General features: G+C 40.8%; 1 long non-coding RNA gene across 2 annotated transcripts; it reads left to right on the top strand.

Annotated features, from left to right (window-relative positions):
- Nucleotides 1–41023: 41023 nt before the first annotated feature.
- Nucleotides 41024–67232, top strand: LOC144455597 (uncharacterized). 2 transcript variants are annotated; one of them, XR_013484318.1, is made up of 3 exons: nucleotides 41024–41371; nucleotides 43114–43231; nucleotides 66885–67232. It is a non-coding gene; the product is annotated as an uncharacterized LOC144455597 (long non-coding RNA). The 2 variants fall into 2 exon arrangements; XR_013484317.1 differs by lacking the exon at nucleotides 66885–67232 and adding an exon at nucleotides 56190–57356.
- Nucleotides 67233–72089: the final 4857 nt, after the last annotated feature.

The raw sequence follows: 72089 nt of genomic DNA, 5'->3' as shown, positions 1-72089 counted from the left end.
GAGCAGCAGACAGCAAAGCATGAGTTTTGGAGTTGGAGGAGCTGTAGTCACATTCCGGTTCTGCTACTTTTGTGACTGTAGGACCTAAGGCAATTCACATTTCTTCTCTGGGCCTCAGCTTCCTCATCTCTAAAATAAGAGATGTGAATTATATAATTTTGTTAAAAGTATCTTTTGTTTTTATATCACATTAATTTCTGAATATATCCCTCTTCCCTTCCCTAGGAGTTATCTTTTGGTAAAGGAGGGAATATACTCCCCACCTCAGTTGATATAAAGGAAGCCCAGAATGTAACAATAAAATGTTAGTAAGGTCTTAAAATCATGCAATAAAGCTTGATCCCTTTGTCAGGTGTGAATACCTTTATGATTGAGTCAAGAAAGGAACAAGGGAACTGGCAGAGAAATCGGGTTATCTCCCCTCCCTTTCCCCCTTCCTCATCCAGGAGCTCAGGTGGTCCAGGCTTCCTGCCCCTTCTCCCCCAAATTTGACATGTAACTTTAAAAGGAAGTTACTGGACCGATTGGAAACAGTGCATCCAAGTCGGGGACAGACACAAACTTCAAGCAGAAAGAAATACAGAGATAAGGTCACCCAGAGGAGAAAGCAGCTTTAAGAAATGGGACCCCCAGAAACCAAGAATCAGGCTGTCGAGAGTAAAAGGTCCTGGAAATCCAGCAAGAGGACTATGAAGGAAAAAAAAGGTTTATACGCCCTGCAATTATCAGGAATTACGAGTTGCCTTTTTCACATCTGTATATGGAAACATACTATATGTATATTTTGCTACCACTGTACTCTTAAGTTTGAGCTCACTCTTCTTATGGATGCTGCTTGTATTTGTCAGAACGTGTATACCAGGGTTTTTTGGGGTTTTTTGGAGTGGTTTTAGTAATGTTTTATAACTACTATATATATACTATGATATTTGAGTAAGTGCCTTTGTTAAGAGCTAATTGTATCTCCTGGCAAGATTATTAATGGAAAGTATATTGGTTGGGGAGGGGGTTACTCCTATTAACCACCCACAGGATTATTTCTTTAACTCGAGGTCATAGTAGCCCTCTGGGCATCTAAGCTCTGAGTGCCTGTATGAGTTAGGGGAGTATTGCAAAGGAGGAGTAATGTATCTAAAGCCAACACTTGTAGACTTTAGGGTCTATGTAATCCAACCCTTTTATTTTACAGATAAGAAAACCGAGGCCCAAGATGTTAAATGACTTGCCCAAGATCACACTGGTAGTAAGTGTTAGAGGTAGAGTCTGATAATATATGCATGATTCTATGTCCAGAGTCTTCCATCTCAGTTGTCTGTCCTTTGTTTTTGAAGAGGACCAATGACATCATAGGGTGATGTCTTTATTTGCAAGTGAGTTGGATTTAAGTGAGGCAGAGTTGCTGAAATGGACTCTCTTCTAGAGTCATCCAAATCCAGTGACTAGACCAAAGTCAGGATGACTATAGGGATGTTGCAGGATACAGCAGATGACCTTTGTGTCTACGATGTCTGACCAAGCTTTACCTGCTCCACAGCACTTAGTAATAGAGAGGTAAATTTTTTTTAAACTCTTATCCAGGGCCAAATTTAGTCATTGTGAATTAAATCATTCCTGAGGTCTCCAGTGCCTTTGCACAAAGCAGTTGCTCAAATGCTCATTTGTCAATTAAAGTTCCCTCTACATCTAAATCTCCTGACCCTATTACATGTGCATAAATAATCATGATACAAAGTCTAATGAGGCAATAGAGAGCTACAGAAGGTTTTTGGACAGGAGAGTGACATGGTTAGATATGGACCTTAGGAAAGGTATTTTTGCCTTTTCAAAAGACCCAAGTAGACTGAGGGCACCTTGAAAAATAAAAAGCTTAAACAAATGGACTTCATTTTTTTTTAATCTGTAAAATGAGGGGAGTGAGATCAAGTGATGTCTAGGATCTCTTCCAACTCCTAAATGTATTGTGATAAGAATGGATAGGGACAAATTATTCAATGACTAGATCAGTGAGAGTTAGCAGGGCTGTCGAGGTTCATTCATAAGCATAAAAATTCTTTTTTAAAATAACGTTTTCTTCTTGAGAGCAAGTATTGTGTCTCAGTATTGTTTTTTGCCTTCCACAACACCTCACACGCAGAAGGTTCTCAGCAGAGACTGAATAAATAAAAGAATAATCCCTCCCCTCCTCCCCCCAAGAGATTGACTACCCCTGCACAGTGGGCCACCAAATGTTTCAGCAGAGGCCTCAGTTGCCCCTGCTGACTTAGGTAAGTCTCAGAGCAGAATTCTACCAAAAAGGCATCATTTTCTTGGCGTGCTCACACTGCTTCCTGTCACAGAGGCTTCACAGTCAAGGCTTCCCTTATCTCCCTCTCTACACCTTCAATAGGACTTTTTTTTCTTCAACACTTTTGAAGTTATTTATGAACCAAGACACTGAGTCAGTACAGACTGAGGCTAATGTCTCTGCCCAACCACACCTCTCCCTGGAGCAAGAAGTAAAGGAAATACAACCAATGAACACCAGTTTACTAATCCTTTCCCACCACAAGATAATATGAATCCCTTACATTCCACCTTTCATGAAGTCATAGAACTGGAAAGAATCTTAGAGATCATCTTGTCTACTCTCTTCATCTTACAGACGGGAAAACTGAGGCCCAGAAAGGGGAAATTATTTCCCCTAAGTCATCCAGTAGGTCAAGGGAAGTACTTTTTCATTTGCAGTACAGGGTTTCTCCTTAGTTTTCTTGTGCTCTACAATCAGCTACTGGAATAAAAAAGGGAAGAGAGAAACTTTCACAGGACATCTCAAAGCCCTTTTATACCAATTAACTCATTTTATAATAATAATCTGTATTTATAAAGTACTTTAAGGTCTGTAAGTACATATAGGTAGTACTACTGTTATGCCCTCATTTTATAGGTGAGGAAACGGAGGTACAAATATTGTGGTACAGTAGAAGTGTGCTACATTTGGATCCAGAAGCCTTAGGTTAAATTGCTGGCACTGCCTTTTGCTACTCATGTTACCTTAGGTAAGACACAACTTCTCTGAGCCTCAGTTTCCTCATCTGTAAAATGAGGGTACTGAACAAATTGAGGTTCTTTCTACCTCTCTATTGCTGATCTTGTGGCTTACCTAGGATTGTAGAGCAAGATGGCCAAAGAGCTGAGACCAGAACCAAGTTCTACTTACTCCCACTTCAGATCAGGCAGCTTTTGACTGATTGTGACCTCATGCTGACAGAAAGGAAGCCTTGGAGGTAGTTTGTGCTCAGATCAGGCCAGTCTCAGTGTTACTGAATGGTGTGGGTGGGAGAAGAGAAAACAGAAGCAGGTGGTGGGTAGGCATCAGGGGAACCAGATACTTTAGTGTAGTGGGGTCTTGAGTCACAGAATATTCAAGTCAGAAAGGATCTTTGAAATCATCTTGTCAGGGGGTCCTTAACCTTTTTTGGTCTTGTGGACCTCTCTGTCGGTCTGTCGAAATCTATGGATTCCTTCTTGAGATACTGGTTTTTAAATGCATAAAATAAAATATAGAGGATTACAAAGGAAACCAAAGGGTAGGGCAAATAAAGATGCCATTTTTTCCCCGTCTAAGTTTATAGACCCCTGAAATCTACCCCAGGCTGAGAATCCCTAATCTAGACCAAACCCCTCATTGAGAAAGCAGGAACCCAGAGATATGAAGTAAGTTCCCTAAGATCACACAGTCGGTTAAATGATAGAGCCTAGATTCAAATCCAAATCTTCTCACTCCTAGTTCAGATTTCTTTCTACTATTCCATGCTGCCTTGCCTCCTCCTCCCCTTTCCCATTAGATTGTAAACTCCTGACAGCACAGAGGGATCTAGGCTCTCTATCTCTTTAGTTAATATACTCAGCTTGTGAGACTATACTGACAATATTATTGTTCAGTTGTTTTCAGTCATGTCCCACTCTTCATGCCCCCATTTTGGGGGTTTTCTTAGCAAATATACTGGAGTGCTTTACCATTTCCTTCTCCAGCTCACTTTACAGATGAAGAAATTGAAGCAAATAGGGTTAACACAGCAGGTGCTTAAAAAACCTCCTGAATTGAGGAGTTGAAGAATGCTACATGCAGATTGACTCCATGATGGAAACATGCCAAGGGTTTTTTGCTACCTTTACTGCTCCTTATCTCCCAGGCTGCATCCTGGACATCCCTCCCCCAACCCTTCCATACTACATAAAATTGTATTTCTGTTTAAAGGGTCAGATCCTCTTGTCAGTTTCCTTCCACTGTCCTCTCCTAGGTGAGGTAAGTTACCAACAGCTGGAGCAATATTGCTGTTACAGGGAGACATGGACTCTATTTGATGAAATATTTAGGGGATGAGGCAACTCATTTTAATAACTAATAGACTCTGGTAGAACCTCAGGGAGTCTGCCACACTATCACTTGGCTCTCTTATGAAATCCTTGGTATCTTTTGAATGAATAATATCCCTTTATATTTACATATTGCTTTTCTCTGAAGAAGTTCAAAGCTCTCCCCGCACATGATCTCATTCATGCTACCTACACCCTATGAGGTAAGGAGAGGACAGCTATTATTATTACCACCATTTTTTCAAATGAGGAAACAATACATAGACAGAGAGAGGTTACAAGCTTTTGCTGAGGTCACACAGTAAGCCAGAGGTAGTCAGACAGAGAATTCTAGTCTCTTGGCACTTGCCACGTTAGGGTTATAGCAAACCCTAAGAGATCACCATTTCCTAAAAATTATAGTGGTCTCTCATATTTTCATCAGTGGATTTCAAAGTCCCTAGAATGATCATCTATTAGGGTCAGAAAGTGATATGACCTCCAGGAGGTAAGCCTTTCAGGGTTTGTGTGTGTGTGTGTGTGTGTGTGTGTGTGTGTGTGTGTGTGTGTGTATGTGCATGTAGGTAGGTAGCTATAGGGGATAAAGCACTGATCCTGGAGTCAAGAGAACTTGAGTTCAGATATGACCTCAGACACTTACTACCTGTGTGACCCTGGGAAAATCACTTAACCCTGCTTGCCTTAGTTAGTTTCCTCATCTGTAAAATGGGGATAATAATAGCACCTACCTCACAAGGTTGTTGTAAGGATCAAATGAGATATTTATAAAAATATTTTAGCACATATTAGGCACTTTACACATGCTTATTCCTTTCTCTTTCTCTACCCCTTCTTTTTCTACTCTAATTCTATGGTGTGGAGGTGATTCTGGTCTCTCAAAGGTTATTCTAGGGGACCACAACCTCTGGTAGACCCCACCAAGTGGGAAAGGGCTCAGATGCACACCCAATAGTAGAATGAGTACAGACACAAGGCCAAGCTTGGAGAGAGGTTTCATTACCAAAGGTGGGCCATGTCATTGTTCAGTCATTTTCGATGATGTCCGACTCTTTGTGACCCTCTCAACCAGGAATCCACTGTTCTATAGACCAAGACAGAACATAATTAACTTATTTTTGTTGTTGTTGGTTTTTTTAGGCAATCGGAGTTAAGTGACTTGCCCAGGGTCACACAGCTAGTAAGTGTCAAGTGTTTGGTCTGAGGCTGGATTTGAACTCAGGTCTTCCTGACCTCAAGGCCAGTGCTCTATCCGCTGTGCCACCTAGCTGCCCCCCATAATTAACTTCTTAACACTGTGGTACAGACAACATAGGATGTGATGAAGAAGAGATTCAAAATTGGCTTCAGTAGTTGAAACAGGTTTCATAGAGGCTGTGCTACTTCCGATTGGCCTTTGGAGATTGGATTTGGAGAAGCAGAAAACAAGGCAGTGGTGGCTAAGAAGAAAAACTAGGAGTCAGGAATCTCAGCCTCCAGGAAACCATCTGACCTCATGGCTCCTCATGAAGTTTCTTTAGTCATCTCCCCTGTGAACAACTGAATCTGCCTGAATTGCAGCAGACTTTACAGCCAACTGAACATTGGAGAGCATTCCAAGTAACCCACCCTTCTGCCTCAATACCACAAAAAAAAAAAAACCCAAACAGCATCAGGGAGTCTTGTCTTAGACAACAGGTCAGGGTATGGAAATGAACCCCAGGGCAATGCCAGCTGGCACAGATCCCAGCAGCTAAGTGAGTGAAGGTTCAGAGAATCATGAAAGATAGGGGTCAGTGCCCACTGCTATTCCTATAGTACTTTCAATCTATAGTTGTTCATCTTTTCTCCCTTGAATTGTCTTTTCTCCTCAAATAGAAGGTAAGTTTCTAGAAGGCAGGAACCATATATCAAACCTCATTTCCAACTAAAGTCATTGTCTGATACTTCATCAAGTCAGGGAGGTGACCCTGGGTTTCCAAAGGCTGTGCCAACAGCCACAAACTCTGGAAGGCCCTAACACACTGGAGGACCTTTGATTATGGTTCCCTTGTAGACTGTTCTCTTGTCCAAGGGGTAGCCTAGAAAAGTGCATAGAGGTTCAATTACTTGGTTGGTTTCAACATGGTGAATTTTGGTTATATTGTGGAAGACCATCTGCTAAATCGTAGTGAGGTTGCAATCTATATCAGTGGACAGAGAGCTGACCGCAAAGCAATTATAGAATCTTGTAGTAGTGAAATGTTTCACCTCTCACCAGTACCCAGCACTTACTAAAATTTTCTGTTTTTGGAGGGTGTAGTGGGAAGAGTGTCAGACTTGGAGTTAGGAAAGTTCATTTGGAATTCTATTTCTGGAACTTAATAGCTGTGTGACTGAGCGATTTCAACTCTTTGAGCCTCAGTTTACTGATCTATAAAATAGAGATAATAACACTATCACTGCCTCTCCCACATGGTTGTTTTGAGGAAAATACTTTGTAAGCTGTAAAGTGCTATAGATACAGGAACTATTGTGTGAACTGTGGTATTTGTTATTTACCATCTTCAGAGTAAGCAGTTCAAGGATTGTAGACATAGAGCTGGAAAGGAATTTAAATGTTATCTAGTCTATATTATTTGATAGACAAGGAAACTAAGGGCTAGAGAATCTAAATGATTTGCCAAGTGTCACCCAGGAAGTAATAGTGTTGGAATTTGAACTCAGACCTTGTGGTTCCAAGTGCAGTGCTGTCTCTCTCTACGCTGTACCACACTGCCCTCTAGATGTTTTGGTCAAGGCATTTACTCTGCATGCCTTTACTTTGCATGATCCTGTGATCTGGCCCTCTTCTACCTCCCTAACCCTAAATTATAGTCCTCTCATGCCTGTTCAACAGTGAGTTCTTTTCAGATTTTGCTCCATTCAGGGTGGGGGTATGGGTTCATGCTGAAGAAAGGGAAGGCAGGGCCATGGGTGAGGAGGAGTTTGGAGAACCCAAGAGGATGAGTCTCTCTACGATGCCAGACCCTAGCAGGATGTCACAAGAGAAGTCTCATTCAAGGGAGGCACCTGAAAGAAAGGAAGGGGGAAGAGCAGGAACCGTGAGCTTTCAGGAAACTCCTCTTTTTCTCTACTTCCTTCTCAGCCCGTGAAGAATTTAGTGACACTCTCCACTCTCAGGGTATTCCTCAAAGACACAGTGACACATACACATGTACAGTGTACATATGGACAAACATTCAGCCACTAGTAGAAATAAGACAAAAATCAGCCGTGCTTGATGACATAAGGCCTCAGCAAAACAATTAATATATACTTTCCAAAGGAGGTGGAGGGCGGGAAGCCACATGAGAGGAAAGACACTGTGGGGTTGCAGGTGGTTTGTTTGTATTTTCAGTGGACAGTGGTTGAGATACTAAGGTTAGGGGGCTTTCAGTGTATGGATGGGACAGATAATAACTGCCATGGGCAGATGGGTGTCCTGTAGCTTGGCCTTGGAGAGTTCTTTAATTCAGGGGTTTGTAACCTTTTTTAAGAGATGAAGGCCATGCATGCCTTACCTTGAGAGTCTTGCTGACCCTAGCAACTTTCAGGGATTCAGCTTCTTCTTAGAATCATAGGGACTAGAGAGAGCCTGCCTTTCACAGGGCATCGAATACTGGAAAGAGAAGTGGATTTGGAAATCAGTGTGACCTGGGCTTCCATCCTTGCTTGGCTGTTTATTAGCTGTGTGACCTTAGTGACTGAAGGCAAGCAAATCACTGGATGTGTTGGGACCCAAGTTTCTTTATCTATGAAATGAAAGAGTGAGATTCAATGGCTTCTAAAATTGCTTCCAGTTCTAGGTCTATGGTCCTGGGAACTCATTTCCCATCTCTGGCTCTCAGTTTCCTTATCTAAAAAATCAGGATGTTGGCCCAGAGAATCTCTATGATTCCTTACAGCAGTGGTGTCAAACTCAAATGGAAATGGGGTCACTAAACCAATACATAACGATCCCTGTGAGAGGCAGTATAATCATCATCATCATCATAACGAACATGTATGTGGAAATTACTATGTGCCAAGCACTGTGCTAAGCACTTTATTAATTGATTTCTTTTGATCCTTATAACAGCTCTGGGAGGTAAATTCTATTATTTCCCCCATTTTACAGTTGAGGAAACTGAGGCAAACAGAGCTTAAGTGACTTGCCCAATATCACAGGGCTAGATTTAAACTCAGGTCTTCCTGATCTATCCACTGCATCACCTAGCAACTATTTATGTTTTATTGTATTTTTATTGGTTTTGTTGGACATATCCCAATCATATTTTAATCTGACTCCTGAACCACAGGCCAAATATTTGACAGCTCTGCCTTATAGCTCCAAAACCTATGATCTCATCATGCTAGAAGCCTCCCTTCTCTGTATATGAGCTGCTACACTTCTTGGTTCCTGGTTTTTTCTAGATGTGCAGTGTACTCATTACCTTTCCTTCTCCAGTTCTACAGAAAGTGAATGCCAAGTTCCAGCACCCACTTCCTCTTTCTCACATGCCCTGGATTACAAGGATATTTTTATTTACAAACGTAAGAATGGTATGATACAGTGTATATAAGCACTGTGTCAACAGTGGAGTTAATATAGTATTTAATCTGAATACAATGTTGATCGAGTGTTTAACCAATTATTCAATCAATCGACAAACAAGATTTGTTAAGTGTTTACTACTTGTCAGGAGCTGTACCAAGTTAAAGGCTGTGGATAGCAAGAAAAAATGAAAACAATATCTGCCCTCAAGGAACTTGCATTCTACCTCGAAAGACAACAGGTACATTGATAGGTATAGGTAGAGTGGATACAAGGTAACCTGAGAGGGGTAGACACCAGTATTTGGGAAGATTGTAACTTGCACAAAAGAGGCAGGAGACCACAGGAAATAGAAGCTGACCTCCCAGGCAACAGATCCCTCCCTCAGACAATTATCTGAGACTATAAATTACTGAGGAGTTGCCAATCTGAATCCATAGAGGAAGTTCCCTGTTGTTATTTAGTCATTTTTCCATTGTGAATGACTCTTTATGAACCCATTTGTTGGCTGGAGTGGTTAGCCATTTCCTTCTCCAACTCATTGTACAGATGAGGAAACTGAGGCAAAAAGGGTTAAATGTCTGAGGTTGGATTTGAACCAAGGTCTTCCTGATTCCAGATCTGGTCAGGAAGCTCTATCCATGTGCCACCTAGCTGCCCTACAATGATGAAATCACAGGTCTAGACCAACTAAAAGAAAACAAATGTAATCAGATTCTGCCCAGTTCAGGAAGGGTGAGAGCTAAATTTGCTAAGCTCTTCTCTAGTTAAAGATTCCTAGGCCTAACTTGGTCCTTTTTGTCCTGAAACTCTGAATTATAGGAGGCAGGATACTGTATATAGTGCAACAGTCCTTGGAGTTTTTGGTTTCAGGACCTCTTTATACTCTTGAAAATTAGTGAGGACCTCTCCAAAGAACTTTTACTTATATAGGTTGTACCTATTGATATTTACCATGTTTGAAATTAAAACAGATATGTTAAAAATATTTATTAATTAATTTAAAATAACAAGCCAATTGCATATTAATATAAATAACCTTTTTAATGAAAAATGGCTTTTGCACATCTCTTTATAGAAGACAGCTAGATTCTCATATTTGTTTCTGCATTCAATCTCTTGTGATAGATTGGTTTGGTTGAAAGATATGAAGAAAACTTGGCACTGTGTAGATATGGAGTTGGATAAGGAAGGAATATTTTAATAGACAAATAATACTTTAATATTATTATGATCTTGAGGATATTTCTTAAAGGTTATTGGGGACCACCAGGGGTTCTTGGACTGTACTTTGAGAACCTCTGGTCTTATAGCAAGAGAAGTACTGAATCTGATTTTAGAAAACTCGGGTTGAAATCTCAGGTATGCAATTTACTGTGACCTTAAGCAAATTATTTCTCTTCTTTGGGCTATAGTTTCTTTCTCAGTAAAATGAAGAGGTTGGGCTAGATGGCATAGGAGGTTCCTTTTGATTATAAAATCCCTATGGTCCTATGAGATCACCCAGATCTGGGGTCTGGAGAAGGTACTTCTAACACTAAATTACGACAGAAGGTAGTGGTGTCCAAAGTGGAGCTGATCTCAAGGGGTATGTGATCAACTAACTAATCAGAGGGTGAATCGATAGGTCACATTATACTCTCTTTGCAGTAGCCAGTCAAGCAGCTTGTCTCTAACATAAGCACATCTATCCTTAGCCTCCAACACCACCACTTTGCCCCTTCCCTCCACTGTGCTGTCTCCTACCTCGTCCCTTCTAAGCCTTGCAGTTATAACCTTAGTATTTCTGGGTACTCCCAGAAGTAGCTGCACAGACACCACTAGGAAATTTCCCCTTTCTCCTGCCCCAAGCAGACCCATTGCTTGCCCCAGATCTCCTCATGACTGTAGCAGGCACCTCTTAGAGAGTGGTCTCTGTACTCCAGGACAGTAATAGGCCAGTAAGAACTTATTCCCTCCTTTTCAGTTTGGGTAGAATAGAGCGCAGGAGGAACAGGCAGATTTCATTACATTATCTTGTGTGTGTGTGTGTGTGTGTGTGTGTGTGGCAATTGGGATTAAGTGACTTGCTCATTATATTATCTTTCTCCCCAAATCTATTCCTTTCTTAATTTCCTGATGACTTTGAGGGTACCAGTATCCTTCTAGTCACCTAACCTAATTGGTGTCATCTCCCACTCCTTCGTCTCCCTCTACAACAATCAGTTGCCATTTCTACCTCCACAAAGTCTCTAGCATCTCTCCCTTTCTTCTTACTCATATTGCTATCACTCTATTCTAGGTCACTATCACCCCTTGGTTGGACTATTACAATAGCCTCTACTTGGTCTCCTAGCGTGTCTCTCCCCTTTCTTATGCATCTTCCACAGAGCTGCCAAAATGATTTTCTTAAAGCACAGGTCTGCTACGTCATTCCCTGCCCAAGAAGCACCAATGGCTCCCTAGCAACTGTAAGATCAGATATTATTTCATCTTTATACCATCGCTTTAAATATCTAATTTAATGTGAATTTTATAATATATGTAACAATTAATACAGTAACATATGCATATATTCAATTGGCTGTTAAGAGACTTGATTTCTAGATGTAACCAACCAGTAACTATAAATCAAGATATTAATAATTTACAAGACCTTACTTCTAAGTAAGTTGCCACTTTAACATCCATTACATGTGGCAGATGCTTAATAAATGTTTATTAAATTAAAATATAAATGTTGATTGAATCAATGAATGTAAAAGCATTTATTCAGTACTTAGTACGTGCCAGGATCTCCATTAAGCACTAGAGATAAAGGAAAGAATGAAATAGGTATTTATTAAGTGTCTACTATAGACAAAGTGCTGTGCTAATTAGTTTGCTGGTTCTGGAGTCAGGAAGACCTGAGTTCAAATATGACCTCAGATACTTACTAGCTGTGTGACCCTGGGCAAGTCATTTAACCTTTGTTTGCTTTAATCCACTGAAGAAGGAAATGTCAAACCACTCTAGTATCTTTGCCAGGAAAACCCCATGGACAAAAATCCATGGGGCCACATAGAGTTGGACATGACTGAACAATTGAACAACAAAGTCCACACCATTATAAGTAAGATAGAAACAGATTTCTAAAATACATAATACATGAAAAATGTTATGTGAAGTCTGAGAGGTACAGGTCATTAAAACCTTCGTAGAAAAGGTGACACTTGAACTGGACTTTAAAGAATGGATAAGAATTTAATAGGCAAAGAAGGGGAGCAATCTGATCTTGGGGAACAGTGAGTAAAGACTTGATAAGTTTGGGTGGAACATATGATGCCTGGAGAAGAGTGATAGGAAGTTAGGCTTGAAAGGTGGGCAAGGTGACATCAGAGTGTGGAAGGCATTGAATGAAGGAGTTTAAATTTTACTCAGGAGACAAGACGGAGACATGAAGGTTTTCAAGGAGGGACATGAAATACTCTATGGCAAAGATGATAAAAGATGAAAAAATGGATGTTGGAAGGACTGTGGAACAGCAGGCACACTGATCCATTGCTGGTGGTTATGTGAATTGCTCAATCATTCTAGCAAGTAACTAGGAATTATCCAAGAAAGTTATTCAACTGTTTGACCCAGTGTTCTCATTACTGAGTTTATACCCTAAGAAAGTCAGCAACAGAAAAATAAAATATTTATATCAGCACTATTTGTAACAACTAAAAAGTTGAAATAAGTTATGTGCCCAACAAATGGGAAATGGCTGAACAAATTGTGATGTATTTATGAAATGGAATATTTTTGCATTTTAAAGAATTTCAAGGTTATATTAAATAAAGCATTTATTAAGCACTTACTACTTACCAAGAACTGTGCTAAGTGTTGGGAATACAAATTCAAGAAAAAAGAAAGACAGAAAAAGAGAGCTCTCAAGGAGCTTATATTCTAATGAAGGAAGATGATACATAAAATAGAACTGGAAAAGTGGTGGGGAGGTGGGGGAAGAGAGATGGAAAAATATTTCTGGGAGGTGAGCCAGGTTAGAAGTCAGTGTGACTGGAATGGGTACTTCCTTAAATCCAGGTTCAAAATGAGGAACTCACCAATTGGAAGAGGAAGCTGCTTCCAGAGTGAGAAGGCTGATACGAAGGGAGGCAAATAGAAAGAGTTCAGGGAAACGTTAATGAACTTATTTAACTGATGCAGAATGAAGACAGAACCTGACAATGACTTCAACACATTTACTTCAACAGTGTAAATGGTACACAGTAAAAGGGAATGGGATGGAAAAAACATTTGTATGTTAGGCACTTAACTCTGTGCCATGCACTATGCGAAGCTCAGAATACAAATAGTAAAGTAAGATAATCCATTTTGTCAAGGAATTCACATTCTAACTGGAGGAGACAACACATAGAGGAGGGTTCAATTTTAGGGGAGATGGAAAGGTGAGGTGGCTCTTAGAGTGAGGCTATAGGGAGCACACAAAGCTCATGGGTCCTTAGGGCGCAACAGTGAGTCATATAACAATGCCCAGAGATCCAGAGGGAGAAGTGGCAGGGCAGTTGATAAGAGCTGGCGGAACTTAGTGAGCACCATGGCACAGCAGATGGCCTCTGCCCAATGACTGTTGGGAAGGGAGTGGTGGGCTCATAGGTCAGAGTAGAGTGGGACTCTGGCTGGGGTCTGGATTGAGAGGGCATTATTCAGTTAGGAGTATATGTCCACTATCTGGTGGGATCTGGTGAGGGTGGATGGGGCAACGGGGGCTCCCTGGGGCCTATTCCAGGTTGGCCTTTGGGTACCTATTGGCATCTGACTGGTAGGTGTGCAGAGCAGTGGATTGGAAGGTCCCTTATCCCCTGCTGAGTATCAGCCTCTGATTGGCAGCAAAACTCAGGTAAAATCCCATAGGTAGTCTTAGTTCTGAATTACTGAAGTTGAAATACACAAACTTCCTTTCTATTAAACAGAAAACTTTAAGGAGAAAAAAATACTCTCAGTTAAAATCACTCCATTAAGTGGTTTTGTTTACCTGTTTGTTTGTTTGTCTTTTTAATAGGAAGGTACTATAGGGGTTGGTTTGTTGTGAAACTGACAAAACAAAATGTATGAATATAATTATTTTACTAAAGAAATATTCTGGCAGTGCTATGAAGAGCATATTTAAAAGGAGAGAGAATGGAGTAGGAAGATCTATTAGGAGGCTACTTCACCAGTCCAATAAGATGATAATGAGGCCCCTTAGGGAAGTAACAGATGTTAGAGAGCTGTTGAAATCCGCATCTTGGTAACTGATTACAAGTGAAAGATGAGAGAAAGGGAAGAGTCAAAGACAACCACGAAGTTATGGGCATAGTAGACAAAGGGAAATCATGAAGTTAATCAATAAACATTTAGTGCCTACTCTGTGCCCAGCGCTATTCTGAGCACTAAAGGCCCTGTGATAACATAAGGAACAACAGGTTTAGGGAGAAAGGTAAGATGTTCAGTTTGGAATATGTTGTGTATGAGGTTCTGGTGGATGTTCAGGTAGAGATGTCCTGAAGGCAGCTGGTGCTAGAGGTCTGGAGCTCAGAACAGAACTCAAGGCTCACTGTTGCACTGTTGTCCGAATCAACATTGAAAGTAGTTATTCTATTCTGAAAAGGGCTCAGCAAGCCCTCACACCAGAGATGCTAGGCTCCCTGAACACCCCCCACACCTTTGGGGTCATCTTTCATTCAACCCTCACCTGTGGCTCCAAGAAGCCTAAAAGAACCCTAGAAAATGATTTATAGGGAGATGGACTAAACGAGGTTGAGGGTAACTGACAGATAGTCAGGATTCTACCCCAAGCATGTGAAAACTCCCTCTCTCTCCCCCCAAATGGGCAGTTGAGAGCAATTTGTTTGAACAGCCATGAAGGTGGCTGAAGGAGGCACTTCAGAATGTTTAGAGCTCAGGCAGACATCAAAGATGCCAAGGTCATCCACTGCATCTCATACCGTTGCCAGTCATCTTGACTTTTGTCTTGCCCCTGGACCTTGATGACTCTGGAAGAAAGAGTGAGGCCAAGGACTTTGTGCAACTCCGTCTCACTTAAATCCAATTCATGACCAAGCCAACACATCACCTTGTGGTGTCACAGGGTCTCTTCAAAAACAAAGGATGAACAACAGTTGAAACTGTGGGAGTGGGTGAGGTTGTCAAGGGAGATAATCTAGAACAAGAGTTCTTAACCTAGAGTCTGTAAACTATTTTTTTTAAAGATTTTGATAAATGCATTTCAAGAGGTTTCCATTGTAATCCTATGTATTTTATACATTTAAAGACTTTATTCTGAGAAGGGATCCATGGACTTTAACAGTCTGGCAAAGGTGTCCATGCCATAAAAAACTAGACTAGACTAGAAAGGGAAGAGATGACCTCCAAGGTTCTAGGATTCTGTGACCACTGATTTATGTTTACGGCAGGAGAAGCCTGACTTCATTTCTAGGCCCAGGAGATTTATCAGTTTAAGTATGCTTCTACTCAGGAGTGCCATCAGTAGGCTGAAGTTTCGGGTAAGGGAGAGAGCAAAAAGAGGAAGAGTAGAATCATAATAGTTACTGTTTTTTACAGTGCCTTAAGGTTTAAAAATGGTTTTTCATCTGAACTTCTATTGGATAGAATTGTACAAGGATTATTTTCTCCATCTCACAGATGCCAGAGAGGTGCAGTGAGTTGCCCACAGAGTTAGCAAGTAACGGAGCTGGTACTCAAGACTAAGTCTCCTAAACTGCATTAAAACTAAGGTGGGGTTGGCAGGGCCCAGATGCCAAAATTTAGAGGGGTATCCCAATCAGCCATCACAGCAAATGTAATTACTGGGTCAGATCCTAACAGGACTGGAGGACTCTTCTTCTGTTTCCTAAACCATTTGTTTAATTTGTGTAGGCTTCCTGCTTGGCCCTAACTTTTTCCCAGATGGTGCTTAAAATTATTTTCTCTACTTTTCTGATCTAGCAGCCCACTAAAAAATAATCCTATCATATTGTCTTTTACTCATAAATCTCACAGCAAAGCTTTTTAGAGACAAAGCCTTGCTAAACTAAGGTTACAATAACATTCATCTCGACATTTCAAGTATATCGCTTGAAGATTCTACTTCAAAGTTTATAGCTCCATTTCATTATCACTCAGACCTTTGTAAAAGAACTGGAAGGAAGCCATCTGAGGGTGAAACTAGTACAAATTTAAAGCACTCTTTGCCATTCTTCCTACTATACTCTAAACAAGGCACAGGCTTCTGGGGTGAAAAAAAAAATCATGCCATCCGTTCACTCAGTTCTTAACATTCAAGGCAACCATTGGGGAAGATGTTTTCTATAATGTAAAAAGCTCCTTCATCGTCAATCAACCTAAGTCATCTCAGAAAAAGGGAGGAGGGGATGCGGCAAAAATCAAGGGGTGGATGGGTCAGAAAAATAAAGGTTAGAAATGAGGACTGAAGGGGCTGAGAACTTGGGAACATAAACTGAGGGATGTATTCTCTCACACAACGCCTATCCCCACACTGCTTGAATTTGTTATTATGCCTTCCCATCTGCCACGCTTCCCCAGTTTCCTTTGACCCATCTATCACCTGCAGTGGTCGGGCCCTTCTCCTGGCTGGCAATGTTGCTGCATGTGGCTACTTGTGGCTGTTACTGCACCCCAGAGTCTAGAGAGAGATGACTGCCATGCCTCTTCACTGTCATCACCATCCCCTCCCCTTTGCATGAGGGTTGGGGGTTTGACTATATTGGGAGTGAGGCAATGGTTCCAGATTTCCTGGGGGATGGAACAGTCCTCCTCCAGTTTGGCTAAAACCAACCATGAGTGGTTCATCGCTACTTGTGGCATAATTAAACTCAAAGCTCTCTGTGCCTCCAGAAGTGGGATACTTAGGCCTTTGAGAATTCCAGCAAAGTTGTTATTTGGCCTGCCTCTGCCATGCTCCCTTACTATAGCCGATCTTGCAGTTTCTCTCCCCAGGTTCCCCTCCCCTTCCTCTACTCCTAGGCACCAGAATACCTACTTCTAGCTCTGCTCCTGACTCAAAAACAAATGAACTTTCCATTACACCAACAAGTGAAAAGAAGGGGTGGGAGAATAGTGTATGTGATGGAAATTCCAAGAAATAACCAGGTGTGGGAAACAGGTAGTGGATAGATCATTAGTACAGGAGTCAAAAGATCTGAAATCAAATCCCACCTCAGATATTTACTAGATGTATGATCCCGGGCAAATCATTTATCTTCTACCTCACAGGATTGTTGTGAAGATCAAATAAAATGGCACATGTAAAGTGCTTTGAAATCTGTTAAGGACTACATAAATGCTAGGTATTGTTATTATTTCAAGATTCCTAATTTGGAGCTCCAGTGATCTATCTCTTAGCCACTTCTAGCCCTGAGTTAGTCCTGGCCCCCCAGTACTCCCTTTTTCAAAAATTTCTTTTTTCAGGCAATTGGGGTTAAGTGACTTGCCCAGGGTCACACAGCTGGTAAGTGTCAAGTATCTGGTCTGAGACTGAATTTGAACTCAGGTCCTCCTGACTCCAGAGCCAGTGCTCTATCCACTGCACCACCTAGCTGCTTCCCCCTCAGTGCTCCCTCTCACGACCACACTCTCCTCCTTCAATCCAATGAAGCATCATCAGAAAGACAACCTTAGGCTTTTTTTTCCCAGCTTCAAGTGTTTCTGGGTCACCATGCCAGGAAGAGAGTAGGCCCTGCCACATTTCCTGGCTGTGTCAGCTGAAGAAGGTGCCGGTGCCTTTAAAGTCAATCTTTCCTGGCTCCCACATGGGGGGAGGGAGGGGGTCATAAACTTTCAAATCCTTTATATTCAGGCAACAGAGGAAGCTGCAGGGCTGAACCTCTTTATACTTTAATTCTTGGCTACCTTGTCTACATTGTTTTCTTTGCCTCACCTCTCTTCCTTACTCCTCCCTGCTCCCCAACTCAACTTCTCTATGGAAATACCCCTTGGAACAGAGACAAAGACAATACCAAACACAGGACAGATACTTAGTAAATGATTGTTGAATGAATGAATGAAGTACAAACACTCTCTTGTTGGGGTAGTGGAGGTTCACATTTCAGGGCTTTATCTGAAAGTGAGAAGACCTGAACAAACAGGTAGGCCTAGTGTTTGCACCAAGAAGATATGGGTTTGAACATCTCCTTTGCTATGTAGTCTCTATATGACCTTAGGCAAACCATTGCTCTATTCTGTGCCTCAGTTTCCCCAGTTGTAAAATGAGGGGATTGGTAAAGATCTTGGATGTGCCTTTGAACTTTAAATCCTAGAAATGACCAGAAATAGCTGATAATCTATAGGAGAGTATGAAGGCTACCTGCAGAAACCTGAACTTTTTATACCTTCTGGCCTCAGGGCACTTCTGCATGAAGCTGGTCTCCAACCAAAATTAGAATCCCAATAAATTTAGTTGCAAATTGCTAGGGTGCTGCCATCTAGTAGGTCAAGCATAATTGGCCACAGATTGGCAAAGCTGATTGAAAAAAAAGGAAAAATGACAAATGCCAGAGAGGTTGTATACTGTAATGTACTGTTGGTAGAGCTGTGAACTCATTCAGCCACTGTAGAAAGCATTTTGGAACTATGCCCAAAAAGCTATTAAACTGTGCATTGTCCTTTGACCCAGCAGTACAGCAGTACTTGGGATAAGCAATACTTATTCCAAGGAGAAAAAAGAAAAATGAAAATAAAAAAGTATTTGTAGCAGCTCTTTTGTGGTGTCAAAGAACTGGAAACTGAAGGGCTGCCCATCAATTGGAGAATGGTTGAACAAGTTATGGTATATAAACATGATGGAATACTATTGTGCTTCAAGATATATGATGAAGGGGATGGTTTCAGAAAAACCTCAGAAGACTTGTACGGATGCAAAGTGAAATGAGCAGAACCAGAAGAACAATTTATACAATGATGACAGTATTGTAAAGACAAACATCTTTGAAGACTTAGGAACTCTGGTCAATATGATGACTAACCACAAATCCAGAGGACTCATGATGAAACATGCTCTCTATCTTCAGATAGAGATCTGATGGACTCAGTGAAGACTGAGGGGTGTGTGTATGTGTGTGCTTGTGCACACACACGTGTGCACATATACACACATATTTATATTTATCTTTTTCAATCATTTTTCATTTACATCCAGCTTTTCACGACTTCCTTTTTGGGATTTTCTTGGCAAGAATACTGGAGTGGTAAACCAATCCAGGAACTTCCTATGAACACAATTACAAAACACCTCACACAAATAAAATCAGATCTAAATAACTGGAAAAACATCAGTTGCTCATGGGTAGGCTGAGCTAATATAATAAAAATGGCAATCCTACCTAAGCTAATTTACTTATTCAGTGCCATACCAATCAAACTACCAAAAAATTATTTAAATAGAGTTAGAAAAAATAATAATAAGATTCATTTGGAAGAACAAAAAGTCCAGAATATCAAAGGAACTAATGAAAAGAAATGCAGGGGAAGGTGGCCTAGCAATTCCAGATCTTAAATTGTATTATAAAGCAGCAATCATCAAAACTGCTTGGTACTGGCTAAGAAATAGAGCGGTGGATCAGTGGAATAGGTTAAATATGCGAGACACAGTAGTCAATGACTATAGTACTCTATTATTTGATAAACCCAAAGACCCCAGCTTCTAGGATAAGAACCCACTCTTTGAGAAAAACTGCTGGGAAAACTGGAAAAGAGTATGGCAGAAACTAGGTATAGACCCAAATCTCACACCATATACCAAAATAAAGTCAAAATGGGTTCATGACTTAAATATAAAGGCTGATACTATAAGCAAACTGGGAGAACAAGGAATAGTTTACCTATCAGATCTGTGGAGAACAGAAGAATTCATGACCAAACAGGATATAGGGAACATTATGAAAAGCAAAATGGATAATTTTGATTACACTAAATTGAAAAGTTTTTGCACAAACAAAGCCAATGCAACTAAGATTAGAAGAAAAGATAGAAAATTGGGAAAGAATTTTTACAACCAGTCTCTCTGATAAGGGCCTCATTTCTAAAATACATAGAGAATTAAGACAAATTTATAAGAATATAAGCCATTCCCCAATTGATAAATGGTCAAAGGATATGAACAGATAGTTCTCAAATGAAGAAATTAAAGCCATCTATAGTCGTATGAAAAAATGCTCTAAATCATTATTGATTATAGAAATGCAAATCAAAACAACCCTGAGATACCACATCAAACCTATCAGATTGGCCAACATGACAAAACAGGAAAATGATAAATGTTGGAGAAGATGTGGGAAAATTGGAGCACTAATGCATTGTTGGTGGAGTTATGAAATGATCCAATCATTTTGGCGAATAATTTGCAACTATGCCCAAAGGGCTATAAAAATGTGCATATCCTTTGATCCAGCAATAGCACTTCTAGGGCTATATCCCAAAGAGATCACAAAATGGGAAAAGGACCCACATCTACAAAAATATTCACAGCAGCTCTTTTTGTGGTGGGAAAGAATTGGAAATTGAGAGGATGCCCATCAATTGGGGAATAGCTGAGCAAGTTGTGGTATATGAATGTAATGGAATACTATTGTGCTATAAGAAATGATGAACAGATTGACTTCAGAAAAACCTGGAAAGACTTGTATGGTCTGATGCTGAGTGAAGTGAGCAGAACCAGAATGGTGTACACAGTAACAGCCACGTTGTGCGATGACTAATATTGATAAACTTCACCTTTCTCAGCATTACAAGGCTCTAAGACAACTCCAGAGGCCTAGTGATGGAAAATGCTATCCACATCCAAAGAAAGAACTATGGAAGTTGAATTGCTATCATTTTTTTTCTCTTCTGTTGAGTTTTGTTTCCTCTTTCTGATGGTTCCTCTTATTGGTTTTAATTTTTACTTACAACTTCACTAATGTGAAAATATGTTTAATAGGAATGTAAAAAAAAATTTAAAAATTAAAAAAAATACTGGAGTGGTTTGTCATTTCTGTCTTCAATTTACACACACACACACATTCTTACATACATATAGCTAATGCAGGATTGTCTTGCATATATATATATGTCTTGCCATACATGAGTTTCTTTCTTTCTTTCTTTTCTTTTCTTTTTTTTTTGCTTTCTCATATATATATATATGTCTTGCCATACATGAGTTTCTTTCCTTTTCTTTTTTTTTTTTTTTGCTTTCTCAATGTGTATGTGGGGAGGTGGAGATGGAGATGGGAAGTAGAGAACTGGAAATTGAGAATAAAATAAAATTGAATTAACAGCAACAAAAAAGTAGTTGACAACTAGGAGTGTTAAGAGAAACCTTGCTCTAAAAGAAATGTCTTTCACTATCTACCTGAAATTCCAGTATCTTTGGGAGCTTAAAATCTGTTTGGTCTTCACAATTTCCTCACTAAGATGCAAGTGTGTCTAGGAGGGGTCACACCTTAAACCTTATCATTCATAGGATATTGTTAGAAGGAACACTGGAGGTATAATCAGACCTGGGTTCCAGTTGGCCTCTAACTCTTGGTAATGTTGCACTTCTAGTAGCAATCAATCAATAAGCATTTATTAAGCACCTACTACACGCCAGGCACTGTCACTTAATTGCTCTGGGCTCCTCCAGTGCAGTCCTAGACTGCACAGAGAAGTTTACTACTTACCGTTTCTTGTCTTCTCAATCATTGAGCTTTCCAACAGGCCCATCTTTGACTTTCCGTGGTGCCATCTTAACTAGAAGTCCAGGTGAGTACTTTCTGGAAAGAAAGTTGATAAATAATCTTTTTGACTGGAAACAATGGATGGTGGTTCCTTATTAGAGGTATATCTCTACACTCTGAATCTTGATGGTGTCAAATGGGTGTAGCAGTTTACTTAAACTCCATTTAGCTCAATAAGCTTTTCTAAAGCATTTACATTGTTCAAGGGATTGTACAAAGCACTGGGGATGTAAAGGCAAAAAAAAGAAAGAAAGAAAGAAAGAAAGAAAGAAAGAAAGAAAGAAAGAAAAAGAAAGAAAGAAAGAAAGAAAGAAAGAAAGAAAGAAGGAAAAAAACAGTCCCTGCCCTTAAAAGTCTCTTATTCTACTAGGCATGAGGTAGATTGAGAAAGGACAGAGCACTAACAGCTGAGGAGGGTCAAAGAAAACTTCCGGAGGAAGGTAGCACCTGAGCTGAGCATTGAAGGAAGAGAAAGATGCTGAAACGTAAAGATGAAGAGGGAGTGTATTCGGGGACCGGATGTAGTTTGTGCAAAGGCAAGAAGTGGTAAATGGAACATGAAATACAGGAAGTATAGTCCATTTTGAATGGAATGTAGAATATATGAATAGGAACAATATGACATCAAATTGAAAAGGCAGGTGCAGCCATAAATGCTAGTCTGAGGAGTTTATATTTTAATCTTACAGGGAATGGGGGACTAGTGAAGGTGTTTGTGCCATAGCAAGATTTTGACATGGTAAGATCTATCTTATAAGAAGATTATTTTGTTGGCTGTGAAGAGAATGTGTTAGGAGGAGAAAGAATAGAGGCAGGGCCAGGAGTCTATGATATTCTGGTGAAAGGCGATCAAGGTTTGAACTAGCAGCATGAGGGGGAAGAAAGGTACAGATGCTGGAGACATAGCATTGTTGTTGTTCCTTAGAGGATTAACCCTACCCCCACCCCCCCAAAAAGACTCTCTGACACCTCTCTGACAAGTAGCCATTCAATCTTTGCTTAATGACCTCCAGGACAGTGAGGAGGAACTTTCTCCCTCTTGAGGCAGCCCACCCTACCTGTGGCTAGCTCTAATTGTTAGGAAATTTCTCCTTAAACCAAACCAAACATAGCTGGTCAGGGATCAATAGTAACCTTGGAGTAGAATAGTAGAGTCTGAAGGCAGATTAAGAAAAGGGATTAAGAAAGGATTAAGAAAAGAAAGGGGTGTGAAGAAGTTGGAGGCAAGTGTCCTGACTCCCTATAGGAATTTGAGAGTGATAGGGAAGAAAAATATAGGCTAATAGATAGGCCAAGGGGTTTTCAGCTAAAGGTGTGTGTGTGTGTGTTTTTTTCTGGAAGGGGAGACCTGAACATTTCTGTAGACACTGAAGAAAGGAACCCTGTAGACAAGAAATTGAAGAGATGATTAAGGGGACAACCCTCTGAAGCAGGTAGGAAGTGATAGGTTTAAAAGAATTAGTAGAAGGGCTGGTCTTGGCAAGAAAAAAGGTTAACTCTTCTTTAGAGATTGGAGCAAACAAGAAGGGAGTGGATTAAAATAGAGATGTTTTGAGGTATGGAGAAGGGGGAAAGGGAGACTGATGGCTAAATTTTCCTAGTAAAGCAGGAGGCAGAATCGACTGCTGAGGCAGTGGGGGATGGTGGTAGTATAGATGGCTGGATGATTGAAAAATTTTAGAACAGCCTTTATGTGGACCATTTTCGGAAGTAAAATAATAGGGAAGAATAAAAGAATTGCTGTGTAGCAGCTGAATTTAGATAATAAAAGTTTGTAGTGGGTGCTAACATGACTTCCTCAAGCACCTTAGTAGGAGGAGCAAAGTAGAGAGTAGGTGCAGGTCTCCTAGGACTGAAGATTGGTAGAATGAATGGTCAAGGGTTTCAAGAGTGGAGGATGGTGCCACAGTCAGACTTGTCAGCTATAGTGTCAAGGCAAGGAAGAAAGGGGAGTGAGGCTCAAGTAGGGGTTATGGGACTGGGAGAACAAGGAGGAAAAGGGAATAGAGATTGCTAAAGGGCAATGAGACAGAGGGAGAAATAGAAAGACAGGAAATGATGTTCAGAAAGGGGAATTTCAGAATCTAAGATCACAGAACACACCTGATACACCCCAAGACAAAGTCAAGCTCCAAGCATGGATGTCCCATGAAGCATTTCTCCTCTTTTCCCTGATCTGCCTCCTTGACCTGCCTCCTATACACTGTGTCCCTTCCGCCTCCAAGGTTGCAAAGGTGCTTGGCTCTGTCACTGTTCCAATGACCCCCCAACCTTGAATTTGGGCTTCTTTTTCTTACCAAGCTGAAGAAGGTAGTTAAGGGTCAAGGTTAAACATATAAAAAAAAATCTTGAAAGCAGACATTTCTTTCATCCAAAAGTTTTTTTTTTAAGTCTATAAAATGGGCATAATGATAGCACCTACCTCCCCAGGCTGTTGTAAGAATCAAATGAGATAATATTTGTATAGTGCTATACAAATGTTAGCTATTATTAATATAACAATTAATTTAATTAAATAGTTAAACCATTAAATATAATAGTTTCATTATTATTATTATTATGTTAAAACTTTAATCTGGCTGATTCTCTGGTAGCTCTTCATCTTCTTCCACAGAGGAGACGGCAACACTCTTGGTGCCTGCCTCCCACCTGGACTTGGTCTGTAGCCCAGCTCCATGTCTTTCACCACAGCCAGCTTCACTCAGATCAGTGAAGTGCTTGGTTAGACTCTTTATTGTAACTTCAAATTTGTGTAAAGATTTATTTTATACTTCTGTAGCCTGACTTGTAGCTGCTCAGGAACTTATTTTTTAATTATATCACATGATTCCTATGGAACCAATAGCACCTCTCTTAACCCCTCCTGTTGTTACATCTAACATCATGATTTCACAGGGGCAAATAATGGCATTAGGAGTGTATGCCTGCACTCTGAAAATCATTGCAGCCTTCAACTAATACATACATACATACACATATATATCCCTACTATGGTGCTCAGAACCAAGTTGGGAGGGACCCCAGGGGTTATCTAGTTCAAACCCTACCCCTACCCTCCCCCCCAAAAGACTCCGTGACACCTCTCTGACAAGTAGTCATTCAATCTGTGTTTAATGACCTCCAGGGCAGTGAGGAGGAACTTTCTCCCTCTTGAGGCAGCCCACCCTACCTGTGGCTAGCTCTAATTGTTAGGAAGTTTTCCTTAAACCAAATCTAAATTTGTCTCTGTTACTTCCAGAGAAAGTATTTAATTTCAACTGGGTCCTTATTGGTCCACAGTAGCAGTTCTCAAAGTGTAGGGGTTCTTTCATGGGCTCCTCAATGTTAAAACAATTTTCACAGTAAAACTTAGGTGTTTTAATTTATAATGGTAACTATAGGTACAGATAATCAGGGGCATGCTGGTAAATGTTTAATAACCAGGCCTGTACGAGGGAAGGGGAAATGTAGGTACATACTCTTTTTTTTTTTTGCGCTTTTTGGTTGAGGCAACTGGGGTTAAGTGACTTGCCCAGGATCACACAGCTAGTCAGTGTCAAGTGTCTGAGGCCAGATTTGAACTCAGGTCCTCCTGACTCCAAAGCCGGAGCTCTATCCATTGCACTACCTAGCTGCCCGTTGCATGTACACTTTTAAGTTTGATCTGCATTGTTGTCCAGACAATCAAAAACCAATAAATCAAGTCCTGATTTGTAGCATTTGCCATTTCTGAGGTGTAAATGCTCAAAGTGAAAATTTAACAACCGACCCTTCCAAGACTGTTAGATCTTCCACTAGCACACCCTTGGATATCACCCAGATAAACAAAAAACTCTGTGGTGTGGGAGGGGGGAGTCTTATGGATTTTTAAGTGTAAAGGCATCTGGAGATGCAAAAGTTGGAGAACCACAGGTCCTTACTTCAGGTGAGGTGGACAATGTCACCTCATTACATCATGGCTCCCTGTAGCAGACATATGTAACCTAGAAGTGGCTGGGTCCAAATTGGGATAGCCTATACCCATTAAGCCATGAGCTTGGTCTGGCTGTTGGCACATAAAGACATCTTTGACTCAGAGCTTCTCTCCGTCTTCTCTTTCGGTGGCTGCTCCTTCTACCCTGCAGTCCTCTTGAAATTGGCCACAGAAAGAAGTAGGGAAGGCGGCCATAGCCCTCTCCAGCCTGCCTGGAGCCTGGGGGGGGGGGGGGAGAATGACAGTTCTTTTCAGGTTGGGCCAAATTGCACTTCCAGATTCAAAGAATAGAGGCTTCTTGTAAGGGGTTTTCTGTCTGATTCCAGCCCCTTGATCAGTTAAATATAAGTGAATCAGGAAATGCAGATTAACTTTCCCTTGAAATGCAAAAGGGGGTTTCAAAGTCCCAGGGAAGAGTGCTTCAGGGTGAAGTTGGTTTCTTGCCGTGTGCCAAATGCTTGGGGGTGGGGGAAAGGAGGGGTGTTTTCCTAGCCTTTGAATGCAATGGCTCCTTCTTTGGGCTCAGTTGCTATTGAAGCTATCCTCACATACCGAACTTAGCCTGACTCTCCCTTGGCCCAGGGCCCAGCTCACCTAGAAGAGGATTTTCAGACTTTTCTAAGCTCCGTTAGCTGAGCTTTTGGACTTTTCCTGTTATGGGTCAGGAAGAGGATGGGGATCCAGACTTTTCCACAGGAACCTTTCCTAATCTCCTCCCCCATTGCTACAGAAATACTGTAGGGGAAAGAGATGATGCAGTGGAAGAAAAGAAGACCTGGTTTAGAGCCCCCAGCTCTACCATTTTCTAGCCATCTGGCCTCTGTCAAATCCACTTATTCATTCATTTTTTATTCATCTATTTTAATTCATTTATTCATCCATATATGATTTAATTCATCTATTTTATTCATCTATTTCAATCTGGGCGCAGAGCATTATGCTAAGCATTCAAGAAAATAGAAAGCTTAAATAAGACCCTCCCATGCCTTTTTGGAGTATGCACAGGGGTGTCGTGGGGGCTCAGATGTGATAATGGATGTATAATAGGGTCATGGAACTTGCCCGAGTCTCTCTGCTTCTCTATATTCCCTTACCACATGGGTGGCTGTAGCCTTCTTTGACTGGCTGCATAGCTGGAACAGGTTAAAAACTGCTGTAAAACATCTTTAGGTTAAAAACATCTGTAAAAACTGCCAGACTGGAACAGTCTCTCTCTTTTCCTGTTCTCTCTTTCCTGTTTCATTCACAAGATGAAGATCACATGCATTTCACCCTCAGTTCATGTGGGTGCCATGGACTAAACTGGGAAATTCTTACTTCCCTTCTTTCCTGCCCTCATCTTTCACCCAGGTTCTGAGAAATGGGCCTGAGGTCTCTGGTTTGCTCTGTTTGGTTTGTTCTCAGTTTCAGATGCAGGTGACAAGCCCCACTGGATGGGACTTTGAGCCATGTTGGCCTTGGAGCCAGATCCCAGGCCAGACATTGCTGCCACCCCGGTAGGGGACCCTAGGGAAGCCAGCGGTGCCTGGGACTCAAAGCCAGGGGAGTTTTGGACTTGAATCTTGAGACCGTGCTATACAGGAACCAAACTGAGTTATGAACCTGACCCTCTTCCTCTCTCCAGAGACTGAGGTAGTGTAGATAGATGATCAAGCCTCATGTGTGGTGGAACAAGTTTGTATATTTGTGCACTTGTTTGTTAAAATAAATATTACCTCGTGAAAGATAAGATAACTGTTAGTAGTTAAATGGAACTGGGTGCAAGGGATTCAACTCCTACACTTGAGGGAACACCATTGGTGGGTGCTAACGTCATTGGTAGAGAACCTAGACATCTCAAACCCTTTTAAGAGCATTAGAGAATCCCAGGGCAGGAGTGAAATATCATGCACCTGGCCTTTAAGCAGTGGGGGCCAGGACAGCTAAGTGTTACAGATGCAAAGGTACAGATACAGAAACTATAAAAGGCTATATGATAGGAGGTTATGATCATGATTGATTATTACTATTATCCTGCAGTCACTAGGCCTCCAGTCAGGTGATGACTTCATTCCCTGAGCCTTTTGTACACCCCTATTGAGCCATAAGCATTGTTTATAGAGCAAAATAGGGTTGTGTTGGTAAATGTTTAACAACTAGACTTTCTGATGGGAAAAATGTATGTACATATACTTTAAAATTTAATCTGCATTATTAACACTTTGTTAAATCTAGACAATAAACAAAACAATTAATCAAGCCTTGGTCTGTAGCCAATTTCTGAGGTGTTAATTCTCACACTGAAAATTTAACAAACGGCCTCTGCAAGCTGTTCAGAGCTGGTGCCAGCAAACCACCACACCGGAGAATGTCTCTGATGGAGGATGCTACACGTGGAGATAATTAGAGGATGCATAACATGACAAATGTATTAAAGAGGTACAAAGCAAAGTTACATTTGAGGTACGTGGGGAAGATTATTCATTATATGATGTGCTCTGAAGCCACCCTCCCATCTCCTCTTGAATTAGCAGACTGAGTCCCTAGAAGGGCTAGCTACTTCTCCCTTCCAGATTGTAGGGGAAATACAAAGGGGTTAGGAGATTTCTTTCTAAGGCTATATAGCTCATAACCCTCCACTTGTATGCTTCCTACCCCCCATTATTATTTATTAAATCAATTAGTCAGATTTAATTAGCTTTTTGAAAGGGGTATTTACTATGGTAGTATCGTATGAAGGTGGCTGAAGCAGATACTGTGGGGCACTGAGAGCTTGGTCAGACATTGAAGATGACCAAGTTATGAAGTCATCCACTGTGTCCTGGGCCATCGCCGGTCATCCTGACTTTTGTCCTGCCACTGGACTTCGATGACTCTGAAAGAGAGTGAGGCTGATGACTTTGTGCAACTCTGCCTCCCTTAAATCCAATTTACACTTGAGTCAAGACAGGGCCAACGACAACAGCAGGATAAGCAGTTGGTTCAGAACTTCCCTCTAAGGCGTCTTTGGCACCCTCTCGCAAGTGCATTCAGAGTCTCAGGGAGTGAGCTCAGACTTGGGGCATATATGATGAAGGGGAAGACTCACTATTCCTAGAAGTCCTTTTGCTTCAAGATGTCCCCCTTAGGCATGGGGTGTCTTTTTCTGCTTGGCTCCTTGCAGAATTCTTGAAGCTGTGGTGCCTCACTGCATCTAGTTGATCTTCCACTCCCAACATGGACATTGCTTAGAGCCATTCGCTCCCTTTCATAAGAAGTGGCTAGGATGCTGATAAGAAGTCTAAATCCTTTGATCCTCTGAAGTTCCCAAGGTCAAAGGTGGTGGTGGTGTGTGTGGGGCCAAAGCTCTTCTCCCTCCACCTTCAAAGACCTAGACATCCTTCCCAGAGGCTTGGCTGGAACAGCTTCCAACACTAAGCTGTCTCATGCTGGACAGCAAACTGGCTTGTTGGTTTTATATAAGCCCCAGAGGGCGTAGTTGAGTTTCTTTTAACCATTCCTACAGATGCCCTATCTTTCCTAGTTGAAATTCCTTTAATTAATTGATTCAACAGAGATATCTAGGTCCGAATGCATTGACTCAGTAGAGGTATGATTCTACTTGAAATTCCTTAATGAATTGATTTAATACGTCTTGTTCATACCTAGTTCAGAACTCAACATGGATTGACTCAGTAGAGGTATTCTCACTTGGTTTTGGTATCTGGGTTAGAATACTTTTTTTAGTTTTTGAAGTGGAGTTGAGTGATTAACTCAATCCAGTCCCCCTCCCCCACCCCTTAAAATTATCTACAAGGTAGGAGGGAATGGGGAAGTATTCTAGGAGAAAGTGGTATTGGAGTTGAGCTTCAAAGGTTGCTTAGGAACAGAGCCATAAATAGGGCAGAGAATCTGGGGCTTTGCTCCAGGGCACTGAATTGAGAAGGTGCCGAGAGCATTTGTATTGCAGTTCTTCTGAAGCATCGAAGAAATAGAGTTTAGCACTTTTCTCTGCCCATCCTACCCATACCCCCAGATGAAGACCAAGGAAGGGTCATGCACCTGCAACCATGTGATGTTGGCCATATGCTACGTGAGTACTGTTAGAGTAATCGATATGAGTCAGTGTGTGAAAGTATTTTAAGGCTGGTATCACCCTCTCTCCTAGTTTTAGCTGATAGTGGGTGAGGGTTCACCTTAGGCAGAGGCAAGAGAAGGGACCTTCTGCTAAAGTATAAAGGTGCTAGGAGCTTAAAAAGTTGGTTTAAGAGCCTATTTCCTGCTATTTGCTTTGGGGACAGTTTGTCCTGCTCCAGGCACACATATTTCTAGCTTTGGCCTTGAATATGAATATCTCTTCCACATCTGATTCTCCCCATTGAAGGTTTCAATTGTCGAGGGTGGGCATAAGAAATTAAATGGGAATTGGGAGTTTTGCAGAAGCCGCAAATGACACGTGAAGGTCAGTGGATGACACAGAGCCTATGACCAAATACTTAACCCAAATTATACAATAAGGTAAACACTCCATAAAAGAAAAAGAAAAAATAAAAAATCAGACTTATTCTCTGGTATTAAGAGAGGGCAAAAAAAAATGACAGCATTTTCTAGATCATAGGGGCACCCCCCCCCCAGCCCCTCCTCACCCTGCCCCTGGCCCCAAGGATAGGGAAGGGATAACTATATATCAAGCAAAGAATAGGGAGGAAGGCATTCTCAGCATAGAGCAAGAAAACATAGGCAGGAAAGTTCAGAGTGCATTTGGGGGACAGGGCAGACCAGTTTGACTGGAGCATGGAATACATGGAGGGGGAGTAACATGAGACAAAGCTGGAAAGATGGGACAGCACCAGGTTGTGAAATGCTTTAAATGCCAGGCAAAGAGTATAAATTTTACTTAGGAGGCAATAGGGAGACACTGAAGATTTTTCAAGAGAGGAGTGGCAAGACCAGATTTATGCATAACAGAGATTATTCTTGGCAGTGTTGGGAAGGACTGATTGGAGAGCGGAACCAGTGAAAGCAAAAAGACCTCTCAGAATACCATTGAAAAGTGTGTGGGGCTTAGGGTGAAGGCAGTGGGAATATTGAGGAGAGGACAGATAGGAGAGGTATTCCAGAAACTGAGTCAACAGGACTTGGTAACTGTTTGGATATGAGGGGGAGAGAAAGTGAAGAGTAAAAGCGCTAAGTTTGAAAACACAAGAGAAAAGGTGAATGGCGATGCAACAGGCATAAATGGGGAAGTTAGAAGGAGGAGCAGGTTTTAGGGTTTTAAAACTGAAATAAGTTTTGGACAGGTTTAATTTGAAGTGCAGGAGGACGGTCAGGTTGGGGATATTCTGTATGTGGCTGGAGAAACAAGCTTCAGACTCAGAAGAGAGATCTGGACCAGAGATATAGATTGGGTGTAAATGGATCTTTTTGTTGAATAGATGCTAGCTTACGTGTTGATTTAAGGCAAGTAGACCTAGGGGGACTGTCCCAATACTGCACTCCCTTCACTCCTCCCCAGTAGTTACGCCGCTGGAGTAAGGGACATTTTGGAAGGAAGGAAACAAGCATTTAGTAAGCACCTACTGTGTGCCAGGTACTGTGTTAAGAACTTTACAAATATGATCTCATTTGATCCTTACAACAACCCTTCAAAGGAGGTAGGTGCTATGATTATCCCCATTTTACACTTTAGGAAACTGAGGTAGGCAGAGGTTAAATGACTTGCCCAGGGTCACACAGCGAGTCAGTTTCTGAGATCACATTTTAACTTCCTGACTCTAGGACAAATGCTCTATCGATCTCACTGCTGCACCACCCTAGCTGCCTCACCTTGGGCTGTCTGGAGTCAAGCACTCAGAGAATTCTACTTTATATTTACATGCCTCAAAAGGCATCCGTGTGGTGCAGTGGAAAAGAGCAATGGGTTTCATGTCACAGGTTCAAATCCTATCTCTGTCCCTTATTACTTGTGTGACCTGACCAAGTAACTTAATCTCTCTGGGTCTCAGTTTCCTCACTTTTAAAAGGAGGAGGTTGTACTGGATCAGAGGTGTCAAACACTCAGTAGGTAACGCTCCCCAGTGCCACCTAAACAGATTAAAATGTAGTTGGGAAATTGTTGTTCAGCTGTTTTCAGATGTGTCTGATTGTTCAATACCCCGTTTGGGTTTTCCTTGGCAAAGATACTGGAGTGGTTTGCCATTTCGTTCTGCAGTTCACTTTACTGAGGCAAACAGGGTTACGTGACTTGCCCAGAGTCACAAAGCTAGTTAGTGTCTGAGGCCAGATTTGAATTCAGGAAGATGAGTCTTCCTGTCTCTAGGACTAGCACTCTATCCACTGTGCCACCTAGCTGCCCAAATTGAGAAATAGCTAACAAAATAAATAAAAATGCAATAGAACATAGACAATGCTAATAAATGGTTTTCTAAGTCAATATATGGCCAGGGGTCCTCATATACAGTGTAGTGGCCCCCATTTCCATTTAGGTTTGACCTCTCTACACTAGATGACCGTTATGGCCATTTTACAAAAAGGAGCTGGGCAGGAGGTTCGTCCTTATCCAAGGTAGCGTTTGGGGCAGGGGGTTTTATTGTATGATTAATTATTGTTAGCACGAATGTGAAACCAGGATTCTAGTAAACCACTCCCAGGGCAGGGACATGACTCAGCAATCTCAGGGCAAAGCTGAGAGTGAGCAAGTAGCCTGGCCGGGAGAAGGCATCCATTGTTTACTGGCCCCGGGGTGTGTCTGTTTTCTCTGCCCTACCAATGAACTGGGAACCTGGGAGTAGCAGAAACAGGAATTTGGTGGGAATGGGGGTTGGGGTAGGGAGGAAACTTTTATTTGAAGCAGAGGAAGAAACTCAGTCTAGAGGGATCAGAGATAGTATGGGGCCTCAAAATTAAGAGAAGGGGATCACACTGTTAGAGTATGAGAATGGTAAGCTCACAGAATGCAAGCTTTATGGGACTCTTTCTTCTGTCTTTGTATCTCCATTGCCTGGCACAGAGCAGATGCTTAAGAGATGTTTGTTGATTGATTGAATCAATGGTGGTAAAAGGCAAACAGCTGTGTGTGGAAACTGGCAAACTCTTGTCGCTGGTTACAGTTGCTAGTTATCTTCTGGACGATTTGGGAAACATCAAGGCATATACTTCTTGATGCTAGTGTTAGAGATGGCCTGGTGCTGGGAACATGAGTGTGAGTGAGAGTATGAGAGAGAGCACAAGACAGAAATGGAGGAGAGACATAGAGCAGAGCAGCACAGACAGAGAGACACAGAGACAGGGACTCACACAGAGAAACCTAGAGATAAATATAGAGACATAGAAAGAGAGAGATGGAATCACGGAGTGAGACAGAAAGAGAAAGAGACAGAAACACACAGAGACACACAAAGATATAGATAGAGAGTAACACAGAGACAGAGAGAGATGGTGGGGGGAAGAAGAGAGAGAGAGAGAGAGAGAGAGAGAGAGAGAGAGAGAGAGAGAGGGAGATGCACAAAAGAGACAGACAGACAGGAGAGTCCATTACATGTGGTGACCACAGCTCTTGCTCTCTAGCAAATAGGTCTCAGTCTAAGGAAGTTGACAAGAGAAGTCAACTTTATCAATAATAATATTAGCTGACATTTATATGTACAATACCCTAAATTTTGCAAAGAACTTTACATACATTATCTCATTTTACCCTTACAACTTCACTTTAAGACAGATGCTTTAGTTATTATTATCTCCATTTTACAGATGAGGAGACTGAGGCTTATAGAGATCACATGAATTGACCACAGTCACACAGCCAGTTAGTGTAGATAGGATTTGAACCCAAGTCTCTCTGGATTCAGAATGCAGGGTTCCTTCAACTATATCCTGGTACCTCAATAATAGCAGAACTAGCTCTTATAATGGGATAGGGAAATTGCTTCAGCAAACCAACCAGAATAGATAACATGTCAAAGGTCAATCAGTCAATAAACATTTATTAAGCACCCATTGGGTACTGGGCCTTGTGCTAAGTGCAGAGGGTATAAAGAGAGGCAAAAGATAGTCTCTGCCCTAGAGGAGATCACAATGATGAGAAGCAATTCTTAAGGCCAAAGACATTTAAATCTCCAGGAAGGTATAATAGGCACCTAACTTCCAAGGTCAGAGCAGAAAGACTGAAGCCAAGGGGTAGAAATATTTGGAAGTCTCAAAGGGAAAGGTCTTCCCCCCCCCCCCAGGAACCCTCTCAACCCTTCCCTGAGCCAACATCCAGAAAATCTAGGGAAAGGAATTGTTTTCATTGGTATAGAGAACTCTTGGTTATGGAAACTCCCTCTATTAGCCCCTTGTCTGCTACTTATGGTCTTAGAGAGTTGCCAAGAGGCCTGAGAGGTTAAGTGCCTTTAGGGTTTGAGGTGGGTCTTGAACCCAGTTTTTTCTGGCTCCAAAGCCAGTTCCACAGTACACCATGCTGTCTATCTGTCTAGAAACTCAGATGAAAGACCCACCTGGAAAGGGGAAGGAAGTAGAAAGTTGGGGAGGTGCCAATTGTATGCTATGGAACTCCCACATTCAGAGCTAAGGGCTAGGGAAGTGAATGAGTGATAGAAGGGCTGATAGAATGAGTTTGCCAAACCAAATTAATTGCCCAGCCACCTAGCACTTGATCTAATATCCTGCCCAGACAAGATCAGACTAACCACCTCTAAGGACAAAACGTAGAAACTGTGGGCCAGATAGGATAGTGTGGGTTGGGAATGAGTCAGAGAAAAGAGGTTGAACTGAGGAAAAATAAAGTCTAGTTTCTGGTAAGTATATGTGTAAAATCAGAATTGATTACTAAAATGTCCATATGCTTTATAACTATTCTCCCTTCTTTGAAATTCCCCATATGTGTCCTCATCCTTTACTGAAGTCCTTCAAGGCTGCAGTTGTGGCATGTTGGTGCCCCTGGGTTCTTGATGGCTATTGCAATAGAAATGAGTCACTGCATGAGTCACTGACAGCCCTTCCAATTTGAAAGGGCTTTGAGTACCAGCCAAATGATGGGCTGCTTATCCCAGGACCAGCCTGAGAGTGGAGAGGGTCTTCTCCAGAAGGTTTGTCATTGTTAAGGCAGCAGACCATGACCTGCATAGACAGAGGAAGGACAAATGTTGACAAAGTCATGGATCCTTGATGTATTTAAGTATGGCTCCTCAAATGTAGCTAGGTTCCCAGTAGCGTGAGTAATAAATCCCCTAAAGTGGTTTTGTGTATTTGAATTCACACTAATTGAAATTATAGTTATATGTAAAACATGGCATTGGTTCCAGCCCAAAGGAATTTGCAATGCAAATTCACATAATAGGACCACTTATTGGGATCCCTCATTAGCACAAATGGGGACCTTGACTACTTGGAAGTTAAACCCTTGAAAATACTTGAGAAGGGACACATTCTAATTTCAAAGAGCAAGGCAAGGGAGAAGAAAAGCATTTGCAACTAAAGTGACAACTTGAGGGATCCAGTTCAGAGAGGAAAGGGGGTACTAAAAAGAAAGCATAGCATACCAAGTCCTTGGGCTTGATGGTGGAAGAAAAGAGTGGGGTCAGAGGAGTCACTAGGTCTTTGGCATCATAATGTGCTACTTTTTAATTCCCTGAAGTTTTAAAATCCCCTAGAAGTTGAAGATAGGGTTGGGGATGGGAAAGGGAGAGGGGCTAGTTTTATTGAAAATAGTTGCCAGAGACCAGGAAGAGGGATAATGCTGGGTTCGGAGTAAGAGGACCTGAGTCTTGGCTATGACACTTCTTACTGCTTGTAGGACCTGAACAAGTCACATCACCTCTCTGGGTTACAGTTCCTCATCTATAAAATGGGGGTGTTGGCCTAGATGACCCCTAAGGTCCCTTCCAGCTTTAAAATCTATTATCCTATGATCTAGGTTCCTGAGCAGATGATTTTAACTCATGTTTTTTCCATTTTAAATGTTTTTATTTTTAAAAATGTAAGTAGTATTTTATTTTTTCCAATTATACATAGACAATTTTCAACATTCATTTTTTCTAAGATTTTGAATTCCAAATTTTTCTCCTTCCCTCTCTTTCCTCCCCCCTCCCCAAGACAGCAAACAATCTGATACAGGTTATACATGTGCAATCGTGTAAAACATTTCCACATTTGTCATGTTGTGAAAGATGAAATAGATCAAAAGGGGAAATAAAGAAAGTGAAAATAGTATGCTTTGATCTACATTCAGACTCCATAGTTCTTTCTCTGGATGTGGATAGCATTTTCCATTATGAGGCTTTTGGAATTGTCTTGGATCATTGTATTGCTGAGAAGACCTAAGTTGATCACACGATAGAAGATCATAGTTGATCATAGCACAATGTGACTGTTACTGTGTACAATGTTCTTCTGGTTCTCCTCACTTCACTCAACATCAGTTTACATAAGTTTTTCCAGGTTTTTCTGAAATCTACCTGCTCATCCTTTCTTATAGCACATTAGTATTGTATTTCATTACATCCATATATCACAAGTTGTTCAGCCATTCCCAAACTGATAGGTGTCCACTTAATTTCCAATTCTTTGCTACCACAAAAGAGCTGCTATAAATATTTTTGTACGTGTGGGCACTTTCCCCTTTTTTTATGATCTCTTTGGGATACAGACCTAGTAGTGGTATTGCTGGATCAAAGGGAATGCACAGTTTTATAGCCCTTGGGGCATAGCTCCAAATTTTAGCTCATGTTTCTAAAGCACATTGTAGTTTGCAAAGACTCCATGAGATACATAGTACTATTTACTATCAGTTGCTCTCCCTTCCCTATAGAGTTCTGTATGCCTCAGGGGTGGGAGCATGGCAGCAATGGAACACAGATTGGAGAGCTACCAGGTAAGTCTTCCACATATACCTAGTCCAACCATTTCCCAGATGAGGAAACCAAGGTCCAGAGATCTGTAATAAATTTCCACAGTCCAATAGCTGGCAGAACCAGGACTAGAATCAAGGTCTCCTGGTCAATACTCCTCCCCAGAGCTACAACTAGAAATTCTGATGCCTAGAGCAATCAGAATGACTGGGACAACAAGACAAAAGGTGCCCTCAAATCCACTTTTTAGCTTATGGTATGAAAATAAAACAAAAAGAGATTGAGACAAATTCAGTTGAGTAGAATGGAGAATTAGTTACTGTGGTAAATGTATTTGCACTCTCTCATTTCAACAAAACCCCAGTTGCCTTGCATAGTTATAGATCTGCTCTTTCCTTGGCTGCCTATATAAGGCAGTCAAGATATTAGAGTCTATCCTCATGGGAAATCATCCCCAGCACAAGGTTAAAAGACAAGAAGGAAATTAAATGCATTAGAGATGACTTCTTTGGCGTAAACTCTCTGCTCTCACAGAGGCAGTGAGAAGCCATTTCCCCTTCATTCTTCCCTCTGTTGATTCTCTCCGGTTTAGCCTGGGTTTGTACATAGCTGTTTGCATGTCATCTCCCCCATTGGCCTATGAGATCCTTGACAGCAGGAACTGTCTTTTGCCTGTCATTGCATTCTCAGCAGTTAGCACAGTGCCTGGCACATAATAGGTGCTTAATAAATGTTAATTGACTGATGGATGAGTTGTCCCTTTCAGCTCTAAATCCATAATCCTATGAATTACTAGCCATGTGACTAGGTAAATCACTTGTACGGTCTGAATGTCACTTTCTTCATCTCTGAAATAGTGATAATGCTTGTGTTACCTACTATGGAGATTCGTTATGAGGGTAGTGTTTCATTAATCTCAAAGCTCTAGAAGTGGGCATTATTATCATAAATACACTGTGCTCCAGGGAAGTCAGACTTCTAATTGCATCTTCCTTCCCATGAGTTCTGAGGTCCTCATATGTGAGAACCATAAACTTGGATACTTCATGTCAATAGAACAGTAAGAGTAGTGCAGCCTCCCCATCATATAAAGCAGAGGGCAAGGATATTTAGGAAACTAGTGCACTTTTTATAGAGAAGGTGCAGTTTGAGGATAAGGTTCTATGCTCCTATGGACCTATGATCTCATTAGTTGGGCTACCCTCTTCAATATTCTAAATTGACATCTGTCCTAGCTTGGCCATCTTGTGCAACAATTGTTTATGTTCTTCCATAAATTTTGTCATTAGTCCCCTTCAAGAATGAAGGACAAACAACAACAACAGAGGGTTGACAAAGCACTAGGGGCCTTCCGCACATTCTCTTGGTATTACTAGCATACCATAATTTCTTACAGATACTAGAACTCCATTACACTCATGTGTCATAATTTGGTCAGTCATTCCCTACTTGAAAGACACTCCTTTAGTTTCCAATTCTTTGTCTCTACAAAAAGTGCACAATAAATATTTGGGTAAATGTGGGTCCTTTTCCTCTTTCTTTGATCTCTTTGGGGGTATAGGCCCAATGGAGGTATTGATGGATCACAGGGAATATACCATTTGAGTTCTTGCTGACACCAACTGGCAATGGGTTAGAATCGGTTCTTGTAATTTGGTTCTTAGAATCCAAGAAATAGGGTCACAGATTTAAAGCTGGAAGGGACCTGAGGGGCCATCTAGATTATTTCCCTCATTTTACAGATGAGGAAACTGAGGCCCAAAGAGGTTAAGTGGCTTTCATAAAGTAGGACAAATAAGTAGGATTAGAGCTCTGGTCCTCTTACTCAAAAATCATTTCTCTTTCCACTGTACTGCACTGCTCCTCAATCTTGATTTTTTTTTTTTAGCCAAAGACAAGATTTATTAGAACATCCATCATATTGGGAAGACTCTTAAGGAGTCTGAGCATTAGTAAGCTTTTGGTTGGATGTTAAGAATCTGAGCAGCGGCTAGATTATATGAATCTGAGCATCTTAATGGAGACAAAGTGGACCTTACATACAGAAAGACTGTGGGAGGGACATAGGAGTGGCCAGTAAGCTGGGGTGAACAGAACTCCTGGGACTTGGACCTCATGGCCAAGGGAGAATGGAGCCTAGCTAGGATTAAGGGTGGGAAATGGCCAGGGCCATACATAGGGAGGTAAAACAAAGGAAGGCCAGGCTAGGTTAAAGGTTACAGAATTGGGAGATTGGGTGTAGCCACAATGAAAGGTCAATTGATGGGGTTATAGCCTCAGGCAAATGCCAGAGATTTGGCCAAATGGGAAAATCCAAGGTTTTTCCTTTCTGGGGTCTAGATCCCAACCCCATTATTCCCCCCTCAAACAAATGGGACCCAAATTCTTTTGGAGTAAGGGGCAAAGGTCTCGGCTTGTAAAACTACTTCCTGCTGGCAAGGGGCATAGTGCTGTCCCTTCCTTGAGGGGGGTCCCAAAGAGGAGGTTGACTGGAACTGAGCACAGGCTGCATCCAGGGAATGATGGGGAGGCATGGACTGGTACCTGCCTTTTGCTACCAACTGTAGGTGAATGGGCTGTAGTCTGCGAGACACAAATCTGACAGAAAAGACTGCAAGACCAAGATATAAAGCAGGGACTAGATTTAGGGCCCAACTTCGAGAGGATAAAACATCCTTAGCTCTGTTTGGATTCAGTTTTCCAACCATGCAGTATCAAATCCACCTCATAGCCAGACACAGGAATAGCCAGGTGGGTAACATTCCCTTTCAAAGGAACATAATTAGGAAACTGAGCCAGGGGGATTCTGTCTTAGACTGAGGCTAAAATTGTCCTCTCAGCTTTTCCTGATGCTGACTTTCCACCAGTATCACCTTCTCTGAGTAGCTTGTGGCATTTCTCTCAGATGGTGGATTATTGATTATCGATGAATTATGACCCATCAGACAACTCAAAATAAAATCCTATGAGCTTTTACCTCAAGCAGCAAGTTTTACTAATCACAGCTTAGGAAAAACTTTTCCAGATTTACATCTCAAACTTAAATTTATCCTAATGTAAAAAACCAATCATTAGAGATTTCTCCACACTTGCAAATTCTCAGCAAGCCATACATAATGCAAATAAGCTTTTTGGCCAGTTTACATATTAAAACAATAACCAACAATAGCTATATTATTTTAGTGGTAACCAAATTATGAAAAGTTGCTTGACATAACTGATACAGAAAGTTCACCAATTTGAAACTTGAAACAAACCCATTACCAATCAAGTGACTTCAGTTTTGTTAAGTGCACTTTTAAATTACTTTACACAGAGAATCAACATCTCATCATTAACAGTTAAAACTACAAATTTAAAAGAGCATGCTTACCCAAGTTTGGAGGCTAGCTTCATTACCTTGAGCAGGATGTGCTGAACCTGGGTGATGCTTCCAGGCAAAAGTTGCCCTAGAGCCCAAGGCCAGGGGGACCCAAGACTGTAGCTGCTGCCCCTCCTCTCTCCTTCCTTTTGCCCTAACAGATACCCTCTTGACTCAAGTGAAGGGAGTGGGAGAAAAGAGTGACCAGGGCTGTAAGAAGGAGTTCTAAACTCCTTAATGATCAATCACAAAACTTCCAGAATCTGCCAAGATATTTTTAGCTGTTCTAACTTTCCCCTGTAACCTCCATGAAGGAGAATTCAGGGGTGTAGAGGGAAGGGATTAAGTAAGCCTCAGGGAACCAAAAAGCAACTGCAGTTTTTCCTCAATTCTCTAGCACTGAGAGAACTGACAGAATTGGGCATACACTTCTTCATAGGGTATCCGTCCTTGTCCTCTATGCTGTGGAAGGTGTACCTCGAACCCATCCAGTGGACCCAGAGTCTGACGGCATCAGGCTGAGTGCAAGACAGCCTCATAACTGTCTGCCTGAAAAGCACCTCCAAGCCTTGGTGCTTGGAGAGCAACCCCAACTACAGAGCAGGAAAGGGAGGGAGAGGAGGCTTACATACCTTCCAGTCTTGGCTGGAGAAGAACTTGGGGTTAGGCAGTTTCCCCATACAGGCCACCAAAATGATATGGTTTAGGGGCTCAGGAGTGCTGGGACCCCAATATCACAACCCATGGGTCCTGTCCAAAAGAATTTGACCCAAGCCTTCTTTCAGCCAAAGACAAGGTTTATTAGAACATCTGTCATATTGGGCAGACTCTTAAGGAGTCTGAGCATTAGTAAGTTATTGGCTAGATTTTAAGAATCTGAGCCTTGGCTAGATGATAAAAATCTGAGCCATGGCTAGATTATAAGAATCTAAGTCTCAATCTTGATTTTTGCTGGGAGACTTGATGTTTCTTCTCCTGCCTCAGGAGAGGATAGACCTCTGGCAAAACATGCTAGCTCTTAGGAAGCTGGATGATATACCTGGCATCTAAAATGCTACAATAATCTTGGGTAATTCCATTTATCAGATACTGACCAATATTCCATGCTAGGAAAAACCTACTCTTCTAGGATTTAAAAAAAAAAATTACTCATACTTCCTTTTCTGAGCTGGGTGCATATTCCATAAAGATTAGGAACATCTCTGTGCAATGGCCACCCTGGTCTGAGGTGAGTATAGTAGTCACTGCAAGAAAGAATTCAGTCATTTTATTGTTTTTTTTCTCTCTCCCTAGATTCCTTAGAAGAAAACCCTTTTGGGAAGATTAAAAACTGTCTAGGGGAGCAAGAAAGCTGCCCAAGTGATATCTATGAAGTTCCCTGTCCTTCAGTTTCTCCATATATGAGCATAGCAGCATAGCACTTTATTCTCTCTCAGAAGATGAGGCAAAAAGGACTTTGCACCAGGATGCTGACATCCAGAGGTTCATACTTTCTTTCCTGGCACTCTTCATCCCTGCTTCCTGGCTTTTTGCTGGCTTAATCTCTTTGATGTGCAACTATCTGTGGGTGCTGCCACTATATCCAGAGTCTGTTGCCATGGAACCTCCTTTGCAGAGATCTCCTGCCTACCCCACCTCTAACTCTATGTAAGTGAGGGTTGAACCACTCCCTTTCCTGGTGCAAGTGCATCCCCATTTCATTCCCATTTGGTCTTCTACTTCTCTTACTTGATTTTCAAAATCCTTTTTGAGCTCTTCTACAGCCCTAGACCAATTTATATATTTCTTGGAGGCTTTGGATGGGAGCTTTGACTTTGTTGTCTTCTTCTGAGTGTATGTTTTGATCTTCCTTGTCACCGAAGTAAATTTCTATAGTCAGAGTTTTTTGCCCACTGTTTGCTCATTTCCCCAGCCTATTCCTTGACTTTTTAACTCTTTGTGAAAGAGTTAAACTCTGCTTCCAGTGTGGAGGGTGAACTGTCCAAAGCTTCAAAGGTTTTGTGCAGCTGTTTTCAGAGATAATCTAGGGACCTGTAAGTTTTCAGTTCTTCCAAGGTGCTATGCTCTAAGGAGAGGTGTTTACTCCTCTCCTGGCCTGTGTTCTGGTCTGGAGTGACCACAAGCACTCTTTTCTGCCCTGGAAGTGAGAGGAAGGTCCTCTTTCCACCGCTGCCACAAGCTCTGGTGTGCTAGTGTTCCCCTTTGCCCCAGGACTGCCACCCAGGACTGTGACCAAGATCCAAATACGGGCAAAGCAACAGAGTCCTGCCTCAGTGCTAGCAAAGAGGCCCCTGTGATCTCCTGCTGACCCCGTTGTTTGATCCCATTACTGTTCATGGGCCGAGAGTTCCAGAAGCGCTGCTGCTGCTGATTCAGTCACTCCCAAGGCATGCTTCTGGTTTCCTGGGGCCAGGGCTGTGTGAGGGCCGGGGCTCAACTGTGCTCCTCTCTCAGCCTGATGCAATAGACCTTTCATGTCCACCTTCCAGGTTGTCTTGGGCTGGAAATTTGTTTCACTCTGTCTTTTTGTGGGTTCTGCTGCTCTAGAATTTGTTTAGAGTAATTTTTAAAGGTATTTGGAGGGGTTTGGGGGAGAGCAGGCAAGTCCCCACCTTTACTCTGCCATCTTGGCCCCACCCCCCCTCCCCATTTGGTCTTTTATGCTGCTGTACCACCTCCATCCATCTGATTCAATTATTTTTACCCCAGGTAAAAATATTCCTAGGTATTCTTCCAACATCTCACATGTACATATTTTATAGCATTCTGTGTATCTGTGTTGGTGTCATCTATCTCCACCCCTCCCCCTGCCCCGCACAAAATTCTGCACTGAGAAGTTGTGTAGAGTAACCATTTAGTAGGCAGCTAGTTGAACTTGAGATCAAATTTGATCTCAGACACTTACTAGCTGTGTTTAACTCTGGGCAAGTCACTTAACTTTTGTTTGCTTTAGTTTCCTCAGCTGTAAAATGGGGATAACAGCGCTCACCTTGTGGGGTTATTATGAAGATTAAATGAAATATTTCTAAAATGTTTGGCACATAGTAGGCCTATATTCTGTCATTTCTCTCCTTTGTACATTCTCTCAGGCTACCTCCCATGCCTGGAGTACATTCACTCTTTATCTCCATCTAAAGTTGAAATCCCTCTTTCCCTTGGAGGCTCAGCTCAGGCACCACTACTTTCCCCATTTTTCTGTCCTCTCTTCCCTTCCCCCCTCCAAGTGAAAGTGATATCTCCCTCCTCAAATTTTCTTAGAATATCAGCTTTAGATCTTACTTCTTCCCCTTATCTTGTGTACTATTTTTCTCTTTACATGTTATATTGCCCCTAGTAGATTGCAAGATTCTCTAGGGCAGGAACTGTTCATTATTTTTGTCTATCTCCAGGGTTGAACAGAGTACTCTGCAGAAATCTGCTTGATAAGCATACGTTGAATGGGGGTCTGACCTGTGACTTCATTGATGCAGAGAAATTCCGGATAAGGAAACTTCTCTACCAATGCAGGTTGGTACCTTCTCTCCAACTGATGGTCTTACAGGGTACCTTGAAGCACTGAGTGATATGCCTGGTATATGTCAGCAATGAGACTTGAACCCTAGTCTTTCTGGTTCAGGGGCCATCTCTCTATCTGATATGTCGTACCACCTCACTCTGTTGAACTGAACTGATTTAAATCTTGAGAGGTAATGGATGGCATTAGGGCCAACAACAGGATGTTCATCACGGGTTAGGGGGGAATCTTTGAAGAAAAGCATATGAGCACTACAAGGGGTTTATTCATTAAATATGAAAACCCTTTCATCCCCTAAAGGGGGACCTTGGTTAGTAAGGAAATAAAGTAACAACTGTGTCGCAACATGTTTAGCCTCTGGACTGTTTCTGATTCCTCAGTGCTGATTGGTCTTAAGCATTGAAACTTCAGCTGAAGGCATTGATTGGGTGGGTTTTATCCTGAGCTGGCCCACTATGGAGCCAAGTAACCTGAGCTGGAAGAAAAAAACCCCCAACAACCCCAAGCCTTCGTCAGTACAACAGAAAGCTTCTAATTTAGATCAGAATGTGTCTCAGAGCAGCCTGGGAGTTGGAAAGCCCTTCTGTTAGTGGGAAAGGGGGACTGGAATACTCTCTATGTTTCCAGAGTCAAGATACTTGGTGGGGGAAGGGAGGGCAGTTTGGGGAAGTGGTAAAGAAGGAGAAGGGTGGAGTGAGGAGGTAGGAATGTGTTTGAGACAGTTATCAAAAGCAGAGGCCTCTTTTTATTGGAAACCCGACCGTTGAGGTGATGTGTTTTTCCAAACTCATCGCCACCATGTGACTGGGGTCTGTGGTTTTGCTAATCATCAAAGCCTTGCTCTTACTCTGTGCGTAAATGGCCAATTACCCCCAGAACCTTCTAAACTGCAGAGAAGTTGCAAAGACAGATCAGTTGCCCTGAGTTGGGGAATGTATCACTTAGATGAATGAAGTTCAGGGACTGCGGTCTGGAAAGGGTTCTGTGGGTCTCTGTAGGTGAAGGGAATGGTGGGGTATGGGACAACCTGTACAAGCAGACTCACCTCTGTCACTAGCACCTGGAGAAGCCACAGTAGAATGTGGCATGCCAAATATCATGGTGTGTTAACCAAGACTGACCGACCATAGACACTATTTCCTGGCACTATCCTAGGTACTGAGGGAGACACAGAAGAAGACCTTATTTCTTACCTCTAGGAGCTTGGAGTCTGCTTTGGGGGCAATACTAACACACCCACTACACAATTACATCTTGATACAAGGTAGTACATAAGCAAACCATAAATTCTATACTGGTTTGGAAAAAGTAAAGTATCTTAGCTTCTTGAAATAAATAAATAAAGACTAGTCCCCAAACCCCAAAATATCTTACATGTGATGAGGGAAGAAAGGGGAAGGAGGAAGAGAAAAAGGAGAAGGAAGAGGAAAAGGAGAAGGAGGATGAAAAGGAAAAAGAGGAGTGGGAAGAGGAGGAGGAAGAGAAGAAGCAGAAGAAGAAAAAGAAGAGGAAAGGGAAGGGGAAGGAGAAGGAGAAGAAGAAGGGGAAAGGGAAAGGAGAAGGAGAAGAAGAGGAAGTGGAAGGAGAAGGGGAAGGAGAAGAAGGGGAAGGTGAAGGTGAAGGGGAAGTGGAAGAGGAAGAAGAGAAAGAGGAAGAAGATGAGGAAGAGGTAGAAGAAGGATGAGGAGGAGGAGGAAGAGGAAGAGGAAGATGAGGAGAAGGAGGAGGAGGAGGAAGAGGAGGAGGAGGAGGAGGAGAAGGAGGAGGAGGAGGAAAGGGAAGGGGAAATGGAAGAGGAAGAGAAAGAAGAGGAAGATGGAAGAAGAGGAAGAAGAGGAAAGGGAAGGGGAAGGAGAAGAAGTAGTTCAGCTTCCTTACCTTTGAACTCAGCCCTTCTGATTCCAAATCAGAATCCAATGAGGCAGTATTAGTAAAACACTTAGTACAGTGCCTGGCACATTTTGTTGTTATTGTTGTTGTTCAGTTGTTTTCAGTTGTGTCAAACTCTTCATGACCCAGTTTGGGATTTTCTTGGTCAAGTGGTTTGCCATTTCCTTCTCCAGCTCATTTTATAGATGAGCAAACTGAGGCAACAGGATTAAGAACTTATCCAGAGTCACATAGCAGGTAAGTGTCTGAGGCCAGATTTGAACTTGGGAAGATAAGTCTTCCTGACTCCAGGCCCACCACTCTATCCACTGCACCACCTAGCTGCCCCAGCACATAGTAGGTGCTATATAAATGCTTATATCCTTCCTTCTCCAAATTCAGTGCTCTTCCCGCTACATAAAGATGATACGATTGGAAAAGGTTCTACATGAGCATTACTCTGCTCGGAAGTTCTTGTTTTCAGCAGGATTATTGCTAAATGAATCATGCCATTATAGAATTAAGCCAAATCTACCTACTCAAAATGGGGAGAGGGGTTAATGATTCACACCTATTTATGAGTGATGATCTTCAGATTACTCATGAGGTTTAGAGCTGTAAGGGACATTAGAAATCTTCTAGTGCACCCCACTCCTTCTACATGTATCATACCATTTGCGTGCTCCTCCCCGCCATTTTCTGTGCAGCTGTTCATTTGTCTTTCCAGTGAACTGTGAGGAAGATTGGAATGGGCCTGCAGCCTGGCAAAAGTGATTAAGAGGCTCTTCCCACCCCCATTTCCTTATTTTAAAGCATGGCCTGATATCCTCTGATATGCTAAAAGAGCAATCTCTGCCTCTCAGGCCTCATATTTCCACGGGCCTAGAGGGCAGACATATTCTGCAGCCAACTCTGATTGGTTAAATTTCCAGTATGAGCATTTACATCTCCGAAATTGGTAATTACTATGAAGCAAGAGTTGATTTATTGATTTGTTGATTGTCTAGATTTAAGAAAGTGTTATTAATACAGATTAAATTGAAAAATGTGTGTATACTTTTTTTTCTTTCTTGGATGTTAAACATTTACCAGCACACCCTTGTCTTGCTCTATAAACATTGCTTACACTCAGCAGGAGTCCAGTAGAAGGCTCAAGGATGAAGTCATCACCTACCAGACGGGAGGCTTAGTGACTGGAGGCTAATAATAACAACAACAACAACAACAATAACAATAGCTGGCATTTATATAAGGCTTTAAGGCTTAAGAAGCTCTTTACATTGATTACCTTGAGTCATATAATCATCCTGGAGATAAGGATGGCAGGGCATATAGAGCAGCTAGGTGGCACCATAGTGCATAGAGCGCTAGGCCTGGAGTTAGAAAGACTCTTCTTCCTGAGTTCAAATCCGGCCTCAGACACTAGCTGTGCGACCCTGGGCAAGTCACTTAATCCTGTTGGCCTCAGTTTCCTCACCCGTCAAATGAGCTGGAAAATGAAATCTTTGCCCAAGAAAACCCTAAATGGGACCACGAAGAGTCAGACACGATTACATGACTGAACAACAAAATAAGGGTAACTCTTTGTAGTCTTGAGGTGCCCTTCTCTTCCCCCGCTTCCCGCCAGCTCCTCTAAGCAATTCCATCCATGATAGTACTGCCTCCTGGGTGCTTCTTTCCTTTGGCATCTTTTTCCTCGTGATATCTTGCAATGCAGCAGCTGGCATCAATTCCTCCCCAGACCTCTGTGTGGCCAGCTATGGAGCAATTGGTGGAGGAAACAGCAGCAGAAGTAGACTGGTTGAAAGACAGAGTGGTCCATACAAAGAGAAAGGATGGGAGAAGGAAGAGCTCACTTGTTTTTGTTGTTTAGTGTTGTCAGCAATGTCAGACTCCATTATAAATACCTGGGGAAGCGAACTGACTCACTGCAAAATGTGAGGCCAATGGGCATTCTTAAAAAAAAATATGATGGCCTCCGATTAGTGGCCTCTAATTTCAGGTGAGGAATGCTGGATTTAGGCCCAAGGTGTGTGCAAGTATGACATACATGCTGTAATGCCTGTTTTAACAGGCACTGGTTTTTAGGGCTGGAACGTGGACTGCATATGAACATGAAGAAAGAAAGAACATCATCTGAATAAAGGTGTAGAACCAAGAGGAAGATGAATTTCTGTCTTCAGAGCTCTCAAGTTGGGGGATGTGATAATCAAAACGATTTGTCTGAACAAGATCTAGAGATTTAAATGGGCTGCAAGCTCAATACAAGTCAGTAGCATGGTATGGCAACCAGGAAAAGTAGTATAATCTTCTGTTGAGTTAAGATAGTCATAGCTTCCAGAAGTAAAGGGATGGTCCCACCATACTCAGCTCTGCTTCAACTGCATCTGGAGAATTGTGTTGAGTTCTGGATGATACATTTTACCCAGGAAATTGATAAGCTGGAGCACATCCAGAGGAATGCAACCAGGGTGGGGAAGGTCCTTAGGTTTATGCCATATGAGTGAGGATTTGCTGGAGACACTGTAGAAAAGAAGACGTCAGGTCAATACATTAGCTGTCCTCAAGTATTTGAGGGGACGTCAGCTGGAGAAAAGGCTGAGACTTGTTTTGTTTGGTCAGAAGCCAAAACTATAGCAATGGATTGCAATGGCAAAGGAAAAAATTTAGGCTTGATTTCAGGAAAATAAAGAGCCCAGCAAAGTGGATGGGGCTGCTCAGCAGGCAGTTATCTGTCCCTTGGTGGAAATTTGCAAGCAAAGATTGGATGATCACTTGCTGAGGGTGCTGAAGAAGATGGGAACTTCTCCTTCTGCTATAGGATAGACTAGAGAGATGGTCCCTGGGACCTCTTCCACCTTTGAGAGGCTGTGAGGTTGGCTAGTTTTGTTGTTACCAGTCTTTCGGTAATGTCATTCGATCCTTCCAGACCATTTGCTGTTCTAAATTCACGTCGTCAGTTAAATAAGCCCATGATGCATGTCCCCATTTTAATGCCACCCAAGACAAAACAAGCACAAATAAAGTATTTACCTGATTTCTCTACATGAGCCAAGGATAAAACTGAGATTTCAATGTGTGGCTCAGGAATTTTAAAACTTCTCTTTGCACTTGGAGACACACTTTTTTCTCTCTTTCCTATATTCTAGGTCAGGGGTGGGGAATCTGTGGACTTGAGGCCACGTGTGGCTCTCTAGGTCCTTTAGATCCTTAATTGTGGCTCTTTGATGGAATCCAAACTTCAGTCAAAAGGCCACACTTGAGGACCTAGAGGGCCACATGTGGCCTTGAGACTGCAGGTTCCCCACTCCCGTTCTAGGTACACCTTAAGAGCCCCTTTTTCCTAAGGACCTGCCCCGCCTCCCATCTCTTTTTGCAACAATGAGTAGATAGTAGTGAATGGAGAAACTAAAAAGTCTGAGTGACATTGAAGTTTGCCAACATGTATTTTATTATTTTTAGTGGATAATATTTATTTTGTATTCCCAATTACATGTAAAAACAATTTTTAATATTCATTTCTTAAAATTTTTAGTTCCCAAATCTCTCCCTCTACCCTCTTCTTCCCGTTCCTTGAGACAGTAAGCAATTTGATATAGATTATACATGTGCAATCATGCAAAACATATTTCCATATTAGTCATATTCTCACCAACATTTATACAACTAATGAATGATGGAATTGGAAATACAGATTTAACCCTGGGCGAGTCACTTAACCCCAATTGCCTAAAAAAAATTAAAAAATACAGATTTAGTTTGACCTAATCTTTGCATATGGTGACACACTGGTTTAATTTCATGGAATCATAGAATTTTAGACCCGGAAATGCCTTAAAGGTCATTTCACAGATCAATCAATTAATCCATAAACATTTATTAAGCTCCTACTACATGCCAGGGACTATGCTAAGCTCCAAGGATACAAAAAGAAGCAAAATACACTTATAGAGGCAAAATACAAAATACAGGCCCTGGATGGAGAAGTGACCTGCCCAAGTGACCAGCACTGCAAGATCTAGTGTCCAAAACATAGGAGGTAATAATGAGTCTGTGGTTCTCTGCCTTGTCAAGGCTACAACTAGAATACTGTTCTTAATTTTGGGCACCACATTGACGAGCTGAAATATGTCTAGAGGAAGGTGACCAGGATGGTGAGAAACCTCACCACTAGAATCCATGAAGATCAGTTAAAAGAACTGATTTTGTTTATTTAGCCTGCAGAAGAGAAGATTTGGTGGGGACAGGACAGGTGTCTCTAAGTTTTTGAAGAACTGTCACGTAGACCAGGAATTAGGTTGGTTGTGATTGGCTCTGGAGGGCTTTTGGGGGCAATGGGTAGAAGTTACATTGAGGGCAAGTGTAACTTTCATGTAAAGACAGTCTTCCTTACAGTGTGATTCTGAAGTAGTATGGGCCACCTAGAAGCCCATTCCCCTTCACTGACTCTTTCAGCAGATCCTCTTTTTGGGGACAATTTAGAAGTGATTGTGGTTGGCCTTGGATGTCCCTTCCAACCTGGAAATTCTGTGACTCTGATTCTTAGTTACAAATTCTGATGTGGAAGCCACGTCCATTCATGCCCAGTGCTCACAGAAGCACACATTTTTAGAGTTGGAAGGGACCTCTTCTTTTTCAGTCTGTATCTGGCATTTTGTGACTTCATTTAGGGTTTTCTTGTCCTCCATGCTCTTTAATCATCTCCACCTCCTAGCTTCCCCAGATTCCTTTACATCTCAAATAAAGACACACTTCTCGTAAAAAGCCTTTCGCAGTTCTCCTTAATCTTAGTGCCTCCCCCCTGAGACTTTTCCCAATGGCAAATGGTTTGCTATTTCCTTTTCCAGCTTATTTACAGGGGAGGAAACTGAGGCAAACAGGGTTAAGTAACTTGCCCAGAGTCACCCAGCTACTAAGTGTCTGAGGCTGGGTTTGAACTTAGGCATACTGACTCCAGGCCTGGTGATGTATGCACCATGCCACCTAGTTCCGTAGCCATTTAGTCCAACCTCTACACATAACAGATCCCCACTACAACATGCCCAACAAGAGGTTGTTCAGTTCTACCTAAAGGAAGGGGCATCCCACAGCCTCTCTAGATTGCCACTTGTGGATAGCTTGAATTGTTCATTGCTCTTTCTTCTGCTCCATGAAAGGGAAAAAATAAAATAATGATGCTAGAACCATAGTAAAAATGCAATGAGAAAGAATGATTTTCTTTCGTTTAATAAAAAAAAACACAAAAATTTTCAAGAAAAAATAAAATCAAGACCTTTACAAATTATCACACACTGGTAAAATGTGATTTTAGACCTGGTAATTCCTTAAAGACCAGTAAACAGCAAAATCAAGAGGTTTTGTGGCTCCCAGAAGCTTAAGAAGTCTACTATGTGAAGAGCAGAGCTTCCAATTTCTACTGCAGAACTTTCCGATGATTCTTATACTGATTTAATCAATTATCACTTTATCTGTATTAGGGAGTATCTCTTGAGAGATATTTCTTGCCAATCAGCTCAGAACTTATCTTTATCTCTCCTTCCAATATAGTCCCCTCCCGATGTCTCATGCATCAGTAACCGTAGTCAACTAGCTTTTATTAATTGCCTGCTATGTACCAGGCAGTGTGCTAAACACTGGGGTTACAAAGAAAAGCCAAAAACAATCCTTTCCCTCAAGGACCTTATATTCTAATGTGGGGGAGACAACATGCAAAGAGATATGTACAAACAGAAAGAAGGCATTAAGATTAAGGAAGACTGAGAAAGGCTTTTTGCAGAAAAGTGTACTTTTGTTTGAGATGTAAAGGTATCTGGGGAAGATGGAAATGGAGATGAGGAGAGAGAGCATTCCAAGCACGGAGGACAGTTAGTGAAATTTTCTGGAGTTGAGAGATGGAGTGTCATGTATGAGGAATAGTAAGGAAGGAAGTCAGGGTTACTGGATAACAGGGTTTGTGGAGATGGCTTTGCCAGTGGAGCATAAATTCTGACCAACCTGGAAAGGCTTTGGGTATGGGCCTGGTGGCCATCTGTATATCTATCATTAGAGGAATAGCTTGGCTAAGTGATGAGAGGAAGATTGGATTAGATAACTAATTAGGTCTCTTTCATCTCTCAAAATTCTGAGATTTTGTGGTTCTCTGAGAGCTTCATTCTTCACCAGGCTGGCTCCCAGATCCTGGGCTCAAAGGCAAAAATTTAAGATGGTGGCTGCTATAGCTAAATTAAAAACAAACATCCAGGAGCCATCTTTGAACGTGACATTAACAATATTATATAATTTTGATCCTGAGAGGTAGGTGCTATTATTATTCCCATTTTACAGATGAAGAAACTGAGTCAAGAGAGGTTAAGTGACTTGCCCGGGATCACACAGCTAATAATTGTCTGGAACTTTCATGTTCTTGAGAATATGGAATATCTCCAAGTGTTTGGTACAGAAACACAGCATAGGACTGTAGCATTGTTACTCAATGTGCATAGCTTTAGACATCCTTGAAGATAACCAGACCATTTAGGTGTTATTATGGAAGTTATTTATTCACATGGGGAAATTCCTATGGGTAAATCATCTATTTTTAGCCAAAGTATTCTGCTACATTCTTCTCTCTGGATTTATATGCTAATAAATCCCTTCTTCCCTCTTTCTCTAGCCCTGCTTTGGGAAAGGATTGTTAATATATATTATGCTTTATTAGCACGAACACATTTGTCTCTGCCCTAGAATTATCCTTTGTAGGCTTTAAGTAGACCCTATCTCTAATTTAACAAATAAACTGCAACATTATCACAGACAGAACTGTTGTTTACAACAACCATTGATCTTCAAAAATTTAATAACATTTTAATAGTTGTTGCCATAAAATCTCCAAGCTATTTAGAAAAAAAAACCTTGCAAAATATAGAGAATTAGTGAAAGAAATCAAAACCACATTGATATAGGATAAGGTACATACCATTCCTGGGTAAGTCGCTTCTTCCCATTTTCCTCAGTTCCTCATCAGTAAAATGGGGGCACAATGGAGAAGGAAATGACAAACCACTCTAGCACTTTTGCCAAGAAAGCCACATGGACAAATCCACAGAGTTACAAAGAATCAGACATGACTGAACAATTGAACAATAAAATAACAACATATTGTTCGTATTATTGTTACTTGAGTTGTCCTAAAGATACTTTTAGAGAGCCTACAGAGGCTGAGCATACATCTCAATGCTTTTTTTCAGTTACAAAAATTGGTTATTTCATCCCCTTTGCCCTTCATAACCTCGCTCCCTCCTACCTTGTCCTTTCCTCCTCTCTATGTACTGTACAACCCAGTGACACTGGTCTCCGTGCTCTTCCTTCCCCGAGACCCTGCTCCGTCTCTCTGCTCTGGGCATTTTCATTGACTGTCCCCCATGCCTGGAATGCTCTACCGCCTTATCTCTGCCTCCTGGCTTCCTTCAAGCCCCAGCTGAAATCCCACCTTCTGCAAAAAGCCTTTCCTAGTCTTCCTTCATTCCAGTGCCTTCCCTCTGTTAATTATCTCCAATTTATCCTGTACATTGCTTATTTGTCCAGAGTTGTTTGCATGTACTTTCCCCAATTTAGATGAGGAAAAATAAATAAATGCTTAATAATAAAATAATAATAATAAACAAATACTTGATGACTTCACTTGACTGTGCAGTAGTTTGTAGAACATTAAATATAAAAGAGTAACAGTAGGATAACTTTTTTCCAGGAATGTTCCTATTTGAACTCCAGAGGCAACTCTGGCTCAGTTGGATAGAGCGCTAGGTCTGGAGTCGAGAAGACCTGAGTTCAAATCTGGTCTCAGACATTTACTAGCTTTGTGACCCTGGGCAAGTAACAAGCTCTGTCAGACTCAGTTTTCTCATCTGTAAAATGGGGATAATAATAGCACCTACTTCCCAAGGTTGTTGTGAGACTCAAACGAGATCATATTTGTAAAGCACTTAGTAAAATGCCTGCCACATAGACGTTTGCTATTATTTTTAATTATTCTGGGAAAATAGTTTCTCAAAAATAATAGCTGCTTTTTATAAGGTGTTTTAAGATTTGCAGAGTGTTTCATATATATTATCTCATTCATTATTCAAACCTTGTGTGATAGCTAAAAGTTTTATTTTTTATTAAAATTTTATATTTTTATTATTTATTTTAATACATTTTATTTTCATTATTTAATAGTTGAGAAAATAGAAGGTTTTAGTTTAGAGTTTAATTGAGTTGTGTGGCCTCCTAGTCATGTGAGTACTAAATGTCAGAAACAGGATTCAAACCCACATCTTTCCTGACTTCTGTGCAGCATGATTTCTGCTAGACCAAATTGGGTGGTGCCATCTTGCCATTTTCATTCATTAAGGGATGGGCACCTCCCACTCATCTACAGGCCATTATTTGAACTATTATTATTTCAAAAGTCTGTGTCTCACATAGTAGCATTTAGAAACACAAATGGTAAGATCAATCATGCCATCTTCTATAATAATTCATAGAGGCCACAGGTTTCCCACCCCTGGTAAACTCTTTATGACTTAAGGCTTGAGTCTTTTAACTTAAGAATCTGAGAAAAATCCAGAGAGTAGGAAGTCATAATGTCAGTGAAGGATCTGTTTCATATTCTGCACTAGAATTAAAATAGTTAACTGTGCAAGAATAGGACATATGACTACAAATCATTACATTCCAGTTCCTATGAAAAAGATCTGGAGATATTAATGGTCTTCAAGCTCCATATGAGTCAACTATAACATGACAGTAAAAAAAAAAAAACAACCCGCTAATAGAATATTAATATGGATTAGGAGAGTCACAGAGTAAGGGAGGAACTAGTCAGGGGTAGCTGGTAAATGTTTAACAGCTAGTTCTCCAAAAAGGCACAGTACACTTTTAAGTTTAATCTGCAGCTAGGTGGCCTGGTGGATAAGAGTTATCAGGCCTGGAGTCAAAAGGTTCATCTTCATGAGTTCAAGACTGGCCACGGACACTTACTAGCTGTATGACCCTGGGCAAGTCCCTTCAAAATCCTGTTTGCCTCAGTTTGTCATCTGTAAAATGAGCTGGAGAAGGAAATGGCAAATAGTATCTTTGCCATGAAAATCCCTAACGGCGTCATGAAGAGTGGGACGTGACTGAAAAACAACTGAACGACAACTGAATGTAACATTTTCTCCATCACTTTCTTAAGTCTAGACCATCAAAACAACAATAAATCAGGCCCTGATTGATAATCTTTGCCCATTTCTGAGGTGTAAATGCTCACACTGCAAACTTGACTATCAGCTCTCCTGAACCAGCTGGAGATGGTCCCAGCACACTTGTGAGAACTGGTTTCTATTCTGGTCTGCCCATGCATGGCTGTGTTCAGCCGTGCACGCCACGTTTGAGAGAGGCAATTCATAACTTAGACAGCACCCAGAGAGGATGACCACAATGATAAAATGTTTCAAAACCGCATGAAGACATCTTAAAGGAGCTGGAGAAAAGGCCCCACCCCCAAGGTGGGGTGTGGGGGTGAGGTGGAGATGACAATGATCTTGGATCGCAAGAATGATCCCTAAATTGGACTAATTTGGTTTTTGCCCTGTGTGTAGCTTTGAGACAACCATTATCTTAGTATTAGCTCTAGGGAAGAAGTGAATGCCCTTCAAGGACATGATTTTTCTTTTGGCAATCAAGAAACAACATTGCCTAGTGTATAGAAGGCTGGTGTCCATAATCCATTAATTTGGGAACAATGGGAAAGTCACAACCTTTCAGTGTGGCCAGGCAGCTCTCCAAGAAGTTGCTGACTTTGTATCAGTGGAGGGACTTTTCATTCAAGGAGTTTCTCACCCCAGCCAAACGATAGACTCAGATCCTCCCTTTCTCCCTTCCCTTGCCTCATGAAAATGATGCCCAAGATAATAGCAGTTACATCAAAGGAGATATCAATGCTGCCTGGAATAATCAAATGAGAAGCAAGACTTGAGATCCACCTTGACAAATTGGTAGGATCTGATAGGAAAAGTAGAATGAAATCATTGCAATGTAGTACTCAGAACAAAGCCTAGAATTCGACACACATTTGCCTAACTTGGGACAAACGACTTGTCAGTGACCATCCTGACATCACCCTGTGGGGTGAGATGTTCAAGGTGAATTTCTTTGGGTGTGAGAGAGGACTCTGAAGAGAAGTAAATATGAATATGGTGAAAGACGGAGAATGGAAACTGGGCTTGTAAAAAAAGTGACCTATTTAACTAGGGCTGGGTGAGACAGTTACCCAATAAACATTCCCCCTTTGATTATGCCACTCTTTCAGGCATTTCCAGATCCTCTAATCAGGCTGCGGAGCAGCTGCAGTTATATATCTTCTCTTCCCTTATGGACCCCCCAGCTATAGCACCATTTTCCTGGCACCTACACCGAAAAGGGCTGCCAGTTGGGCAGATGACAGACTGACCTCATGAAAATTCTGCCCTCCCTCCAAGCTGGGCCGCTGGAAGGCCCCCAAAGCTGGGCCCTAGAGAAGTCCAACATGGTTTTGCTTAAATAATGATATTTGGGATGAGTACAAAGATCCCTTCTGGAAACTGGAACCTTGGGATATAGCTCTTTCTATGACAAATTTCAGTATTGAAGCCCATCACATAAGGAGGTAGAGTTATCATCTTTCTGATGAAGAATCAGGGACCATTTGCCTTCCCATTAGAGAACCCAATGGACTGAGCCAGTGAATTTTTCCACAGGGAGAGATTGGCATAAACATCTGTAAGTCTTGGGAAAGCATGAATGTCCAAGAAGGGAGAGGGATTCTCCTTCATTTGAAGAGCTACATCATGAAGTAATGGAAAATGGCTCACAGGAAGACGTAAACTAGGCTGGAGGGAATATTTGCCTCATCAGGACTGCCTCCTTGGAGGATATAGAAGATATTATTTATATCTTTAAAATCAGACTGGGTCAAAGGCCGGGGAACACCTGGTGGGGAGTAGCCCAACCTTGGCTGGGGGATATGGCATATGATGTAAACCTTTAGGTCCTTGGTGCATCTCATTTCATTAATTGCCTTTCTTTCCATTTGGCTTCTAGGCCTGGGGAATTTGGACAACCTAGTCAGCATTTGGCAGTCTCTGTCAGAAGGAAGCCATGAAGAGATCCTTATATGCTAGCATGGAGGAATCTGTCTTCTTTGGACCTGTTTCTGAGCATTGTGCAAAACCTGAGGAAGTCAGGATGATATCGTGAAGAGGGCCATGGATTTGGAATCATGGCACCTAGTTCAAATACTGGCTCTGCTACTTACTACCTTGGGCAAATCATGTGGCCTCTCTCATCTCAGTTTCCCCATGTGCAAAATGAGGGGGTTGATCTAGATGGCCTCTGAGTCTCCTTCTAGATCCAAATCTATGACCTGTGAATGACTGGCTCCTAGTTTACTGCCCTTGGCTTCCATCTTGATCCTGCCTCCACAACATCTTTTGTATATGTTCCCTTCTGCCCACTAGCAGATGTACCACTCCATTATAACAGCAAGCACTTACAGAGTATTTTAAGATTTGCAAAATTCTTTACACATTTTATCTCATTGAGAGGGAAGTGGCATTTTATAAATGAGAAAACTATGGCAGATAGTGGTTAAGTGACTTGCCCAGGGTCACACCACTAGTAAGTGTCTGAAGCCTTCATCCATTACTTGTTATCTGGAATGTGTCACTAGCCTCCTAATTGGTCTCTTTGCCTCCCCACTCTAATTCATCCTCCCCACAGCTGTCAAAGTGATTTTCCTACAGCATCATTCTGATAGTGTTATTAGCCTGATCAATAAACCCCAGAGGCTCCCTTTTGCCTTTAGGATGGATATGTAAGCTTCTCTATTTGGCATTCAAAACCCTTCAATACCTTCTTGACCATACTTCTAGTCCATGGGTGGGAAACCTGTGGCCTTGAGGCCACATGTGGCCTTCTAGGTCCTCAAGTGTGGTCCTTTGACTAAGTCCAAGTTTTACAAAACAAATCCTTTTATTTATTTTATTTATTTTTATTTTTGTTTTTTCGTGAGGCAGGCGGGGTTAAGTGACTTGCCAAGATCACACAGCTAGTAAGTGTTAAGTGTCTGAGGCTGGATTTGAACTCAAGTCCTCCTGACTCCAAGGCCAGAGCTCTATTCACTGCACCACCTAGCTGGCCCAAAACAAATCCTTTTATTAAGGGGATTTGTTCGGTGAAGTTTGGATTCAGTCAAAGGCCCACACTTGAGGACCTAGAAGGCCACATGTGGCCTCAAGGCCACAGGTTTCCCACCCATGGACCTAGAAGGTCCTGGACTAGCCCTTTTTGTCTGCTTGCTATTGCTCCCACAAGATGTGTCATCTGTCATCTAAGTGCCTTCACACTGACTGTTCCCCATGTTGACATGCTCTCCCATCTCACCTCTCCATCTTAGAATCCCTGGCTTCCTTCAATACTCAGCTCAAATACCTTCTTATGCAGGCAGCCTTTCCTGGTTCTTCCACTGGGTCTTACCTTCTAAGTAAACTTATATCTACTTTGTATGAATCTTGTGTATGCCAACTTATGTACATGCTATCTCTTTCATTAAAATGTAACTTCTTTTAGAGAGGGACTATTTTCACTTTTTTTTGGGGGGGGAGGAGAAATTCCTCGCACTTGGCACAGCGCCAGGCACATAAATACTTGCTGATTGATTGATTCCTATACACTGTCCCATCTTCATTGGTTTCTCTGCATCCTGGGCTCGAGGTCCAGCTATATGATGGTGGACAAATTATTTCATCTTTTTGTGTCTCAAGTTTTCTCATCTATAAAATGAAGAGCTTGGACTAAAGTATCTCTAAGGTCACTTTGAGCTCTAAAATCCTACTTCTGTTTTGTTTTACTTTGTCCTAGCTTATATCTTGATATCCCATTCTGACTGTGACTTCAGCTTTTGTGTTCTGGCTCCGTTCTGCCCATTCCTAGTGGTCCTGGGGCTTTACTGGCTGGCCTTTCCTGACCTTAAGGGCATATAAAATGCACTAAGGATAGCATACCTCTATCCTTCACTCATCACTTGTCTCCACTCCCCCAGTATCCAAATACAGTCTGATGCATCCTCTGGTGTCCCAGAGAAATGCTGAGACTTCTGTGACATGTTCAGAGCGGAAAATCCAAAGGTCTCTCCCTCCAACCTCTGCTCTGTTCCTCACTCCAACTTCCCAACTCACCACTCACCTGACTGTGTCATCAACCTAGTCTCCCGAGTACAAATACCTGCTAAACTTTGTTCTCTCTAATAGGAGTCAAGCTTTCCCAGATTTTCCTCAAGACTATTTTCAAACTACAAGTGTCATGGCCCTGTAAGAACAGTGCCAGGAGAAGCAAAGCTCATAATGAGTTAAGACTAATAAAGGATGCTACAAATAAAGAACAAAACCCTCTGTTTTAAAAGTGATATTGGGAATAATAAAATCAAGCTAGCCTAAGACTTTTGGTCAGAGCAAATAGGATGAAGACAATAGGTGATACAAGGAAAGCAGAAGTTCTTAATGCGCTCAAATTTCGCTGCTTTTTTTTTTCAGGGAGAATGATCTTTAGATTAGAAAAAATAAAATATAAATGGTTAGTAAGGAGTCCAAATCCAAGATAATTGAGGAGATAATAAGAACATATCATACTCAATAAGTTCAAATCACTGGGCTTGGAAGAACTCCATTGCAGGGGGGGGAGATTGCCAGATATAATTGCTGAACCATTATTAATGATCTTTGAAAAATCATGGAGAATGGGAAAAGTGCCATGGAACTGGAGACAAGAAAATGTGCTGATTTTTGAAAAAGGATAATAGGGTGGAGTCCTCAAAATATAAGCCAACAAACTTGATTTTGATTCCTGGCAAATTTCTAGAAGGTATTATTAAAAGAATGGTTTGTGACTATTTTGAAAAGGAAGCAATGATTACTAATACACAGAACAGGTCATCTTAGACCAACTGTATTTCCTGCCCCCCACCCCCACCCCTACCAGAGTTACAATACTGGTAGACCAGGAGAATTCTTGAAACATAGCATACCTTGCTTTCATCAAAGCACTGAAAAACCACTCAGACTATCCTTTTGAAGAGATATCAACTATTTCATTATATGGTTGGGTGGAACTGAAATGTCATTGATAGGTCAATATTAACTTAGAGGGAAATTGGTAGTAGGGTGCCTCTAGTGTCTGTCTTTGTATCTATATAGTATTGTTGTTCAGCTGTTTCAATCGTGGCTGACTCTCTGTGACACCATTTTGGGGTTTTCTTGGCAAAAATAATAAAGTGACTTGCCATTCTCCAACTCATTTTGCAGTTGAGGAACTGAGGCAAACAGGTTTAAATGACATAACTAGTGTCTGTGGCCAGATTTGAACTCATGAAGAGTCTTCTTGATTCCAAGCCCAGTGTTCTATCCACTGTATCACCTAGCTGCCTTCTATATAGTATCGTACTAAAAAAAGTTTTTATTAATGTTTTCTGTTTCTTACATCACCATATTACCCCACATATCCCTTCCCTTCCTCTTCCCTGAGACCCATCCCATATGACAAATCATTTTATTTTCAGAGAGAGAAAAAGTCAGCACAACTGATTGATATATTGAAGAAATCCAAAAATGTACAATATGTAACACCTGTGGACCTCCCATCTCCACAAAGGGGTAGGATGGTGGTATCTTTCCATATCTCTTCATTTAAGTCCTGCTTGATCATTATAATTTTGTTACATTTACTTTTGATTTTTGATTTACAGTGTTGTAGTTACTGTCCATATTGTTCTCTTGACTCTGCTTACTTCACTGCACATCAGTTTATATAGCCCTTCCCATGCTCCTGTGTATTCATCACACAGATCATTTCTTATAGCACAGTAATACTCCATTACATTCATCTACTACAATTTGTTCAGCCATTCTCCAGTTAATGGATATCTACTTTGTTTCCAGTTTTGAGCTATCACAAAAAGTGCTTCTATAAATATTTTGGAGTATAGGGGGAACTTTTTTTTTTTATCTTGGCTTCCTTGAGGTATAAGCCTAGTAATGGAGCCTCTAGTTCAAAGAGTATGGACATTTTAGTAACTTTATTTCCGTGATTCCAAATTGCTTTCAAAAATAATCGTACCACTTCACTTCTCTGCTAACAATGTATTAGCAGCCATATCTTTCCACACTCCTCCAACACTGACTGTTGCCATTTTTTAAAATCATTTTTGCCAATTTATAGGGTGTGAGGTGGAACCTCAGGGTTGTTTTGATTTGCATTTCTTTTATTATGAGTGATTTGAAGTATTTTTTTTTATGTTGCTCTGAATTCTTGCAGTTCTTCTTTTAAGAAATTTGTTCATATCCTTTGACTGTTTACCAATTGGGGAATGGCTATTAGTCATTCATGTATACATATATACATGCATACATACATACATACATACATATATATATATACATACATATATGTGTGTGTGTGTATATATATATATATATATATATATATATATATATATATATATATAAATGTATTTTGGCTATTGCTGTTGTTGAATCATTCAGTCATAGCTGACTCTTCATTATCCTGTGGACCATACTATCCATGGGGTTTTCTTGGCAGAGTTACTGGAATAGTTTGCCATTTCCTTTTCCAGTGGATTGAGGCAAACAGAGGATACCAAACCCTTATCAGAGAAATTGGATACAAAGATTTTTCCCCATTTGACCACTTCCCTATTTAACCGACATGCAATAATGTTTTCTTTGCAGAAGCTTTTTAGTTTCAAGTAATCCAAGTTATCTTTTGTATTCGCCTCTATCTCTTGTTTGGTTAAGAATATCTCTCTTACCCATAGCTGTAAAAGTAGGTGATCTTTTTCTCTTATTTTTAAATAGCATAATCTTTTATAATAAAGTTATGTATCCATTTAGAATATATTGTGGAGTGTTGTTGTATAAAGGTGTTGTTCTAAGCTTAACTTCTGCCAGACTGCTTCCCAGTTTTCCAAGCATTTTTAAAAAAATCAGATCGGGAGTTTCCCCTTAGGTAATTTATATTTTCTACTTTGTTAGACGCTGGGTTATTGAGTTGTATTGTTTCTGACTCTCCCTTACCTAGTTTGTCCCACTGACCTATCGCTCTATTCTTTAACCAATACCAGCTGATTTTTGATGACTGCTACCTTATAATATAGTTTGAGGTCTGAAAGTGCTGTCCCTTCTTTGTGCTTACTTCTTTTCACCATTTCCCTTCCTTGATATTCTAACTACTTTGTTTTTACAAATGAATTTCATTATTATTTTACCAAGCTCCATAAAGTATAGCATTAAAAGTATAAATTGGGGCAGCTAGGTGGCACAGTAGGTAGACCTCCAGCCTTGGAGTCAAGAAGGACCTGAGTTCAAAATCTGGCCTCAGACATTTGACACTTAGTAGCTGTGTGACCCTAGGCAAGTCACTTTACCCCACTGCCTTGCCAAAAAAAACCCACAACAAATCAATTAAAAATAAAGTAGGTGCCTTTTTAAAGTATAAATTAACTTTTGTAGTATTGTCATTTTATTACATTGGCACAATCTAGACTTAAGTATTGAATATTTCTTTAGCTATTTAGGTTGGTTTTTAATTCTTTGAGGAGTGCTTTGTAATTGAATCTATACAAATCATTTGTGTGTTTTGGGTTGATCCCTAGATACTTTATTCATTTTGTAGTTATTTGCAATGGAATTTCCCTTTCTATTATTGTTTCTTGTGTTTAGTTATTGTAAGACAGAAATGCTGTTGATTTTTGAGGGCCTATTTGTATTTGCAACTTTGTATTGCATTTGTATTTATAACTTTGCTGAACTGATTGCTTGTCTCAATTACTAACTTTTCTGATTCCCAGGGAGTTTCAAGTAAACCATCATATCATTAGCAAACAGGGATAGTTTTATTTCCTCTTTACCTATCTTTACTCTTCAATTCCTTTCTTTTGTTCTATTATTATTGCTAAGATTTCCAGAACTATATCAAATAATAGTGGGGAAAATAAGCATTCTTGTTTCACTCTTCTATTTATTGGAAAAGGTTCTAATGTACCTGCATTGCATGTGATGCTTGCTTTTGGTTTTATATGGAAGCATTTTATGATATTAAAAGCTTTTGAAGGGATTTTAGCATAAAATAATGTTCTACTTTGTCAAAGGCTTTTTCTGCATCTGTTGAGATCATCACATGGTTTTGCATGTTTTGGTTTTTAATATGATGAATTATATTAATTATTTTTCTAATATTGAACTATCTTTGCATCTCTCGCATAAATCCTATTTGATCATAATAAATGATTTCTTGGATAAATCATTGTAGTCTCTTTGATAGGATTTTGTTTGAATCAATGTTCATTAATGATATTGTTCTATTGTTTTCTTTCTGTGTTTTATCTTTCCCTGGTTTAGGTTTTAGAACTATATTTGTCTGATAAAAGGATTCTAGTAGGGTTCTTTCTCAGTTTTTTTTTTTAGGCAATTGGGATTAAGTGACTTGCCCAAGGTCACACAGCTAGTAAGTGTCAAGTGTTTGGTCTGAGGTTGAATTCGAACTCAGGTCCTTATGACTTCAGGGCTGGTGCTCTATCCACTGTGCACCTAGCTGTCCCGCTCTTTCTCAGTTTTTGAGAATAATTTGTGGAGTATGGGTACTAACTGTTGGATAGAATTTTCTTTTTTTTATATCTATAAAGTCCAGAATTTTTTTTTCTTTAGTCATTCTTTTAAAGCTGGATCTATTTTCTTTTATGAGATTAGATTATTTAAAGTCTCTACCTGGTCTTCTGATAGTTTGGATATTTTGTATTTTTGAAGGTATTCCTTTTTTTTTTTTGTTTTCAGTTTTGTTAGTATATAACTGTGCATGATATGTTCTGATTCTTCTTTTTATTTTTTCTGGTTTTGCTGTCATTTCACCTCACTCATTTGAAAAGTACAGTAGCGAGGTACAAAACAAAGCATAACTGATTCTCATTATTCACAGATTACATATTTGTGAATTCACCCACTTGCTAAAATTTATTTTATTGATTTGAATTTCTGTTCTCTCTTTTTTTTTATCAGATTAGCTAACAGTTTATCAATTTTATTAGTATTTTCTAGGAATCAGTTTTTCATTTTACTTATCATTTCTATGTTTTTTTTTGGTTTTCCAATTCATCTATTTTTTTCCTCTAATTTTCAAAATCTCTTGTATACTTTAAAAAAATTTTTTTAAAGTTGGTTGATTTTCAAATTTTAAAAAAATGCATGTTCACTCTATTAATCTCTTCTTAAAATTTTGCTAATATATGATTATAAGAATATGATTTCTCCCCCTGAGGACTATTTTAGCTGCATCCCAGAAATTTTGGTATTTTTTTGTCATTATAATTTTCGTTTACATATTTATTAATCGTTTTTATGATTTGTTCTTTGACCCACTCCTTATGTAAGATTTCATTGTTAAGTCTCCATTTGAGACCGTATCTTTTATTTGCGGTCCCTGAGCTAATTTCTATTCTTATTGCATTATGGTTTATAAAGGATGTATTGACTCTTTATGCCTGTTTACATTTGGTTGCAGTATATCTGTGCCTTAGTACATGATCAATTTTTGTAAAAGTTCCACCTGGTGCAGAGAAATATGTATTTTTTTGGCCATCTCACTTAGAAGACAACATAAGTCTTTTAACTCTAGGAGTTTGTTCAGTTCCATACTTTCTATTTTGTTTATCTTTCTGTTAGACTTATCCAAAACTGATAGAGGGATATGGAAGCCTCCTGTTGCTATTGTGTTACTGTCTATGTCTTCTTAAAGATTAGATAATATTTCTTTTATGATTTGGATGCTAAAGTATTTGGCAGTCAATAACCAAATTATATTCCAATGTAACTCTCCCTTTGGTTTGGTATTCCTCTAGTAAGTAATATACAATAATTTTCCAGTAAAAAACTGCCTTGTGATTTCAATGAAATTTCTTAAGGCTTTATTTATTTCATAATTACTTAAAATGGGAAATTTAAATTCAAATTTTTCACTACATGTCTCTGAATGACCAAGAAAGTGCTTCAACTATTGATTTTGGGGTTACAAATATATTTTAGCAAGTGGGTGAATTCACAAATATGGAATCTGTGAATAATGAGAATCAATTATGCTTTGTTTTGTACCTTGCTACCGTACTTTTCAGATATTGCACATTATCTGCATATGTGCTTTATGTTCCTCCTGGGCTATCAGCTTCATGAGGGCAGGGACCACATGTTATCCAAATGTAATCTCTCATCCCAAGGCCTAGCATAGTGATCTTCTTGCAAAATGAACTTATCGAATATTATGGTTTATAATTTCAGCTTATGCACCAACATTGACTGCTAAGGACAAAATGGTAGAGAGATTTTATGAAGGACTCAATAACCTCTCTTAAGTCCAGTTGACCTTGATACCCCTTCAATGCAAACCTGAGAAAAAAAAATGAAGATGGGGAGAAGGAAAAAATAGAAATGAGAAGCCAAAGACTTGTAGATTATGCAAAAGTTCCATGCCTCTATATAAAGAATATTTTCTTCACCAAAAATAAAAGAATTATATTCACTGAATATAGTGAGGACTAGACAATGCCGCCAAAAATGGCGTTGACTGCATTTTAACAGACGGGAAAGATTTATTATGGATATAGGAATTATCCTTGTGTCAGCTGTCTATGCACACAGGCCACTGGCTTATCAGAGCTAAGATCAGAATTTAAAATAAACAAGAAATAATCAAAATGAGAAAAAAGACATGGCATGTAATTAATATTTAGCCTTGAATTATTTAAATAAGCTATTGGAATTAAGTGTTGGAAATGGACAATGGAAATGACATTGTTGCTTGTAATAATGTCAGGCAAAGAAATGTTAACTTAATACAAGGCAATTGGGAGCTGCTGAAGATTTTTGAGCACAATAGTGATGCGTCTAAGGATACCTATAGGCCGTTACACAAGAAGTCAAGGTCATGTACAAAAGCCAATATGAGATATAAAAGGAGTGGCTGCACGTAGAAAGCCAGGGGTAATTCTCTCTGAGGAATTATTTCTCTGATAACCCCATCATGAAAGTTAAAAGACCATTGGGTCAATTTCCAAGCAAGTAAATTCCATGGCCTTCCGGCTTTACTTCCCCTGCATCTCTGCCATTCCCCTTTCCTAAGTGTCTATCTCACCTTTTATTGGTCACTGCTCCACTTGGCATAGCTGATAATTTCTGCTCCCCAAATCCAAGTTGACCGTTCTCTTTAAGATACAAAAGGGAACATGTCTGGTATGGACTGCTTTCCTTCCTCTCTCAAGAGGAAGATGCACAGAGGCATTGCTGTTGGATACTAACACATCTTTTTTCTAGTGACCAGATGTTATAAATGACTGACTGGCTCTTGGTTCCCTGAGCACTTTACTTCCATTTTAATTCTTCTGTGTCATTCCTTCTGCATTGGCTTCTCTGCTCATTTTACTCCAAACCAGTTTTTATTGAAGTATCTGTTTCCAACTGCTCCTCTGGATTATCCTGGGTTTTTTTTGCCCCTTCTCAAATGGATTTTCCCAGCTACCCAAGTAGTATGTATTGATTCAGTTTTGTTCCAGTCCCAGACCCCTGGCAGTGGGCTCTTAACCCATTAGATGGCATCATGAACAAATATGTAGAAGTAGGAAAATGTTACCATCACTAGTACAGTTTTGGGGTCAGCTTAGGAGCTGTGAAGAATTTAAACTATTCCTTTATAACAATAATAGTTAGTACTTATATAGCATCTATTATGTGAAAGGCACTGTTCTAAATGCTTCACAAATATGATTTCATTTGATCCTCACCACACTCGTGGGAAGTAGGTACTATTATTATTCCCATTTTGCAGATGAGGAAATTGAGTCAAACAGAGGTTAAGTGACTTGCCCAGGTTCATATAGCTAGTAAGTGTCTGAGATCAGATTTGAACTCATGTCTTCCTGCTTCCAGGCCCAGTCTTTTATCCACTGCACTATCTGCCTTTATGTCCCCAATACATCATTAAGATAGCATGCTAAATTTTACCTTTTCTAATTCTTTCTACAGGGATAGAAAACTGAAAGGATATGGCATGAGGCAGTGGTAAGAACACTGGCTTTGGAGTCAGAGGTCCTCAGTTCAGATCCAAGCTCTGCTACTTATTACACGTGTGACTTTGGGGAAGTCATTTAACATCTTGGTCCCCAATTTCCTCATCTATAAAATGAGAGGGTTGGGCCAGAGGGCTGCTGAGGTGATTTTCAGACCTGTGATTCTATTGTAGCCAAAGATATTTACAGCTGAGAATAAAAGTTCTTCTGTCTGGAATGGAATTCTTTGGCTTGTCATGACTCATGGGTTCAAAAGGGACTGAATCTTAAGGAGGTAGCATTGATGGTGATGAGGAACTTCAGAAGCAAGAAGTAGGCAAGTGAATGGAGTTTGGATGAGATTGTAGGAAAAGAGGAAGTGGGGTCATGTTGTTCTCACTGCCCATACTGTTACTACTGACATGGTAGCCCCATAACGCTGACGTAGATGGCTGTGAAGAAGGAATTTGAATGCATGGTTCCATTGGAGTTAAAGAGCTCAAGGAGGGGGGATTATTGTTGTTGTTTGTCCTTCATTTTCAAAGAGAACCAATGACACCATAGGTAATGTCTTGACTTGCCCCAATTGGATTTGAGTCAGAGTAGTGCAAAGTTATCAGCCTCACTCTCTCTTCCAGAGTTATCGAAGTCCAGTGGCAGAACAAAAGTCAAGAGGACCAGCCATGGCTCAGAATGCTGGAGAGACAGAGAAAAGATGGGCAGCCCATCATGACCAGTGTTGATTACTACTAGATTCCACAGTGGTTGCTGCCTTCCAATAGACAGGACAGCTGATGTTGGAATGTCTCATCAATTTAAAACTTTCTGCAACTAAAATTCGTGTAGATAATGAAATATCTTTTATCCATTCCTCTTACTTGCTGTCTGAAAGAGTTGCTGCCTAATCAAAAATTTTTCTGTTTATTTTTAGCTGGTTCATAATTCCTGATTTAATGATTACTTTAACACTGACTTATTTTAGATAAAATATGACCACAACTTCTTTTGATTTGTGTGTTACATTAGTTCTGAATAAAGAGTTGCCAAAGAATCCTGGTGTAAGTGAGTCATGGGTAAATTTGGACGCCTACTTGGGGCTCAGGAGCAATATAAGGAGAAATTGTGTTGATTTGTTCATTTTAATAAATGTCCCAAAGTGGGTAAAGAGGGCTCTTGCCATTAGGTGAAAGTGAGAAAATTGTTATTGCTGCCTGGGAAGAGGCTGGGATATTGGATCACACTGCCATTCTCCATTGTTCCTTCCTTTTCCCTAGCAGAGACTTATAAGGGATGGAGTGACCTGAAAGTAGATTAAGCACAGAAAGAGGAGAAAGAGAGTATCTGGGCTAGGCTAGTCACATATACCAACAGTGGGAGTCAGAGGATGGAATAACTACCTCTGCCTCTGATTTTTACCTGCAATCAAACCAGCCTTCAAGTTCCTACAAAAAGCTGTGATCCTACAAATAAGTGTTGTTATTGTTGAGTTGTTTTAGTTGTGTCTGACTCACTGTGGGTTTTCTTGGCAAAGATACTGGATTGGTTTGCCATTTCCTCCTGCAGCTCATTTTACAGATGAGGAATTGAGGCAAATATAGTTATGTGACTTGCCCAGGGTCACACAAGCTAGTAAATTTCTGAGGCTGGATTTGAACTCAGGCCCTCTTGACTCCAGGGCTGGTACTCTATCCACTGCGCCACTTATAATACAGATAAGAAGGGATAGACCAGGTATAATTTCATAGATCCATCATATCTTACTTTTTCAGTTAAGGTTATTATAATAGTCTAAGTGGCTGTAATGATGACTTGTTCTAGAGTGGTTGCAGTGGGAACAGAAAGAAGAGAGAGTGAAGAATATTGGAGAGGTAGAATCAATGTTTTTTGTTGTTGGTCAGTCATGTCCAACTTGCCATGACCTCATTTGGGATTTTCTTGGCAGAGATACAAGAGTGGTTTGCCATTTCGTTCTCCAGCTTATTTTACAGATGAGGAAACTGAGGTGAAAGGACTAAGTGACTTTCCCAGGGTCTCACAGCTAGTAAGTGTCCAAAGCTGGATTTGAATTCACGAAGATGAGTTTTCCAGATTCCAAGCCCAGTGCTCTATCTACTGCACCACCCAGCTGTTCAGGTAGAAGCAAGAGGAATGGGTAACTGATTAGAAATGAAAGGTGAAGGAGCTAGACGAGTTAAAGATGATTCCTAAATTTTAAACATGATAGACTGGAAGGTGTTAGAGCAGAACAAATCATACTGACAGTCAATTAACCAATTAACAGGCATGATTAAATACTTGCTAGGTGCTAGTTACTTGTCTAGGCATTGTGTATACAAAGAAAAAGAAATAAGAGCTATCTTTAAGAAGCTTACATTCTATCAGAAAAAAAACCCAGCACAAATATATATCAGTAAATATAAAATATGTACAGATATAGTAGGTGTCTGATTTGCTATTTTGTGAGTTTTAACAACTCAAACTCTACAAAACAGCTACATGCTAATGAGCCAAGAGACCACAATGCTTTGCCATTGCAGTCATTTCTCTGTCCTGAAACAGGTCCTCTCAGTTCTCTATTTGATCATCTTAGTAATCTGTCACTCCCACATTTTATCTAAAAACTGTTTTCTTACACTTGAATTTATCAGTTTTTAATAAACAAGTTATTTTTAGCCCCTTTTCATAGACAGGCTGTTTATACCCCAAAGGGGAAATATCTTGTACCCTTTACAAGTTGATTTAATTCTTTTTCTCTACACAACAGTTCATTTTCTGCCGCTTTAAACAACCCAACTGCTCACATAAAGTAAATAAAAGCAATTTCATGGAAGTGATATGGTCAATCTGTCTTTTAAGTATATCACTTTGGTGGTTATGTGAAGAATGGATTGGAGAGAGGAGAGATTTGAAATAGGGAGATTAAATAGAATCTATTGCTATAGTCCTGGCAGGAGGTGATGAGGTTGAGACCTAGGGTGGTGGTCATGTGAATGGTACGAAGTGGGGCAGATATGAGCACTCTCTTGGAGACTGATTTAACAAGACTTGGTAACTGACTGGATATAACGGGGTTCAGGAGAGTGAGGAGTTGAGGATGACCCAAAGGTTTTAAATCTGGGTGGCTAGAAGTTAGGTGGTTCTCCTTAAAGAAATGGAGATATTTGACAAAGCACGAGTGCAGAAGGAAAAATAATGAATTTCTGTTCTGTACATATGCTGAGTTTGAAATGTTCACAGGATATTCACTTGGAAGCGTCCATTAGGTAGTTGGTGATGTGAAATTGGAACCTCACAGATACTCTCCCCCACACCCCAACACACGCACGTGCATGAGCACACGCGCGTGCGTGCGCGTGCGCACACACACACATACACACACAGCAATGGATAGAAGGGAAGGAGATTCAGTGTCAAACACTATGGGTGCCACAGTCCTGTGATATCTATAAATCTCCTGTTGCCAGGAAGACTGTTTGGCTTCCCCCATCCACCAGCATCCACACAGAGCTTAATGATGAGATCCAGTTTTTCTAACTAGGCTGATCTTTAGTTTCCACCTGGGAGCTGCTGGGTGTTTGTCACATGGCCGTCTGCCATAACCAACCACAGCACAGTACAACCCTCAGTTCTTGTTTTGGTTAGTTGTGTCCAATTCTCTATGACCCCATTTGGAGTCTTCTTGGCAAAGAAGAGTGGTTTATCATTTTCTTCTCAATCCTATTTTACAAATGAGGAAAGTGAGGCAAACAGAGTTAAGTGACTTACCCAGGGTCACATAGCTAGTAAGTGTCTGAGGCTGGATTTGAACTCAGGAGTCTTCCTGACTCCAGGACTGGCACTCTTTCCACTGTGCCACCTAGCTCAGTCCTACTATAGGGCATTGCGTTCTCTATAAGTATTTGAATGAGTAGCTTAGCTAACAAAAGCCTCCACCTCTTACCACTGGGCCTATGAGGTGCCCGCTTCCTCCCTAATGCAAGAACCATGTATGCCACTGAAAACAGCTTTCAAAGGTAGCCAGGGCAGTGATGCTACATACACTTAACTTTCCACTCTGGATCCCAATGCATAGCCTCTTGCATATACAAGGTCCTCCAAAGAACTCTTCTGCAGAGTGCATAGAGAACACTGGGAGGTGTTTCTTCCCTCTCATGGGGAATCGTGTTTGCACTGCTTAGCTCCAAAATGCCTATTTGAATAGAATTCAGATGTCTCCAATCAACTCAATACTTCTCTGTGTCTCCCACACCTACAAGTCTCTGTGCTGGCCTATTTGATGGGTGAGAAAGTTAAAGCAGTTGGAGCCTTTCCTTTGAATTATGGAAAAAAAGTTCCACATGATCCATGGGACTGGATGTTTGTTAGTCAAACAGAAATGTGTCCTTTTTCCCCCTTGCAGAAAAGTACTAGAGAGAACACACATGAATGAATGCCAGCATTCCATGCATTGGGGAGCTGCTCTACCTGCCAGTGCCTTTTGATGATTTTTCCTCTTCCTTTCCAATAGGAAAACCAAGGGAGATGACTCTTCTGAGCTCTAGTTCAGCTAGGCTGGAGCTGGAAAGAGCTTTGGAGGAATTTGCAGCATCTCCAAGTCAAGGGTCATGCACTTGAGCAGTAATCCTCTCTACAGCAGCCCCAGCAAGCGGCCATCCAGGGTTTAAATGAATGCATCTACTGATGGGAAACCCATTACCCCTGAGGACCTTCCATTCCTCTTTTGGAGAGTTCAGACTGTTAGGATGCTTTCCATTATATTGCACAGGTCTGCCTCTTTATAATTTTGATGCATTATTCCTAATTTTGCCTTCAAAAACCAAAACATGATTAATTTGTCTTCAATTTAATTTTGTCTTCTTCGGGTTAAAAACTTCAAATTTCTTCAACTGGCCCTGTGTAACCATGGCTTTGTGTCTACTAACCATCCTGCTTACATTTCTCTGGATGTATCCCAGCTGCTAATATGTTTCCTAAGATTGGGTATCCAAACCTTACCACAATGCCCAGATAGAATATGTTTAGGGCTTGGCTTCTAGTCTCCTCCACTACATCTTTGCAGTCATCAATTAGCTGTGTGATGTTGAATAAATTACTTAACTTCTCAATGCTTTTGGCAGTTCTCTAAGACAATAAACTGCTCTCCCGAATTGGTAGAGGAATTTTCCTCCCTGAGAGTTTCCTATGCCAAGGAAATCATAAATCTAATTCAAATATCTGTCTCTGTTTTTATCTCTAGCTCTATCATGTCTATCTAAATCTATATCTGTATCTACATTATGTATATATATATATATATATATATATTTATGTGCGTGCATATATATATGTTTATATATGTGTATATATATACTTACGTGTGTGTGTCTGTGTGTCTGTGTGTATGTGTATACTTACATATACATATGGCAGCTAGGTGGTGAAGTGGATAGAGTGCTAGGTTTGGAGTCAGGGAGACTCATCTTCCTAAGTTCAAATCCGACCTCAGACACTTATTAACTGTGTGACCCTCATCAAGTCACTTACCCCTGTTTGCCTATATATATGTAACTATATATGCCCACAGTTTCCCCATCTGTAAAATGACTTGGAGAAGAAATGGCAAACCTACAGTATCTTTGCCAAGAAAACCCTAAATTGGCTCATAAAAGTTGGACACCACTGAAAAATGACTGAACAACAACATATATGTAACTCATTTTACAGATAAGGAAACTGAGGCCCAAAGAGGCTGTGATTACATAAATAGTAAGGTGGTGTAGCTAGTATTTGAACCCAGGTCCTCTGACTACAAATCCAGAAACTCTCTCTACCACTTCACTAAAGTTACTAGATATGAGAGAACT

The sequence above is a fragment of the Phascolarctos cinereus genome, unplaced genomic scaffold (genome assembly GCF_003287225.1).
Source record: "Phascolarctos cinereus isolate Bilbo 61053 unplaced genomic scaffold, phaCin_HiC Scaffold_2;HRSCAF=192, whole genome shotgun sequence".
NCBI classification, from domain to species: Eukaryota; Metazoa; Chordata; class Mammalia; order Diprotodontia; family Phascolarctidae; genus Phascolarctos; species Phascolarctos cinereus.
This window is presented reverse-complemented; position numbering and strand designations above follow the sequence as displayed.